Consider the following 72,089-nt stretch of genomic DNA (forward strand, 5'->3'; position numbering starts at 1 on the left):
GGATTAGTGCCATTCCACTTATAGCTTCTTTCTTTTTTTGATGAATTCCACTTATAGCTAGCTAACTTATATGTTTGTGATTTCTACACCGACACATGAAAGCTGTATATAGAACTTCAATACTTCGCAAAACGGGAACGCATGGTGGAGGGGCCGGGGCTGTGGGGGCCGCAAACAGTCAAATTTGAAGAATAGCCCTTATATATAGAAACACACACGTCAAAATTATTCTTTGTGAAAAATATAAATTAAAGAGACTAAACTTCCTATCTTACTCCATGTATTTTGTTACTACTCTACATAACATAATACGTTGGTGTTCTTCTCAAAAATAAATAATAATAATACATGTTGCCATGTTGGTGTAATTTAATTAAAAATATATAAAATTACAGTAATAATTTTTTTGTTATAAAATATATTATGAAACATTTTACTTATCAAAAAAAATATATATTATGAAACATTTAATATAGCACATTACGACAAATATTTGTCACAAAATTTTTATATCACATTAACCCAAGTATCTTGAGATTAATTTATCCATTATCTTGTTAATTAAGTCATTAATATTATTTGTAATTGGTAGGTTTAGTACATTGAAGGTATGGGGTTACGATTTACAACAAGAATTGCAATTTTTATTATTGAGAATAAAATATATTATAATGAAATAACTAAACATAATCATAAGTTTATTTGTGAGTTGAAACATGTAAGGACTCAATTTGTAACGACCCCAAAATGGTATTGGATTCGTACGTTAAAGGCCCAAACAATAAAATTTGTAGAGCATGAGCTGAAAGGCTAGGCCTTGGTCACTAGACAGTGGATGGTCATGGTGTTCGTAATGGACGCACAGAGGTGAACTAAGTTTACCCAAGAAGTCTTTCTCCTCAGCACGGCCTGGGCCTGGGAGGCTCTAGTTCTTCGCCTTTTTTTCCCAACCCCTTTTCTGGATTGCTTACTTCTCTTTTTATACTAACCTTTACCCCTCCCTCCAACGTCCACGTGTAGGTTCAGCTTTCTAGGGCTGATACTTGTCCTATCAGCCCATACCCAAAGTGGTTGGGGGTGGTTGTAAAAACTGAAAAGTATTGTTCTGTCAAGCGCAGAGTATTTAATTGCAGTAATGGCAGCCTTTCCTTTGTCCTTTGTCGCCATACTATTCAGGGGTGCTTTCTCCATCAATGTGGAGGTGATCAGTTTTTTCTGTAAACTGTTCCTATACCGTACTTGCCCTTTCTTTCAGGAGCGCTTTGGGGATGCTGAGGACAAAATCATCATTGGCTATATCTCTAGGCCATTTGGACTTTCACTATATGTCCTCGACAATGTCCCTCCTCGGTTCGGGCCTTGGGCCCTAACGTAAAGTGGGCCGAGGTCACAAGTTCTCTGGCCCCACAAAACATTAGAATAAACTTAAGATCTATTTTAGAAAAATATCTTACTCATACAATTTGTGGGAGGAACGAATCTTTCCCCAATCAAGTATTGTCCGCTTTGGAAATGGGCGCAGGGCCTATACCACCCTCACGGATTTGCTCAATCCCATATCGAGGAGAGACGTCTCCTACCCTTGCCTTATAAGACAAGGGTGGGAGGGGTCTCTCTCACATTGCTTATAAGGCAAAGGTAAAATGCATCTCTCCCCGATATGGAATTGAGCAAATCCATGAGGGTGGCATTAGCCCTGCGTCCATTCCGAAAGCGGACAATACCAAATTGGGGAAAGATTCATCCCTCCCACACAATTATATTTCTTAGAAAATATATATTTTTTAATTTGAGAGAGAGATGAGTTATTTTATATTTTTTTAATTTCATAATTGTTATATGCATATAAAAAGTTTGTTTATTTGAAAATTATTAATTTTAAAAATTATTACACCTACTAAAAAATAACTATTACAACTATTTTAGAAACGAATAGTTATTCCTCATTTTAAAGAATATTTATTCATAAAAAAATGATTATCTTGTGTCATAAAAATATAACTAAACTATAAAATAGCTAAATAATAGAAATAACGATTACTATATATTACAGTACCTATTACAGTCTACCAAACATATGTCCTAATGAATAAGAAATAGTGAGATGCAATGATACATGTATACATAAGCATTAATTTTGTAATATTTATTTTGTTGGAAAAATTTTTTTCTTTTTTTGAAACTTTTTCTCCAATATAATTTTTTTTAAAAGGTGAAAATCTCACGAACAAATAAGATTTTTTTTTAAAGGTTAAAAAAAACTATAGATGAACAACTCACAAAATTTTACATTAGTAAAAAAATATTGTTTAGTTAAAATACTTGGGCCGGCTCTGCTAATTCCCTAAGCAGAGTATTATAGATCAAATGATGCTTTTTAAAGGCAAGAGCAATGCTGAGACCATCCTATTTTACACAATTTTAGTCACAATTTGTCACGGATGATCACATAACTTTGACTACAACTAGGCATGTGATGAGTTGTCAGTGATAGATGTTTGGTGGTAGGTCTATATAAGACCATATCTCTATTGCTTACAACTCTTTAAGTGGCAAGTTGTGGCCAAAGTTATATGAAATGGTGCTGTCCATTCTTAAAAGCAGACGTCAATTCTTTGGGACACTGAGATATCAGGTGACGTCACTTTCTGTGCTCACAACCACATTAACAAAATGTTGAAAAGTGAAGTCGACAATTGGAATCTGTTCTTTGAAAAAAGTCACTGGACAACTGGCGTATATGATAAATTTGCTTAAAAGAAGACAAATATCATATGTTTTACCTGGCCTATACACATGGACATTGTTGCAACTTGCAAGAAGCATCATGGGACGATACTGACAGCACAAAAATAGCATGGAACGGATGGACTTTCACGGAAATGAGAAGAATGAGAAGAAACGAAAATTGTCTGAAATGTATTCCTTTCATAATTTTCAACTGAATATATATCTATTTCATGCATGATTCATATTAAATATGATACTTTTTTTTTAGAGAAAATAAATAAATTTTCTTAATTTAAACTGAAAAGGGGACTCAAAGAAATCAAAATTTATCCGTTTTATTCCATTTTATACTTGATTATGTGTTTGTTTTATGTTATAGTTAATGATTATTACCTCTTTTATAATGGAAATTTCAATAAATAATATTTTTTTATATATCAATGTCTTCTAAAAAAAAAAAAAAAAGAGAGTAAGAATCTTAATTGAATGAATATATATACACATATTAACTTTTTAAAAATTATTAAATTATTATAATAGGAGCTAAAGTTCTTTATATAAAAAACTATTATTCTTCATGGAGGAGTGATAGGGCCAAGAGTACATATCTATGTATATGTTGGGTCAAGGGTCCAATTCGAAGACCTTATGTAGTCCGAGAACGAGTAAACACTTTTATAAGAATTCATGTTAGTAAGTGAAGAAGTGAAGTATGACTATGATCATCCAAAAAGGTGGTCCGAGGAGGAATGCCTCCTCGGCTAAGTAGAGCCAGGGTTAGAGGATGTGGTCTACCATCAAGAGTAACATTCTAGATCATTCCATGGATGAGGATAAGTATCAGGAAGGAACAAGACAGAGGAAATCCATGAAATATCTCAAGGGAAAGTTGTCACCACCACATTAAATGCCCTACAGCTAACTCTCTGGCTGCATTAATGTGGAAAAAACTTTTGAATAATGCTGCCTTAACTACCCCAACTCACAGAAGGCCTGAAAGAGTGTTCGATGAGATAAGCACTCAAGTAGTGGTTTGGACGATCAACAAGTGAATGGTCAAGATCATCTAAAGGGAGCTATATAATGTAAGAGACCCTCCATGGAAAATGAATCAAGAAATTAAGAGAGAAATATTGTAACAATCAAGAACTGAACTTGTAATCAATCTTGAGAATTAATATATAAGAACTGATCTCCTTGTACTACGCCGAACACGATTTTCTTTAATTTAAACCTAGGCCAAAATGGCCAAATACCACGAATTTTTGAAATATTTTGTAAAAAAAAACACTGTTTCGGAACTATATAGGAAAATACCACTTTTTATGGAACTCGAGTTTCTTAAACTCAAGTTCCTAGGAGTTTTTCCACTATGGCGCTGCTGAGGTGGAAATTGGGCCATTAAAAAATGCTTCTTCTTTTTTTTTTTTCTAAGGTACTCGAGCTTGGTGAGCTCAAGTACCTTGTAAGGAACTCGAGTTTAATAAACTCGAGTTCCTTATAACTTTTTTTTTTTTTTTTTGGTTGTTGGGATTATTGACAAATAAACATAAACATAAAAATAAGTAGCTTTTTTTATGTTTTTATTTATTTAAATAGAAGCATTGTAAAATATAGAGATTTTAATTTCAAAATATGAATTTAATTTCTACATTAAGTAAAACTATTCATTGTTTTCTCATAAAGACAGATTTACTTAATGTAGAAATTAAATTCATATTTTGAAATTAAAATCTCTATATTTTACAATGCTTCTATTTAAATAAATAAAAACATAAAAAAAGATACTTATTTTTATGTTTATGTTTATTTGTCAATAATCCCAACAACCAAAAAAAAAAAAAAAAGTTATAAGGAACTCGAGTTTATTAAACTCGAGTTCCTTACAAGCTACTGAAGTACCTTAGAAAAAAAAAAAAAAGCATTTTTTAATGGCCCAATTTCCATCTCAACAGCGCCACGGAGGCAAAACTCCTAGGAACTCGAGTTTAAGAAACTCAAGTTCCATAAAAAGTGGTATTTCCCTATATAGTTTCGAAACAGTGTTTTTTTACAAAATATTTCAAAAATTCGTGGTATTTGGCCATTTTGGCCTTAAACCTGCCTATCTTCATTTTCTTGTCATCAAAATCTACTTTACTTGTTGTCTAATTTATTAAAGCCCAATTTTACAACTCATTCTATACAAATTCATTATTTTGGGCTTTTTGAGCCTCAGTTCATACATCTTTTGGGCTAGGGACCCGAATCTAGTCCTTATACTTCACTAAATTTAATTTATAAGCAATAAGATTTAGAAACAATTATATAGTAAATTTCAAATTTTGGTATTGTTTTTAAGTTAAAATCTAAAATTTTATATGATTAATGTTTACAACATAATTTTAAAATTAATTACAATTTAATTATTTTAAATATAACAAAAAGTCACGTAAATTGTAATTTAAGTTTTTCAGCTACTAAAATCCATTAGATGAGAATTATACATAAAAGTTTGACTATAAAAAAAATTAAAATATGGTTTAATAATAATAAATAAATAAAGGCATTGTAATAGATAAATTGCATATGTCTGCATATGCATGGTAACATATGTATCTCTGTTATAAAATTTGACCTCTAAACTGAAGGCCTAACTCTATTGCTAGGGTGGATATCGATTTTCAAAAATGGGTTAATAAAAACAAGAAAAAATAAAATAATTTCTTATTTTTAACTCCAAAATGTATTTGGTAAAAAGTCAAAATTTAGCTATAAAATTGATTGTAACCTAAAACTACAACCTTATAAAATATATTTTTATTGGAGGTGAATTTTAACAAATCCACTATTGAATTACATTTTCTTATATCCTCCATACTTGCAAAATTTCTAAAAAATTAATAATTAATAATTATGTCATCAATAAATTATTTAAATTAATAATTATGTTATCAATAAAAAATAAAAAATAAAAAATTATGTCATTAATAATTATGCAAAAAATATAAATTTATAGATCATATAATAAATAATATCCAATTAACACAAAATTTGACATGTGTATTAAGAGCGTAAAGAACATACAATTCAACGGTTAGATTTTCAAAATATGTAGTAATGTTTATTTTATTGAGTAAGACTGTAGTCTTAAGCTACAACCAATTTTATAGGTAAATTTTGTCCTTGGTAAAATGCAATTCAATATTGTTACTTATTTAAAAAAAAAGCCCAATTTTTTTTTTTTAAATAGTACAATGAAAATTATCACAATTGTTTAGTTCTTAGTTTATGTGCTAAAAAAACTCTTTTTACTCCACCCAATTATTTATTTGAATATTTCTAGGAAACCAAGTCTTCCCAATTGATAAATAATTTATAACTTAAAAACTCATGACCCTTTTTTATTCATTGTCAATATCAAAATTTATATAAGGGAGACTTCCAAATAAATAAAGATAAAAAATAATAATATTTCCTAAAATCTATCAATAAAACTAATCCTCCCCATCAAAAAATAAAAATAAAACTAATCCTCATCCAAAACTAATCTAACACATTTTAATCCAAATTAATTTTTCAATATATTAAACATATTTCTATCATTATTTATCAAATACTTACTAAAATAAATTAATTAGATGCCTAACACTCTCAATCGATTCGTACCTCGCAATCTCATTTTCCACGTAAATGTGGTCTCTTTCACTCTCTCTCAAAGAAACATTGCCAGCGTCATCAGTGACGACATAAGCTTTTGTCTTGCTTTGAATAAAATTGTCTCTATCAAAACAAAGGGGTCTGCAGTCAACTGGCCAAAACCAACCCGATCCAACCAAACTTGTCGAATTGGGTCAGTTTTTAGGGGTTGGTGGATTGGGTTGGGTTGTGAGTTTTATATATATATATATATATATATATATATATATTACAATGGGTCTAGCTGGGTTCGAATCATAAAATTCACAAATCCGTCTATCCAACTCAACCCACCTATTATTAATATATATTTAAAATTTTAAAAATATATTAAAAATAATATTATACAATTTTGTTATTTACTTTTTGTCCCTCTTCCAAAATAAAACCTAATCCCTATGTTCTCCTTATACAATTTGTATTAGTTTAGTGTTATGCTCAAGATTATTTTGTTATAAATTTGTTCTCATTTGTGATAGTGTTGTTCTAATGCTCAATTTAACGCTCTATTTGTTTCATCGATAATGTTTTCTAGAAACTAATTTGTTTTCAAAAAGTATTTTTTTATAAAGCTCTCATTTTCCTATTTTTGGTAACAACCTTAAATAAGTTGAAAAAAATTCTCCTAACTCCCCATATTTATTTTGGTAGCAACCCTAAAATTTAGTGGAAAAAAATCTCTAAAAATGAGTCATACTTTTTCAGTTGACCAAAGATAGTTTTCTTTTGATTCATTTTTTCTAATGCTGCCAAACACTAAAAAATACATAAAACTATCTTTGCATAATGTTTTCCATCAAAACAAATGAAGCGTTAATAATCATGATAGTAATTAAAAAAATTGTCTAACCCATAAGTCCAATCTAATCCACATGAGTTGAGTTGGATCCCTATAATGGATTATGTTGAAAAAACTCTCATTCCTACTCATACACACCCTTGCCCAGAAGTGAGAATGGGAACGAAGTCTAGCCGTCAATCATGCTAATAAAACAAAATCATAAGAAGAAAACCTACGTTTGGATACCACTTATTTGCTGAAAACTGAAAACCAATTACTGGAAACACTATAGCAAAATAATTTTTAAATGTGTGAATAGTGCTGTAGGATGCAAATTTATATTAAAATCTGTGTTTGGATGAACTTTGTGGGTCCATAAACAGTACCCATGAGATCCACGGACAAAACGCAAAACGCAAGAATCAGGCAAAACATCCAATCCAAACGCACGCCAAGTCTACTGAGTAGTAGACTTGTGGTGGATAGGTCTTCGTCAGTTTTCTTTGCTTCCATCCCAGCATGGACTTACCAACTCTTTTTCCAGTAGCCGAGCCGGGCCAAATAAAAATATCTTGAATAAATAATTTTCTATTGATTATTTCGAAGGAACCAATATATAATTATATTATAAAAAAAAAAAAATTTGTAAAGTAATTTTGTGACTTTAAGATTTTTCATTTAAGGCCTTAGGTCTTGGGCCTTTATCCGCTAATGAAGTGATAGTACCCCTATACTTCATAAAAATGAGGTCTCACCCAATGCAGCTGGGTTCAACGTAAACGTTTTATGAAAAATGAGTGATTTTTCAAAAAATATTTTCTAGAAAACCATCTCATTTCTCTTGTGTATGGTGCCTTGAAATTGAGTTGGAAAACGTTTTTTGGTGTTGAGTATGCACAAAAAATTTAAAGGACTCAATTGAATAAAAATAAAGTTAAAAGCTTGAAATAAATTTCGATCAAACTTAAAATGTACAATTTTCATTTTAGGCTGTGTTTGGTTGCCGTAAAACGTTTTCCGGAAAATACATATTTTCCGGAAATGCTAATTTCTGGAAAAGGAAAATATTTCTGTGTGTTTGGTTGCATTTCAAAAAATTTTCCGGAAAATATTTTCTAGTGTTTGGAAAAGAAGAAAGGAAAACACAAATCAGAAAACACAACCTAGAAAACACATCCAGAAAACCCGCCGGCGCGAAGGCGATCTCGCCGGCACGATCGCGTTCGCGAGATCGGGATCTCGCCGGCGCGATCGCGTTCGCGAGATCGCGATCTCGCCGGCGCGAACGATCGCGAAGGCGAGATAGATATCGTTCGCGAGATCGCGATCTCGCCGGCGCGAACGATCGCGATCGACGAACGCGCTCGTCGATCGACGAGAGACGAGCGCGCTCGTCGATCGCGCTCGTCGATCGACGAGAGACGATCGCGATCGTCGATCGCGCCGCTCGATCGACGATCGCGATCGTGCACCGCGCCGCTCGTCAGCGCGGTGCGATCGTCGGACGAGCGGCGCGATCGTCGATCGCGCCGCTCGTCGGCGCGATCGTCCCTCTCTCTCTCTGATCTGGGCTCTCTCTTCTCTCTCTCTCTCTCTCTCTTTTTCCGGAAGTAAAATGAAGTGAAAATGAAGGCAGATTTCATTTTCCGTGGTCAAACGGAAAATTCGTGGTCAACCGGAAATGATTTTCCGGAAAATAACGTTTTCCGTGACAGCCAAACACCGAATTTTCCGGAAAATCATTTCCGGAATTAGTTTGAAGTCAATTCAAACGCACCCTTAGCCTAAATATAAATAACGTTATATATATATATATATATATATATATATTATAGAAATTATATAATTTTAAAAAATGTGTTTAAGGATATATGGATTTTAATTGAGATTTAAGGTGGAGTAAGTCTTGTGTGTGTTCACACATGCGTGCATGTATGCATGTGCATGTGGCCGTGGGTGCACGCGTGTGCATGTGTGTTTGTGTGTGCAAGAGCATGCACACGTGTGGGTGTGTGCCAAAAATTGCAAAAAAGGTAAAAGGTACAAAATTATATTGGTGTGTGTTGAGTGAGTTTCCTATACATTAAAGCACTAAACTAGGCAACATATGAAAATTAAATACAAATCCTCTATACCATTTTTTATGTTCCACCTTATGTTCCACTAATCACAATTTGTCATGTATTTGTTTAACCTTCCTTATAAAATAGCCAAAGTTTAAAATGGAAAAAAATAAACATGTGACAAATTATGATTGGTAGAACATAAAGTGGAACACAAAATATGATACAGAGGATTTATATCTATGAAAATTCTAGTACCTTTTTCAGTTTGGATACCTCTCCAATTTATGCATAAAGGCTTTCTCAGTGTTTTTAGGGCTTATGATCATGCGTTTAGTGATAAAATCTTGCATTTATTAGCTCAAAATATTGTTGCCAGCCAAGATTCAAGCAAAAGATAGTCACAAGGAAACCTGATTCTAGAGCAAAGGCTCTGTATGTTAAAAATTGCAAAAAAAAGGTAAAAAGTACAAAATTTATTAGCGTGTCTTGAGTGAGTTTTCCTATAGACTCCAGCACTAAACTTGGCCCCTTTTTTTCAGTTTGGATATCTCTTATTTATAGAGAGAGGCTTTCTAAGTGTTTTTAGGGTTTATGATCTTGTATTTGACATTAAAATCTTGCATTTATTAGTTCAAAATATTAACGCTAACCAATATACAAGGGAAAGATAGTCGCGAGGAAACCAAATTCCAAAGTTTAGGGAGAGGAACACTTCGCATTTCTTTAGATTCCTCAGCTCTGCCATATCTTGGGGAAGGAGCAACGCCTGCTCAACCAAGTCGACCACGTAGCCAGCCTTTCCCTACTAAAAATCTCTAATGGAGGAGTCAAAGGGAAAAGGAGCCCCATAAAGTTCCAGCAAACGGCTCCAAGCAGGGACTTTAGGTTGCCAATCAGCAACAACATCAGAGCCCGAGCCCTTAGTGGCACTCTTTTTCTATTGGGCCCTAGTGGGCCTTGAACCCCTTGGAAGGCTCTTGCCCCACTAGGGATTGGATCTCCCCCTATTTTGAGATTTCTTTGCTGGGTTTGCTCTCTCTTTCTCTTCTTCTCCTCGGGCTCAATAGGAGAAGACCAAGCTGGAATAGGGGTAGGATGTCTCGGATCTACTGGGACTTCGGTATGGCACCCCCGGCGTGGGATTCCAACAAGGCCAACAAATTGGGAGTCTTCTTTTGGATGACCATTCCTTCTGGTATGTTTGTGATCCCTTGGTTGATGCTGACTTGCGTTATGGCCCGAGGTCTAGAGCTGGCCTAAAGTGCTTGGTTAGATCAGGTTGATTGAAAGCCTTGAAGTCCTCTTCAAGGTCAACAAAGGAAGGCTCTCATGCTGTCTCTTCTTGTTCTTCCTCAGAGTATATAGGTTCCTCCTCGACTTGGATGAGATTAGTGACCTGCTGGGCAATAAGTTCAACTGCTTGAGAAAACCTTCAACAGCTACGTCTATCCTTGCTAACGTGCTTTAGGGATTGAAAGCAGGTTGAGACAAGGGTATATCCGAGGATTACGTGGGTTGCTCGAAGTTGACCGTCCTTGTGGAGGAAGATCTTGAATTTCAAGATCCTGTTAAGGTCCTTGAAATTCACTAAGTTGTGGTTCCTAGCGATGAAATGTTTATCTGCAAGAAGTTTAAGAAGGAAAAATTAGGAGTTGGGCATATAAACTTGTAAAAAATTTTAAAAAATTAAAAATTAAAAGGTCAAAAACAAGGGAAGGGGTTCTTTATGAGCCAAGGGGGAGCTGACTTTTCGGGCCTACAATCACCAAACCTGGTTCCCCATCCTTTATGGGACAGTATAGCCCATCATGCCAGTCTTCTGAAACGATCAAATAATCATCATCTATGCCTTTGTTGGTCTCGGGAAGACAAGAAATTAGCCTAATTGCAGGAACCTTAGTCTTAAAGTAATACCCCGTTTCCTTGCTATTTTGACAAATATATACCCAATTGACATCATGATGAGATAGTTTAACACCCATCTACACTACCCAATATCCGAAAGAGGTTTGGGGAGCATTGGGTGGGGCAAAGTCTATAGAGGATTAAGAAATCCCTCGTTACCTTACCCATGGAGATCTCCATCCCATAAAGGCAATCATAGGGATGACCACAGCTTTAGTTGGTCTCTTGGTGTACCACTCCCCTAAATGACAGTGTTCTATCTCAACCCAAGCAGGAATATTGTATCTAGCCTTGAAGGTTTCCCTATCTTAAGGGTGCTCACTAGGCTAGCAAACCTACTCATCCTAAGAAATAAAAGAAAGAAAAAGAAGAAAAATAATAGAAAAAGGGAACTCTGTCCTAAGTATGAACTTGAGGTAACTTATGAGTGCAGAAAGCTGGGCTCCTCGGGTAGACTCTTTGAGGGACAGGTCATTTTTTCTAAAGTAAGAAGAATTATCTCCACACTCCTTTATATAAGGGTAAAAAGAGTGGTAGTTTTCTCGCCCATTAATTTGGGAAAATCTTTGCCATTAGATCTCCATCACACCGTAGAACATGGAGGACACGTAGCCGCCTACTACATTAATTGCAGCGTTGAGAATACTGAAGCGTCAAGAATGTGAATGGGACAGGTGAAAAGACACTCCTACGTGGGAACGCATCCAGAATGTGCCAACCTTCCTGCCACTTACCAAAACTACACTCCCCCGAATAGCAAAAAAAGTGGAGTTTTAGGGGGCTATTGTGGGAGGGTGAGAGGCTTAAAGAAGGAATATTGCCAAATAGATCCAACCAAAGGAGAAGGTGGGCCTAACTTCTCATCAGCTCTGACCCAACACAATGATTATAACCCCAGATATTGAAACCGAGGAAGCGACCTGCCTAAGGAGTGAACACTTCTCAGAAAACTGTAAATAAGCCACCTGGGCTAGAAGACTAAAGACCGAGGAAAGAAGTAGAGACGTACAAATAAAGAAATAGGGGAAGTTTCTAGGTAAAGTACCCATCATCTCTGTATTCAATGTACTGCACCAACTCAACTCGCCGCATTAATGGCAAAATAACCCCTGAACAGTACCCGCACAATTTGTAGCACATTCTACCACCTCCAACAATGCGCTAATGGGATGAGCATCCAAGTGAAGATTAGTGGTTGTCCAAGTAGAGGGCTGAAATGCACTTCAGGTAGCTATATAAGGAAAAGAGACTCCTCCAAAAAGGGGAATGAAGGAATTAGAGGGAAAAGTATAAAGTGTAACCAAGAACTTTATAACCGAGAAAGTGTTATCATACAAGTTAAGGCTTCTCGGACCATCCCAAGGAAGAACTTATACCAACATCTTAGTCTTTTTTCATTATCTTTCTCATGAAGTTTTTTCTTGTTTGCTCATTCTTCTTTAATCATCTAACATAATTATTTAAGGTTGAAATGTTTTTTTTTTTTTTTAGGAAAAAAAAAAAAAAAAAAACCCTTGATCTTGATAACTTCTACAAATTAATTGTATTAGGTCACAACTCAAAACCAAACCTTCTCACTTGGGTTGAGCTGCTGTATCTGCCGCACATAAGTTTATTCTCAAATAACATTTTGACATGAATGTTGTATATTTGATCAATCTTTCTATATCTATTTTCATACTTTATTTTGTATTGAAATTATAATTGTTTTTCATTTTCAAGTAATTGTACTTTTAATTATCAAAATAAATAAATAAATGATTGTACCTTTAAGCAAAGTGAAATATAACTTTTGTTAAATTATTCCGTAGATCGCACGGGTTAGCTACTATTATACATCAACCACAATGTACTACCTCAATAAATACAAGAAAAGAAATTACATTTTTTTTTTCTTATTATTTTCTTTGACATCCTTTCTTTTATCCACTTATCTTATATCTTATTTTGATTAAACTAAGGACTTTTTTTTTAATATCTCCAGCTGGCTTTCATGGAGTCTTTTGGGTTAATATTGCAAAATCTGAATTTAATTTGCGTTATAGGTACTGTTTGAACTTAATTGGGGAATTGAGGAAAGAGAAAGAATTTCGGCAACAGTGTTGCCGAAATTCAACAAAAGTAGGAGAGAGAAAGAAGAGGAATTTCGGCAACATTGTTACCGAAATTCCTCTGCCCAAATTCCTGCCCGGTCCTGTGTAAAAAAGCAATGGCGGCAATGCCATTGCCGAAATAAGGAAAAAAAGAAAAAAAAAATTTGGTAATTGTGGCAATGGCATTGCCGAAAATGGGGGAAAAAAATTGAATGGAATTATGGCAATGTCATTGCCAAAAATGAGAGGAAAAAAAAAATGTTGTCGAAATCTGGAAAGAAATTTTTAAAAAAAGTGTTACGTTCACAATATTTTTATAATACTTTCACAACAAATCACAGGTGATTAGTTATTATTAGTTCAAATTTGATTTTAACACTGAGATTACTTTTTTAATCTAATAATAACAATCTGTCACTTAAAATTTATTGTAAAAATATTGTAAAAATATTGTAAAAATTATGTGTACCTATCATTTCTTAAAAAAAATAATAATAATAGAATTGTGGCAATGGAATTGCCGAAATAGGTGTAGAAAATTTTCACCTATTTTGGCAATGCCATTGCCGAAAATGTGAGAAAAAAAAAAAAAAAAAAAAAAAAAAGCAATGGGACAATCCCATTGCTACAATCCTTCTCCTCCTTCTTCTTCTTCTTCTTCTGACAATCCCATTGCTACAATCCTTCTCCTCCTTTTTTTTTTTTTTTTTTTTAAGAATTGTGGCAATGGGAATTTCGGCAATCCCATTGCCACAATTCTTCCCCTTCTTTTTTTTTTTTTTTTCCTTACACTTTCGGCGATGGCATTTCCGAAATAGGTGAAAATTTTCTACACCTATTTCGGCAATCCCATTGCCACAATTATATTTTTTTTTTTTTTTTTAAGAAATGATAGGTACACACAATTTTTACAGCAAATTTTAAGTGGCAGGTTGTTATTATTAGATTAAAAAAGTAATCTCAGTGTTAAAATCAAATTTGAACTAATAATAACTAATCACCTGTGATTTGTTGTGAAAGTATTATAAAAATATTGTGAACGTAACACTTTTTTTTTTTAATTTCTTCACAGATTTCGACAACAACATTTTTTTTTTCCTATCGGCAATGACATTGCCATAATTTCATTCAATTTTTTTCCCCCATTTTCGGCAATGCCATTGCCACAATTACCAAAAAAAAAAATTTCTTTTTTTTCCTAATTTTGGCAATGGCATTGCCGCAATTGCTTTTTTACACAGGACGGGCAGGAATTTGGGCAGAGGAATTTCGGTAACAGCGTTGCCGAAATTCCTCTTCTTTCTCTCTCCAACTTTTTCTCTTTCTCCCTCCTACTTTTGTTGAATTTCGGCAACACTATTGCCGAAATTCTTTCTCTTTCCTCAATTCCCCAATTAAATTCAAACAGTACCTATAACGCAAATTAAATTCAGATTTTGCAATATTAACCCAAAAGACTCTAAAAGGAATCCTAGTTATTATTATTTTCATCATTTTTAACAAATAAATAAGGTTTTTCTTCCTATTTTGTATTTTGACTTTCTTGATCATGTTCTTTTCACAATTAAAATTATTCTTTAATTATTCAAGATAATTACGTCAATCCAACTAAATAAAATAATTGTCTTAAGTACTTAGAGAAACTGGATATTATCTCTTGGAATTATCTGGTGCTTCATGTCTGCCATAATTTGAAAATCAAGCCAATAGGTATGAATTTTTCTATTAACTTTTAGTTAATCATTTAAGGACCAATCAAAATCAATTTAAGATAATCATAAGCATGGATTAAAATCAAAATTAAAATGAAACCGCTATTTAGTCTCACAAGCTATTTCAACTGGTAAGTTTAGACTCCTAAGGTTTGAGTTAAAATGAAATCTTTAGGATAGTTTCGATGGAACACTAACAATTTCTTATGATATCAATGAGTCAAATGTAGGAATCGAAAGTTGGTTTAATTACCATTTTGATGACCATTGCACCATATTCTAAAATGATCTATTGTGTATTAATTTAGTCACTAACATTTTAATATTGTTTCAAAATAGTCGTGGATGGAAAAATCTGACATCACTAACGTTGATACTAAAATATTAATTTTGATGTCACATGGAATGCCACCTGATTTTTTTTTTTTTTTTTAATAAAAAGGAAAAAGAAACAGCTAGGCCAATACAGTCTATTTGGTTTATCAAAAAAAAAAAATAGTCTATTTGGGTTTTGTTGAAAGAGACCTGCGATGCCTACTGTCTACAGTCGGAACCCAACTTCAATTCAATCCAAAACGATAATCCTAAGCTTCAGAATGGAAAATGTAAAACCTTAAATCAATTCTTAATTTTTTTTTTTTAAATTGAACAAAAAAAATTGAAAACCCACTTCTTAAAAGCAAACTCAAAATCAAGACCACAAGTACATTTTAATGATCATGCTTTTGTGTTCCCTTGCACATTTGAACGATTTTTGTTTAAAATTTTGTAACCGCAAGTAGAACAACTAAAAGAAATGATGTTTAAGAAGATTAAAAGAGTTCATAAATGAAAGCAAATTCATCGAGATTATTGTTATTTTGGGGTTCGTATAAACCTACCTGATGGTAAGATGGTTTGTTAAAAGTTGACATCATAAGTAAATTAATCAACGTATTCCCCTGTTTACTTATCAAAAAAAAAAAAAAAAACGTATTCCCCTGTTTAACAACGATGTACATGGAATATAAGTATATAACACAGATGACCACGTTCTATTAAATATATAATATAGCTAGAAAGAACCAGCGAAAGCATGGTTTCAGACACATCTAGAATCTAGATGTGAATATATTGAAAAGTTAAAAACAGCAAATGAAGGAGATACATATACTATGTAGTAATGCAATGTTTCTTCTATCATTAATGAAACAAATTGCTGCGAGTGATGTAGAAAGGAAAGCTTAAAAGAATCACTTAACTGCCAAGAAAATTTCTATTTACAACATCAACAGGCAAAGCATAAGCAGGATTGATCGCTTTTAATCCCGGATATTCAAGAAGTGAAAGTCCAGCAACAACAAAGATGAATGACTTAAGATTTGATAGATAAATGTCTTGAAAAGATTATAACCTTGATTGTCAAAGCCAGAAACCTCTAATAAAAAAGCAACATCGTGTGTATGTAGGAGAAGGATACAAAATACTTCAATACTGAAAAGATTATAACCTTCCTAGGTCTGTTGGATTTGCAACCCCCCTGTTAAAAAATGGCCATAAAAAGAAGAGAGAGAATACTCATCCAACAAAGGGGTGAAAAACCTTCAGTCTCTCCCTGTCACTGCCTACCCCAACCCTCCCAACAGGTTAAATAATATAAAAATAATCATAATAACAGATATTATGAAATCATTCGTTGAATCAGTTTCTTGCCTTAATGATCAGCCATTTTTAAGCAGATTCCATTATTCCTTAACAAAATGCAGGGGAACATGAAAAGGTGATTTAAATTAAAATACAACATTAGCATTGACAACAATTTAAATGATTATCACATGCCATATCCATAGATCAAAAAAGAAAAAATTAAAAAGGCAGTAATGTAGCATATAGTTACCAGCTACACCGAAGTACGTATGGTAGACATCTACAGCATCATCTGGTCTATCAGAAATTCCTCCATTTTCCATATCCTGAGATTTTTGACAAACCACATCTCAGAGAAATTAAAATCATTCAAAATAATAATGCAGAAATAAGATACAGGACCAACACCCTGGATTTCCCAACATGCCTAATTTGAATCCACATAGTAGCCTATTCAAACCTGGCAGTCCAAGATGAACTCAACAAGCTTTTCCTTATTGATCCAATGAACCCTGTCTTTCATGATCAAGCTAGAAAGAACCCACCATGAGTAGCAGACCTGAAGTATGCAACAAAATCAATGAGAAAGATTAAAATATGATCAATGTCTCGAAAACTAAGTCTCAATTGAAAGAGTAAAAAGATACACTGACATCAGGAAGTTTCTCAGGACGGCCATTAAGACCTCCAGATTTAACTTGCCACTCACATAACCACCACCCAAGAAGGTCCTTGTCAATACGATGCAATGACCTCGTGATAGCAAGTGCACCCACACAACAGAAAACTGCAGTACAATTAAGCAGAGAAGTTCTTTTAGATTTCAAGCCTAGATTTGACATGAAGACAAATCTCAAGTCATAATTGTTCACAGGAACTGTTTTTTGATAGGTAAATAAGAGATTTTATTAGAAAGAAGGAATGCACCTCCAGTACACAAGATGTATGCTGGAGATACAGAATTATGACATATTACAAGAGTCTAGGAAATCAAACAAATTGGAGCTCAAGGTTTTTAAGAACCTAATATTTCAGATTTGGAGAATAAAAATTTTGGGTCTGACATACAGGCAATACCAGTTGCTACCACTTATCAATCAGCTTCACCTTGAAGTGATTAATGTTCAACACTTTTTGACTCAACTTATTTAGTTCAAAGAGTTCAAGATTGCAGGTTAGGTGAAATGAAATCAAAGAGTTTCAAGCAGCTTGAGTGAAATATCCAGCTCTAATGGAAAGTGAGGCACTTGATAAGCTAAAGGTTAAAAAGACATTATTTTCAAGTTTCAGCTGGAATTTATTGTGGAAGCTCTTCGGTGAATGTGATCACAAAGATGAGAAGTCACATGTAATTGTTTTAATCACTAAATACTTTTCTTCTGATTACAACACAGACAAATCAATTATGATGTGTACATATGCAGGATAAGGCTATAAAACAAAAAAAGCTATTCAAGCTTCACATAGGATCAGGTGGTATGGAGATTTAATCATCAAAAAAATAAAAGATCAATCAGGTTATATTGAGCACTTGATAACTTAAAAAATCAAATTTTCTAACACAGCTTTTCTCATATTTTGAATCCTAGAAAGGAAAGTTATTCAAGCTCAACTACCACCAGCTCAAGAAGCTCACTCAAAATAGATCATGAGCAGTACGAGTGAGCTTGATGCAAATTGAACCCATTGATGCATGCCACATCCTACTGGTGAGACCATGGTAATATGACAATGACACAATCCATCACATTAGAGCCAATAATAATTCATTCCGATAGAGTAACAAAAACTATACCTTGCAGCCTCTCAAGGAAGAAGTCACTAATTCCTCTAAATTCAGTAAGGTTTTCTTTTTATTAAGAATCAATTCAGTAAGGTTAATGGCTTCTTGTCACAGCAAAGTTTGAAGCAGAGACACATATGGGATTTATGTATGCCTCAGTTTCCGAAGTTCGAAAAAAAGTCCAGCTTTAGACTTTGATGATGCTCTCCTTGAGATTCAGTAACCCTTAAAGTACTACAAGAAGCTAGCTGGTGATTAATTACTGCAATGTTTGCCAGCATTTAGAAGCATTCAGCATGCTACTGATTTAATACCAGGGACAGCTTTGCTGAATCTGCCTACCTATAGAATGTCTCTCTACAATGACCTGAAATGCAAAGACAGGTTGAGGAGTTCATTGTCAAAGGTTTTGCGGGCAAGAGCAAAAGCCCTTGTGCTGTCCCCGCCTTGCTTACACCTAAAAAGGATGATTTATGGAAGATGTGTATGGATAGTAGGGCCATTAACAAGATCACAATCAATTAGAAAATATGCTCAACAAGTTAGTTGGAACAAAGGTGTTCTCCAAAATAGACTTGGAAGAGTAGGTACCCGTACCATCATATTAGAATGGGGACTACTGAATGAGCTTACAAGTGGCTATTAATGTCGTGTCACCTCTCTAATGCCCCAAACACTTTCATGTGGGATATGACCTTTTCTTGGGATCATTTTTAGTTGTTTATTTTGATGATAGATTGATATATCATCAAACTGAAGAAGAGTAATTGAGTCATTTGAGTCAAGTGTTGGAGGTTGTTCACAACAGAAACCCAATGTAAACTTGAAGAAGTGATCTTTCTTGTACCACAAAGCTGTGTTTCTTGGCTTTGTTGCATCAACAGATGGATTACAACCAGATCCTGAGAAGGTGCAAGCTATCAAAGATTGGTCTGTGCCACAATCCATAGCCAATGCCACAATCCATGGCCAATGTTTGTACTGATTAGCTTCATTTTACATGAGATTTCATGTGTGTGTGTAATAAATATCAAAAATTCAGTGCAATCATGAGTTCTATCACTGAGTGCTTAGAGGGAGTTGATTTCCAATGGTCCAAATCAGCACAAAGGGCCTTCGAACATATCAAAACATTGATGACAAAAGCTCCTGTTACTGCACTACCGTATTTTGGGAAACTTTTTATTGTGGAGTGGCATAGGACATATTGGGGAATTTGTCTACGGGTGCTTCTGGTGGGTTTAGGGTTAGGAGAACTTGTCAGGTCTTAGGTTTAGAATTGTTGGAGAACATGTTTTGTGGTTGTGAGATTTTAGGGTTTTGATAGGTAAAAGAATGTACTTGATTTGGGGTTTCTAGTAGTATTAGGACTCCTAGTTTGACTAGTAAACCAAAATCTAATATAACAGTACCTTGGGCACAAAGAAAATAAAACCTAAGACACTAAGGATCTCCTAGAAAATTATAAACTCTATTAAACTACCAAAATATCCTTAATTCACAGGAATTGTAGAAATTACATATTTGCCCAACTACAAAATTGACCATAACTATTTAAATAAAATTCCAAATATAAAATATAAAAACTGTTTTAGCCCTAAAAGACTCATATACCTAGACCCTTAAAACCACAACTTTTACTTCAATTGGACTTCACACGTGAATCCTTAAAATCATTTTCGAATCAGAAAAATTTGCAAAGTAATAGCAAATCATTCATCCATGGCTGCATCAGGAGTGTAATGCTACACACACAGGAATGGGACTGTTCTTAGTCAAGAGGGAAAGCTAGTGGAGTTTTTCAATGAGAACTTAACTGATGCTAAACGTCACTATTCACCATTGGCAACATTACTTGGCATACCAAGAATTTGTGGTATACTTGAATCATCGAGCATTGAGATATTTGAATTCTTAGAAAAATCTTAATTCACATCACGTAGGGTGGAGTTCTTTCCTTCAAGAGTTCAATTTCTCAATAAAATACAAGACTGGTGAGTGTAATAAAGTTGTAGATGCTTTGAGTGGGCAATCCTTGATGCTAAAATTGATGACAACCCAAAGTTACTGATTTTGTAGAGTTGATATACCAATATGAAAATGATCCATATTTTGGCTAAATCATAGCCCAATTGTGAGAGCCGAAAGGAGTAAGTATGCTGAGATGGCTACTTATTCAATGGCAATCAGTTGTGCATTCTAGAAGAATCCTTGCTTTAGCAGATTGTTAGAGAACTTCATGGTAATGGGTGGGGGGGAGGCGGGGGATTTTGGTAGAGACAAGACATTGACAATAGAATATGATCGTTATTTCTGGACAGGAATGTACAAAGATGTGGTTAGGTTTCTAAGACATTGTCAAGCATGCCAATTTGGTAAGGGGGTTTCACAAAATACCAGCTTGTACACACCATTGCCTGAACCTAATGCTCCTTGCTCCTTGGGTTTATCTGAGTATGGATTTCATGTTGGGACTCCACATGACTCCATCCTTGTCATGCTTGATTGTTATTTCAAGATGGTGCACTTCATCCCTTGCTCCAAAACTTTTGATGCTACACATATTGCTAATTTATTTTTCAATGAGGCAGTGAGACCATAGTTAAAAAACTGAACCAAGCATTGAATTGTCAAAAGAGTGGTATGATGGCTCACTGGTTCAACCATTGGACTAATTACTGATTTATTTGAAGATATGTTTGTGTGTGTGTGTGTGTGTGTGTGTGTGTGTGTGTAAACAAAGATATTGAGACAGTATTCAATTTAAGAATAAATATGCAAGCATACTAAAGATTGAAATTAATAGAATTTTTTTTTTTTTTGATAAGTGATAAAGATTCATTGATATTAAAAAGAGATAGACACCCAAATACACAGGGAGTATACAGGGGTGAACATATCAAAAACGAACATTACAAAAATCAAGTAAATCCAAAATAGACAAAAAAGGATGGTTTCTCCACGCAAAGAACCAGTCCAATAAAGTTCTAAAAAATAGAAGCTTAAGGTCAGGCATGGAATGTTCATTGTCTTCAAAACACCTACTATTTTTCTCCTTCCAAATACACCACATCAAATAATGAGGAACAACCATCCATATATCTCCATTATGATGGCAACCAAATCGACCTTGCCAACAAGCAAATAGCCCAACAACAGACATTGGCATAACCCAATAAACTCCAAATAAACCAAACACCATATCCCACAACTCCAAAGCAACTGGGAATGAAGGAATAGATGGTCAACAATTTCACAATTACACCTGCACATGTAACACCAATCCAAAATGCAAACCTTTTTTTTCCTTAAATTGTCAATTGTTAGACATTTCCCCAAGGCCGCGGTCCATACAAAGAAAGCCACTCTAGAGGGAATCTTCTATTTCCAAATGCTTTTCCAAGAGAAAAACTGCTCACTATGGCCAACTAGAAGATGGTAGTATGCACTAACCGTGAACCAGCCTCAAACCAAATGAGCACCATACGGAGAATTAGCATTTGATCAATATTAGCATCACAAAAAATTAGAGTATCATCAGCGAAAAGGAGAAGGGAAACCATCAAAAATCTTCCAGTAGAAACACCTATACTAAAACCTGACAAATGACCTTCATGGATAGCCTTATCCAACATTTTACCGACGGCTTCCATAACCAACACAAATAACAAAGGGGACAAAGGATCACCTTGTCGCAACCCCCTTGAACTTCCAAAAAACCCATGGGGAGTACCATTAATAAGGATAGAAAAACGAACTGTTGATAAACAAAAAGAAATCTATCGCCTCCACTTATCAAAAAATCCACAACGCTCAAGCACCTTAGTAAGAAATCCCCAGTTCACATGATCAAAGGCTTTCTCTATGTCCAATTTACATAACAAACCTGACTAACCAAACTTCAATCTATTATCAAGACATTCATTGGCAATAAAAACGGAGTTAATAATATGCCTATTTAGAACAAAGGCATTCTAAGGAGCTGAGATGATCTCTCCTAAAACCATGCGAAGACGAGTAGCCAAAACTTTAGCAAGAATTTTATAAACCCCCCTAACAAGGTTGATAGGCCGAAAGTCCTTTACTTCCACAATTGTAGCTTTTTTAGGAATGAGAGCAATGAAAGTTGCATTCAAACTTTTTTCAAACTGACCTATAACATGGAAATGGTGAAATACAGCCATGATGTCTGATTTGAGAGTCCCCCAACAAGGTTGAAAGAAAGCCATTGGAAAACCGTCAGGCCTAGGAGATTTATCCCCGTTAAACTCCTTGATGACTTCAAAAATCTCAGCTTCCTCAAAAAGTCTCTCTAACCAATCCACATTATCCCCTGAAATCCTTGGAAAATTCAATACATCTGGGAATGGATGCTGCTCTTGTTGCTCAGACTATAAGTTCATATAGAAATGTTCAATATGGTCAGCAATCCTATCCTGGTTGGAAGACAAAAATTAATAGAATATTATTCTTCAGAAAAGTGATTCAAATATAGAATTTAATGTTTTTTTCATATATAAAATGACTAACACTTGAATTGATATTTTGACTGCTTACTTCAACTTTCAAAACAAAACTTACCACCACCGCACACCCTTAGCGTGATGGTCATTCCACAAGTACAAAGTTTTTGTGGGGTGGGGGGGCAAGGGCTAGGGTTTAAGTATCTAGAAGGGAGCTTCACATATACACTTAAATTAAGCTAGAGTAGAATTTCTATTTTGTATTAAAAAAAAAACAAAAAAACAAAAACAAAAACAAAAAACAAAAAACTTAAAAGCCCATAGATAATAGTGCAAAATTGGAGGAAAGTATGTTTAATGATCAAAATAACTTAACATTAAAAAAACCAAACAATTCGAATAAAACTGTGTTGTTTAGTATTTTTCTAAAAGAACTCTAGCAGTTTAATCAGTTTTTTTACAAATCCAATATTTCTTTTGTATTGAACAAATATATTGTCTAGTTCACCAGCTAACAATTCAACTAGTGTGGCAAATAAAACAGAGAGGTTATAGAGGAATTTCTTATGGGTGGCCTAGGGGAGGTTGCCGTTATTGAAGAGCACGCTTTAGAGAGAAAAAAAATGTGTGGGAAAGCTTGAAAGCATGCTCTTCAATAACGTCAACCTCCCCACTGTTGACAAGTACAACCTCTACCAACTAGCTAAGCAATGTTCAATTATCTCCAAAATAGGATCCCAAACTGCCATTGATTTAAAGCAACCCCAATGGCATGCCAAGGTAAATCATTGGCGACGACCCTACCTTACAGTACAAAAGATCAGCCAAATCTCCACGTCACCCACTGGCACCATCTCACCTTTCCCCAAATTAACTCTTAACCCAGATACCGCCTCGAAACAAGTCAACAACATCCAAATGTACAAAATCTGTTCAGTGTTAGCATCATAAAACAAAATGGTGTCATCTTCAAATAATAAATGTGAGATAGACAACCCACCATCTTCAGCATTCCCCACTTCAAAACGTTTAATTAGACCTTCCTCCTCCATCCTCCTCAACATTCTATTAAGAACCCCCATAACCAAGATGAAAAGCGAAGGGGATAATGGATCCTCTACCATAATCCCCTAGAAGTGCCCAAAAAAACCACAACACCATTAACCAAAACAGAGAACTGTACCACGGTAATGCAGTACAAGTCCAACCTCTCCATTTCTCACCAAACCCCATCCTCTCCAAGAGATAGAGAAGAAACTCCCAATTAACATGGTCAATTAACATGGTCATAGGCTTTTTCTATATCCAGCTTACTTAATGCAGGGGATATGAATTTTTATCCCACACACTCATTGGCAATAAACACCAAATCCAAAATCTGCCTTCCTCCCACAAATGTGTTTGGTGAAGCAGTGATAAGTTTATCCATGACCCTTTTCAATCTATTGGCCAACATCTCAGGCCAAAATTTTATATACATTTCCAATCAGTCTGATGGGCCCAAAGTCCCTTCTATTGTTAGCATTTAGCTTATTAAGGATTAACGCAATAAATGATGCATTAAGAGTTTTTACAAACTTACTATACTTGTGGAACTCCTCAAAAACAACTAACACATCTGATTCAACCACCCTCCAAAATTGTTGGAAAAAATCCATGGTAAACCCATCTAGGCCTGAAGCTTTATCTCATCTCCCTTGAAATCCTTCACTACCTGTATAGTACCTCTTTTCCCAATAGGCTTCTTAAGCACACTGTACTTAGCTTCCCCAATCATAGCAAAATTAAGTCCACAACCTTTAGCCTCCATTGCTTTGTTTCTTCATACAAGAACTCATAAAATTGAACCACCTGACCCCTTACCTCCTCAGAACCAACCCACCCACCTCCAACAGCCCCAAAAGTTGTATCGTCCACCCCCATGACCAACCATAGCATAAAGTTGCAACCTTTTAACTCAAATTTGAATTTTATGGCTTAGATCTAGGATCTTTTGCTCGGATACCACTTGATGCGATAAGGACTTACTTCTAGTGTAGCAACAACAGCAACATTAAAGCAAAGGAAAAAATAAAAGGATTGAAGTTGATAGAATCAAATATCAATTTCTAGGCCCGAAGAGCTCAAGAAATATTCAGATTTGAAATTTCATAATGTAGATAGGAAAAACTGACAACGACTTAAAAGACAATTAAATGTAACAATTAAATACATCAAATTAAAAGACAATTAAGTAACCTAGAATTCTAACCATTCATGTTACATATAACAATTAAATCCCAACCATCCAACTTCATTTGAAGTCACATAAGCTATTAAAATACTCAAGACATAGTTTAATTTTATTTATTAAAAAAATAAATAAATACTCAAGACAGAATAGACTAAAAATAAAGTAGAGAAATAAAAGACAATGGACAAATGGGCTTTTTTTTCCACTTGGGCTTAACTTCTTCTACATAACTTGGTTTGCATCACTCTATAGGATAGTTTCTTTAAATTTATTGAAGTACTCACCTTTAAATCACCATTATCAAAGTAGACATCATAGATCAGTATAGAATCCTAGTCTACAGCTCAAAATCTTTCAAAACTTTCATCATTCAACTCAACTGCACACACCAACCGATCATCCAATCTATCTTGTGCCAAGAAAGGAGTTTTCATATTCTATATCGCCATTCTCATCCTCAAGACCAACTTCCAAGTTCCAATATGACCCAAGGTTTGTGGTCACCTTTCTGAATCTTTGTACAGGCCCTTGCTAGTTCCCATCTCTATAGAACTTGTACAGCTTGTGACAAATCTTCAATCATATGCCTCATCACATCCATCTCTATTTTCTGGCCTTGAATTCCTCTACCTTCATGACCAACTGTAGCTCAAAGTTGCAACCTTTGACTCAAATTTGAATTTTATGACTTAGATATAGGATTTTTGCTTTGACGCCACTTGATGCAATGAGAAGAACTTACTTCAAGTGTGGAAGAAGAATTTAAGAAGAAAGTACAGTAACAACCATATTAAAGCAAAAGAAAAGATAATACAATTGAAATTGGAATAATCAAATATCAATTACTGGGCTTAAATAGCTCAAGAAATATTCAAATATGAAATTTCATAAAGTAGATAAGAAAAGGCTACCTACAATGACATAAAAGAGGCTATTTATAAATAGCCTTTAGTAACCCTAGAATCCAAACCCTTCATCTTACACATAAGAATTAAATCCTAACCATCCAACTTCATTAAAAGTTGCATGCTAGTCACATGGGCTTTGAAAATACTAGACATAATAGTAGATTAAAAATATCATAGAGAAATAAAAGATTATGGACAAATGGGCCTTTTTCCATTTGGGCTTAAATTCTCATACATCACTTGTTGTGCATCACTTTCCTAAATAGTTTCTTTAATATGTACTAAAGTACTCACCTTTAACTCACCAACATCAAACTAGACATCATAGATCGGTGGAGAATCCTAGTCTATGGCTCAAACTCCTTATAAATTTCATCCTTCAACTCAACTGTACACACCAACCAATCTTCCAATCCACCTTGTGATGCATGTTCTACAGGTCCAACAACATGAAAGGATTTTTCACCTTATATATCATCACTCTCATCCTCCAGACCACCTTCCAATATCACCTAGGGTTAGCGGCTGCATTTTGAAATCTCCATGCAGGCTCCCGCCACTTTTTGTCACTGAAGAACATGTACAACTCACAAAAACTATTTAACCAATACACGTCATGTCATCCATCTCTATCTGTTGGCGTTGAATTACTCTACCCCACAACCAACCATAGCTTAGTTGCCACCTTTGACTCAAACCCGAATGTTGTGGTTTAAATGGAAAATCTTATGTCTTGATACCATTTGATGAGGTGAGAACTTAGTTCTAGTGTAGAAGCAAGGTTTAAGAATAAAGTACAACAAGAATAAGATTATAGCAAAGAAAAAGATAAAAGGATTGAAGTTGGAACAATCAAATATCAGACTTAGAGCTCAAGAATAATTCATATCTAAAATTTCATAAAGTAGCTAAAATGTTGTCTATGACTCAAAAGAGGCTATTTATAATACCCTTTAGTAACCATAGAATCCTAACTCTTCATCTTACAGGGTAGACCATATATATTATTTTCAGCCATTCTATTCTATCCGTAGTCATACTTTGTTACCTCCTTACTTGACATGTATTTTTTTTTACTAATTCTAAATCTATCAATCTTATTTAGGTCTCCATTCCCTCGATTTGAATCAACTCACTCTTTTACACTAGTGCATAAATTGTTCTCCTTTGCACATAACTAAACCAAGCGATCCATCAACATCAATCAGCATTAATAATGATCGATCAGGTTAACTAGCATATTTGGTGTACGTACCAACAAGTAAACAAAAGAGATGATAAGCAGAAAACATAGTTGATTTATCAAAATTAATCAGAAGTAAAACTTCATATAAAGATTGTAGGTTAATGTATAACATACTTTGCCCCGCATGGGACTCCCCACCAGGTGAGCATCCAAATCCACCATCCAAATTTTTACAACTTACAATGTAGCTCACAGCCTTCTCCACATTGATTTTATTAAAACGATGCAATATTGAGAGACAACACATAGCAATATAAGAGAACCTATAGGAAAAGGAATTATTTTTGTAAAAACTTCTACTTGCAAAGATAACTAACTCCCAAAACTGTGAGAGGCCAAATAACAAAGTAGAAGGGGAAAGAATACCGCGTATCAACTTCACCCCATATGTCCCCTGAAAAAGATCCATCTTCATTTTGCAGCCCAGCAATATCTGACTTCAATATTAAGAGCCACAAGAATCGGTAGAAATACACTTCCTCATATTTTGGTTTAAAAAGTAAATTTTGTTGATGCCTAAATCTCTTGTAAAGAGACATCTATGTCTCTCTACTTACTTGAGAAGTAAAAGTAGTGATTCCAACCAATATGTAATATCAATCAGATGCGCAAGTTGAAACTATCAGTTAACTAGCTTCGAAATCTGAATATGCAAATAATTGCAGTAGTTATAATAATTATAGACACTACAAACTTTCAGAAAATAAGCACTGTATATAATATAGGATATAGAATATATATATATATATATAAAAGTAAAATTGTCATAATTAATAATATGATATAGAAGATTTATTAAGTTTGAAAAGTTTCAAAGTCCACTGATCAGTATACCAAAGGATACAATTTGTCACCTTATCAATGTCAAGAACATTTAGCTTGTCAAAAAGGGCCAAAACCTGCACAGCGCTCAGAGTATACAGTACGTGAGGGTCATGTCCAATGTTACCACCAAACCCACCTGCACAGCTAAGTATATCATCATGTGCCCATGGTTATAATCATCTGCATTTTTATTTTCCTTTTCCTAATTCTTTTACTTCAAAAAAATTTCTATGTTAACCATTAATGCATAACAGAATGCATCGTGACAACATAGTTGGTTGAACTAAGAAAACTATGCATCTATATAAACCTGACTCGTGCTGGCACTTCATGACCCATGAGACAACCTCTTCCACATCAACAGTGTCAAGCTTTCCCAGAAGATCCAGAGTGGTCATTCCCCAGTATGCCCCATTCATTCTCAGATGTTCCATCACCACAGATACAAAATCATCCTTCCTCTGAGTTACATAAATTTTATTTTAAAAAATTAAAGAATAAAATAAACAGAATTTTTAGTTATAAATGATAAAAGATTTATTCCAGAAACTCAATACATATATACACACACATATCAAACACACCTTTTCAACTGATCAAATGTATTGAACATGTTTCTCAGCTGCAAGTTCCCCAATCTGCCAATTATCACACATTAATTCTAAGATTTCACAATTGGAGAAGACAAACAATGTAGCTGTAATTAGAAACTATTCAGCAAAAGAAAAGGAAAAATTAGAAATTTGGCAAATTTTAATACATACAGAGTTTGGTTCTTTATCTGATCTTATAGAAAATCACTCATAAAGTTCTTTATTCAATGGGGAGTTACTTTCACATTACATTGATGAACAAAAAGATTCAAAACGGCTCTCCAAATGCTCCACATCTAAAAAAATGTAAAAACTAATATATTATATAAACTTAAGCATGTACAAGAGATAAATCTTTTAACAATCATTTCAATCCCACCCAGTGAAAATTCTAAGAATTTCAGAATTTTCAACTCTTTTCCTGTGGAAAAAATTAAATTTCAAGTGGAAATCTGTCGAGCAAACATGAACATGACACTCCATTTCATTGAAAATGTAAAGAGTCCAATTAACAAGTAAGATTTTATTTCTTCAATCTAACGGTGTACAAAGTGTCATGTTATTTAAAATTTTAAATGACATGGCAGTTTGTACACCTTTAGATTTGTAATATTTAATCTCAACCATGAAATGGATCCATTTAAAATAGAGAGGATCCTCTTCCCATTTTTCACTGCTGAAAAATTATCCATGAATTATTTTCTGTCAAAACAAAACACCCATTATGCCCATTTAACCATAAAACTTTAAAGGAAATATCTTCTCGGGGAACAAATGAAGCCTAAGGAAGCTCAGAAAAGAAATCTAACGCCTTTGACTAAGAAAAGAAAAAATAATAATAATCTAATGCCTTTGAGTTAACTCAATTTCATTTTCTTACCATTGATTTGACTCTTCATTAGGAAAAATTCCCATTAGTAAGTTCTAAGTTACGACAAATCTAACCAGTTTAAAACAAAGTAAGTAAAAACCCAGAAAGAGAAACAATTGAGTTAAGAGGATTAATATGATTGGAATTGAAAAAATATCTAATTTTTGGAAGGAGATAGAGAGAGTTTACATTGAGTCTTTGTTCTTGATTGGCTAAGACAGAGATGATCCTCTTGAACTCCAATCAAAATGAAACAATGTGAATAGCCAAACCAGAGGAAAGAAAGAAGAAGCCTTTTGTTTTATTTTATTTCATTATATTTTTTGACCTAGTAACCCAAACTTGCTTGAGGTTTCTTTTTTTTGGCTTTTTTCTTTAAACCAAACCTAGGTTTAACTCTCTTGGAATGAATTTATTGCTAAAGTTTTAATTTATAAGAAATTGTAGGTACCAAAATTGTACTTAAGACAATAAACAAGAAGAAAACACAAACTACTGTTGGTTACAATTTCACACATTCTCCTTTTTTTTTTTTTCTTTTTTCTTTTTTTGCTTTCCTCAAAGATTTACCAAATAAAAATAAAAAATAAAAAGATTATCCTTCAAGAACTTAAAAGCATAGTTATCAAAACCATACCCAACCAACAGTTGAGCATCAAACTGGTGAACTGTGCAAAATTCTGAGTTGATATGAAAGAAATATGCCAAATTTACAACAAAAAAAAAAATGATAAACTATGAAAAGCCAGCAGTTTTTTTAGAAATATACCAAATTACATGATCAAACCATCCAGTTTTTTAATATTACATTATTTTCATCAAAATAATCATACTTTCCTTTAGTTTACGCTTTTATGTATAGGTTTTTTATTTTTTTTATTTTTCTTTTAAACTTGAAATAAGTAGTCAAAGATCAATTCAAGAGTCCTTTTTTTTTTTTTGTGATAAGTAACGTAAGAATATTATTAATAATAGAAAAAGTGCCAAGCCGAGTACATTGGGGATGTACTATGGGGGCACAAATCATGAAACAAAAGTACAACAGTCAAGAAAAATAGGAAAAGAATAACAAGAAAAATGAGAAAAAACCACACTCCATTCAAAGAGAGTGTGCAAGAAAAAAGACTTAATCTCTAGCAAAGAACGTTCACAACCTTCAAAGCTTCTAGTATTCCTTTCACGCCAAATGCACCAAATCAAGCAATGAGGCACTTATCTCCAAACATCAATGTGACGATGTCATGCAAACTTTCCTTGCCAAGCCTCAAACAACTCGAGAACATTATGAGGCATAACCCATTGAATACCAAACAAGCAAAAAACCAAAGACCACAACTCCCAAGCTACGGGGCAATGAAGTAGAAGATGATCTACCGACTCCCCACATCTCTTACACATATAGCACAAGTCAAGCACTATCACACGTCTTTTACGAAGGTTGTCTGTTGTTAAGATCTTACCTAAGGAAGCAGACCAAGAAAAGAAAGCCACCCTTGGAGGAACCTTTGATTGCCATATCATTCTCTACGGGAATGAAACAAGAGTAGGAGGGTAGAAGGAGCTATAATATCCTCTAACCTCAAAACCTCTATTCCTTGCAGGCTTCCAATAAAATTTATCTAGGCCAAACCCCCGCACTGTCGAAGAATAAACCAACCCCATAAACCGATCAAAGGCTTCTTCTTCCCAATCTTGTGGTGGACGACGAAATTGCACATTCCAGTGAAATCTCCCAACAGACCAACCCCAAGAGTCCTTTTTTAAAGTCATTTTTATATAAAGAATTATATTTGAATAATAAATTTAATGAAAAATAATATTCTATTAATTTAATCTTCAGAGTACATGCATACTTATGTTTAAATTGAGTACCAGCTCATTTTTTTATATAGTTTATCTTTATCTTATATGTGTTCTTTAATATATATCTCCACCATATATATATATATATATATATATATAGCTAAAGCTTAGAAAAAATCCAATTAAATTTTACAATTGAAGTCTAATTTTGCACCAAGTGTTCTAAATTATATATTTTTAGATAAATTTATTTCTTAATTTTGGAGTTAAATATGGGACCACATAATAACTATTCATCTAAGTGAGTTATTGAGTACAAAAGACAAAGAGTCTAAAATTAATGAACTTAAAAATATAAATAAATAAATAAAAAAGTGCTTCACAATATCAAAAATTAAGAATTAATAAAAAAAAATTTTAAATGAAAATTTTACATTTTCTATCTAATAATATTTTTACAAGATTTTTTAAAAAGTTAACAAAATATAAGAATGAATATATATCAATAGTATTTAAATTATATATGTATGAATTATACTACGCGTCTTAATGTGTATCTTTTAAGTATATTTATGCACATGGATAGGGTTATAAGCTGGTATATTATTAATACAACGATTGAACTAGTGAACCATCATACCACTCCTTTAACGGTTTATTGCTCACCAAGGTTCTGATAACTATGCTTAAAAGTTGGGTTTGATAAATTCTCACCAAGATTATGTGTTTAGTTGACTAATATTGTATGAGTTTGAAATTTATGGGATATCTCAATTCCTTAAATTTATCAAATTCTAAATCTCATCTAAAAGCTAAGAATTTAAATCTCCCGTGTCTTGCACTTTATTAGAACTAGTATGTAACTCATACTTACACACGGGAATGATGAATAGTGGTATTATTGATGTTAGCTTGGGTTACGAAGCATTTAGGATATTAGTTCGACCAAGATATTTGGAGGTACTAAAATGGTTTTTTCATGTAATTTTCATGATATTGGTTATGCCAAGTTTCTCATTGCACTGCTATTATGCACATAATTTTGAAAATCATTATTGGATACTACGTATACAATATCAATTCATAATCACTATTCGTGAAATTCTACTAAATACAACACAAAATAAAAGAATAAATTAATCCAATAGTATCTCCTAAATTGAATAAGGATAGGTGCATGAGATTGTTCAGTTTAATTACAATTTGTTACGTTCAAGATCCTGCCATACAAAATTTTGAATAGAAAGAGTAAAAAATATGCCCATTAGTTCAAAGAAAAAATAGCAACAAAAAACTAAATAATTTAGTTTGTATGAAAAACTAACAAAAGCAAAATTCGATTTTGAATCTAATTAAACTTTCTTTAAGCATTGGTTATACATACATACATATATATATATATATATATATATGTATAACCTAGTTGATAATAGACCGTATATAGTCATAGTATATATATATATATATATGATTAAGTTTTTGATGATTTATTTATATTGACCTCCTCATTTTCTATATTGAATTAACTCACTTGGCATAAAAATTTAAAAACTTATATTAGATGAAATACATGACACAAAATTAAACTCAAATTGAATTCCAAATTTTACACTGAATTAACTAACTTGGCACAAAATTTTAAAAACTTAAATTAGATGGGACACATGGCACAAAATTAGACTCAAATTGAATTCCAATTTAAAATCTAATTAGATTTTCTCTCAGCTGTGCCTATATATATATATATATATATATACACACGCCTAGAGCTTAGTTATATTTCCTTGCCAAGTCTCACCTACCATAATGGTCACATGGGTTTTTTTTCCTTCCCATTGATTTTATGTTAAACTCTCAAGATTTCTTTTCTTATTTTTATAAGATAGCTAAGAGAGAGAGAGAGAGAGAGGATTTCACAAACTAGTTTGCTAGGGACTACCAAAGGGAAAAATTGCAAACTAACACCAATCCTCCAATAATTTTGTTAGTTACTAACGTTTCTAAACTATTTAGGAAACTAACATCTCAAGCTTCTTAGACTCGAGTACACTGTAGCAACTGGAGCATAAGAGTCTCGAGATCAAAGTGCTGGTAGTGAAAATCGAGTTTGTACACACTTGATTTCCTTTCTTGTTGACCCACTGTTCTTCCTTTTCTTCCTTTGTTGTTCTTCCTTTTCTTCCTTCGTTCTTCATTCTCCAAACCAACAGACCCACTTTTCATCCTTCGTTCTTCATTCTCCAAATCAACAAACCCAAATCAAACCCCAAGAACAAACCCCTTCGTTCTTCATTCTCCACACCAACCAGACCCAAATCAAACCTAGAACAAACCCCTTCATTCTTCATTCTCCACATCAACGAGACCCAAATGTTCTTCATTCTCCACACCAACCAGACCCAAACCAAACCCAGAACAAACCCCTTCATTCTTCATTCAGTCCGAGCCTTCGCCACCACCTGGGTTCAGTCGAAGCCGCTGCCTAGAGCCTTCTTTGTGGTTTCCATTTTCCATCTTTGCTGGGTTTGTGTTTCTGTTAATCTCTTTTGCTGGATTTGTGTTTATCACTTTGCTTCGTTGTGGACTTGTGTTTTTGATCTCTTTGCGCTGGGTTTGTGTTTCTGTCGTTCCCTTTACAAAACTCAAGCCTCAAAGGCTTGATTTAGCACATCAAACTCAAGTGTCTTAGACTCGAGACGTTAGTTTCCTAAATAGTTTGGAAACATTATTAACTAATGAAATTGTTTGAAGATTGGCATTAGTTTACAATTTTTCCCGACTACCAAACATTGAAATCTTATTTCTCAAAAATTCCGTCAGAAGTTTAAACCCACGGGAATTTTAAATTATCAAAAATCTTGCTAACCATATAGGCCATTAGCAGTAAAGCTTTTGTCTTAAAGCTTTGGTCAATGTAGCTTTCATGAGAAGAGCTGTCATTGAAAAGTAGTTCAGCTATTTGGGAAGTACCCCCTTCACATTTTGTTTGTCCACTTTAAAAAAAACCAACTTTTTAAGGGACATCATTTAATGCTTTGTGTTTTAAACACAAAATTACCCTTTCCCAAAATTACCTTTCTTTATTTAAACTCAACTAAAACGCACAGAAAAAAGGTGTAGACTCTTCAAATAAATGGTAAACTAGCCACTTCAGTGGGGACTTTGGAAGCTGATAGTCCCCACTAAAGTGGCTTTCTTCCTTTGGGTTGCTTCCTTGGAGAAAATCCTAACAATGGAGTAGGGGTGTGCTCGGTTCAGTTTCGGTCGGTTTTTATGGGTATGGCCAACCAAAACTGAATATTTTGGTTTGTGAAATTCTCATACGAAACCGAATGAAACGGCTGGAAATCAATCGGTTTCGGTGTATTTCGGCTTCAGTTGGTTTCGGTCGGTTTTCGGTTTTCCAAAGAGAGGGTTATTGAGAAAGAAAGATTTTTTTGCATCAAACAAACACAGTAAAAACACAGACCCTGTTTTCAACACAAAATACAGAGCAACACATTAAAAAATTAAAAACACAAAACACAAACTAAGATTAGCATCTACAAAGTTTCTTTAAAACAAACATCACGGGATGACACAAAACCCATGGAATCCCAGTACAAGCATGGTTGATTTGGGATGAGAGAAACAAAATCAAGAAGAAGACATACCATAGCAAGAAACAAAGAGACCGAATCGATGCTGAAAGAAATCAGAAAAATAAGATGTATGTGGATATCAAAAAAAAAAAAAAAGATAAGGGACTAAGGGGCGTGTGTTTGTGAGTTGTGAGAGGGAGAGAAAATTGGGTGAGGGGTGGCTAGGGTTACAAGTTATATATAAGATGCTAGGGTTTAAAAAAAATTTTAAAAAGTCAAAATGAATAGGCGAAGGCTCGAACAGTGAACTGGTGGCTGGCGCGTGTGTGATTTTCCACTAAGCTACTTCCTCTAATATATTTTAAACTTACATAAATATATATATATATATCGGTCGGTTTGGTCAGTTTCGAGGTGAAAAAATCCAGCACCAAAACTGAAACTGAAATATTTTGGTTTCAAAAAATTCAAACCGAAACTGAACCGCACCGAACCAAAAATTGAACTCGGTTTGGCCGGTTTTTTTCGGTTCATCAGTTTTTTTGCACATCCCTACAATGGAGAACCTAAGGAAGCGTGACATTATCTAGGTGAATTGGTATTTTATGTGCAAGAGTGATGAGGACACAATGAATCAATTTCTGTTGCATTGCCCTATTGCTAGAGATTTGTGGTGAATGGTCTTTACCCTTTTCGGGATTTTGTGGGTGATGCCTAGGATGCTTAATGACTTACTAGCTTGTTGGCTATGTCAAGTTGAGCGACATCAGAGTACTGAAATTTGGAAGGCCAATCCTCATTGCTTATGTGGTGTATTTGGAGAAAGAAATGCAAGGTACTTTGAAGGGTATGAGAAGACAAGTTAAGATTTGAAAGGACCTTTTTTTTTCTTTTTTCATTTTCTTGATAAGCTTCAAGGAGGTTCTCTTTCTCAAAGTTATTTGAGCTTATTGATCATCGTAATTTTAGAGTTCCTTTGTGATGTTCAGCTTGTATACTACATGTGTACTTATCAAAAAATTGGTAAACTAGGAAAGTTATTAAAATTGTGTGCATTGACTACTGACTTTCAAAGCGACATTTAGGGCAGTCCCAAAATGGAATAATTGACAAACAAAACAAAGAAGAGTGTACATTTCTTTTTTTGATAGATATGATGATACTTGAAAGCTATGACACCTGCTCCATAATGATTGCTCTTTACCATCAAGTCAAGATACAAATGTGTTTCTTGTTTGCGTAAACAAGATTCAAACTAAGGCCCTTATTCGACAACAAGACATTTTATCAGTTAAGCTAAAATGTAACCCACAGAGAGAGCATATCTAAAAATACACCTATCCCCAGCATTTCCATTGAGATTGATAACCTCTACAGTATATTAAGCCTTTTAATTAATGCATCACAGCCTTGAGAGTGATGGTGTATTGAAGTAATACAGTAATACCACCAAGATCTAAGATGAAGGCCATAAGTAAGGTGTTTGAATTATGCAGATTGTCATACATACATGCAAGCCAAGATAAATTAGCTTTTGGATAGACCAAAACCCCTATATTTAATCAGCGGTGCCTTAATATGATGCTTGTCCATCAAAGTAATACAACTAATTACGAATCAAATGGTCTATCTACTGAAAAATATATATATTAAAAAAAAAAAAAAAAATCTACATCGTATCAGAAAACACTGTCAAATGTAAATGCAATGAATCGAAAATGAGGTTACAAATAGTGGCTAATAATTAATAAAGGAGAGGCATTATTAGTAAAATGAGAATTCTAAAAAGCCAATAAATTCAATCTAACAGAAACCAAAAATTAGGCGACGAGAATGACAAGGTAGAAAGATTACCGGTTTTCAGTTCAAAAGCCGACTTTCAATTTTGATTCTGAGTCACAGCCACAGGCAGCGACGCCCTCTAGTCTCACTCTTCTTCGCCTTGGAGTGTCTCCGTCTCTCTCTGTGTCAGCTAGAAAATGTGGCTTATAAAGATGCATAGTTGTTATAATGGAACACCCTTTTCAAATAACAATAAATATAAAAAAAAATTTAGTTAGTTGTGTTTCAAAACAATGTTGAAAGCTAGCATCTCGAGTGTCTAAACTCGAGTTCTAAGATAAAACTTGAGTTTTTAAGTCTTGATTTGTAAGCGGATGGATCTGATGTGGAAAAAAATCCACGTGGAAATCGAGTTTTAAAGACTCGATTTCTATAAATTGCAGAAAAACACCGCTATAGGGCTTTAAAACGTCACTATAAGGCTTAAAAATGCCACTATAGGACTCCCTGAACCTGGTATGGAGTGGTCACACTTATAAAAAAAAAATTGTAGAAAAACGCCGCTATAAAGCTTTAAAACATCACTATAGGACTTAAAAACGCCATTATAGGGGAAAAATTTTTTGCATGGAACTCGAGTCTTAAAGATTCGAGATCTATATGGCATTTTCACTCCAAATCGTCCAGCCAAACACTCGCAAAGTGAGTCTTTGGAACTCGGGTTTTAATATGGATCTCAAGTTTCTAAAACTCGAGATGCTATTTTTCTTAAAACTTTGAAACGTTGCCTAACTTACTACATAGTTGCCCCTCACACTGCTAGTCTGCCTATTCCCCCTGTTATAATGTGAAGCTTTCATGGGCATTTCTGTTTTTCATTAGGCTGAATACTGAAAAGCTAAAACAACTTCGCGCAACAATCACACAGTGATTGTAAAATACAAAAAGTTATCAATTTTACACATTTTTGTTCAAAAAGTAAACTACCCACATCGGTTGCTCTATAACAGTGTTCATAAGTACACGATTATGTAGCTTTGTACCCTATTTGTTTATTATTTTTTTCTCTCACATCCTCTCCCTGTACTCTCTTCACTTCACTGTGAAGAAGAAGAGAAGACTCAACCTTCATTGTGAAGAAGAAAAAAGAGCCAACATCAACCTCCACCAACCCACCACCACCGCCATAGTAACCCAGCACCACCCAACTACCACCAGTACAACCCATTTCAATAATTGATTTTCCAAACACAAAATCAAACCAAAAACAACTCAAAATCACCCTAAACCCCACCGGAAACCCATCCCAAACCCAACTCAAAATCAACCCAAACCAAAATCAACTTAAGATCAAACCCATATGAAAACCCAATGCAAAACCCACCAGAGATGTCGTGATATGACCTCGCCTTTGTCACCGGAGCCGCTACTAATGTCGTCGGAGTTGTCGATTTCACCGGAGATGACGATCTAACCTCGTCGTGTGTGTGTGTGTGTGTGTGTGTGTGTGTTTTTGGGTTTGTAAATGTAATTGTGCAAAATTAGTTTGGCGGCCAAAATTGGAAATTAAACCAGTTTGCCAAATAACATAATTAGTAGTCATTGTTTTCAAACTATATTTTTTACTAACATGTCAAGCGTAAAAGGCTCGATTTTGGTCTATAAATCAAGTCTTTGAAGGTTGATTTTTATGTTTTGATCAGATCTGAGTTAGCACTTTTTTCGTGTGGCGTCCACCTGGAAATCGAGTCTCTAAAACTTGATTTAGTGGAGTTTTCATTTTCACTTTTATGTGAGACCTACTCTACTAACTAAGTCAAATAACCCCGACCCCACGGTAAGTTCTCTCTCCACTTCCTTTTTTTTTTCTCTAAAAATTTCCTTCCTCCTTCTCTACCCCTTTTCTCTTTTCCACTTACTCTGTCATTGACGAAACTGATTCCAAAAAAGTTTTGTTCTTCATTTTTCTGCATCTCAAGTAGGTCGGTGTCTACGATTGATCCTTCTTCTTCTTGATTCAAAGTCAGGACTCTGAAGGCCTAGGTCACGCGACGCATGGGTCGGGCGCAGCCTAGGTCGCACGCAACCTAGGTTGGGCGACTGGATCAGGCGGTGGTGTGGTGGTGGTGAGGTCTGGCTAGATCAAGCGATTGTGGGTTCTCTGGTGATTCAAAGAATTCTCAGGAGAGTTTAGGCTTTGTGTAATTTGAATGAACAACACTCTTGGTGTTTTATTTCATGGTCAAGGCCTTTAAAGAAAAACATTGAAAATGTCTCAACTTATAAATCGAGTCTTAGAGACTCGATTTCCAGGTGGTCACCACGTGGAAAAAATGCGACATCAGACGTGATCAGACCATGAAAATCGAGTCTTTGAGACTCAATTTATAGGTCCTAAATCGAGTTTTTGAGACTTGAGATGCTAGTAAAAAATATAGTTTGAAAACAGTGCTTACTAATTATATTATTTGGCAAACAGTGCTAATTTTCTATTTTGGCCGACTTGTGACGCAACAGGTTTTGCCCATAAGCTGTTTCTCATTTTTGTTTTTTGTGTTTCTTCTTAAGGGTCTAGTTAATGTGTGTCATTACTCCTTAGGGCACACATTACACACTTTAGAATATTAGTATTGGAGCTTGTGAATGGTATATGTTAGAGGATTTTAGCATCAAAATCATAAAAGTGTGCAAAAGTGTGCGTTATCTAATATTGTAATTAAGGGTGTGCATGGGTCGAGTTGAGGAGATTTTTTGACCCAACCCACCATGGTGGTATGAGAGATCGCGCCCCCAGCCCGTTTTTATGGGATGTTGGGCCAAACCCATGTGAATTGGTGGAGTCGTGTTATTGCCTTTCAAAATGGAGGTTTGACTAGTTATATTTTTCCCTTTAGATTAAGGGTTTTACAATAGAGTCGCCACTTATTTAATTATTTGAATAAATAAGAAAACCAAAAATTGAAAAATTCCTTATTTTATTAATCTGTAATTCAATTTACATTGATCATAGGAAAATTATATGGTTTTGGTCCTAGATACAATCTAAGATAAAGCACATGGGGTTTCCCCATCGGAGTTGCCACTGTGAGAGACCACGCCCCCAGCCCGTTTTTATGGGATGTTGGGCCAAACTCATGTGAATGGATGAAGTCGTGTTATTGCCTCTCAAAATGAAGGTTCGACTAGTTATATTTTTCCTTTTAGATTAAGGGTTTTACAATGAAGTCGCCACTTATTTAATTATTAGAATAAATAAGAAAACCAAAAATTGAAAAATTCCTCATTTTATTAATCTGTAATTCAATTTACATTGATCATAGGAAAATTATATGGCTTTGGTCATAGATACAATCTAAGATAAAGTACATGACTTTGTTTCCTAGTTACAATCTTAAAATCGAAAATTACATGGATAAGCATTTGATCTACTAACCTTTGATCTAAACTCGGAGGTTATTTTACAAGGTGGGAAGGTGTTAGGCACCCACCTTGCCCGGTGAAACCGGTCTTCTAAACTATGGTGGCCAACATTCATATTATATCATCCAATATATCAATTAATTTACATGTTGAATTTAATGTGTGTGCATGTGATAAACCCTAATTCAATTTATTAAGCATGACATTTGGATTGAAAAATAAACTCTAGTGAATGTATGTGGATAGTGATAACCTAGATTCAAGGATTTGAAAGAATTACTAAACAAACATGTTTTTCATATTTTTGATGTGGATTTAAGATTAAATCTAGTGATATGCATGAACATGTGATGAACAATTAAGAACATGTGAAGAACACATAAGAACAATTAAGAACATTCAAACATATTCAAGAGAATTATCATACTTTAATCTTAAATTCTCATCATAATAATATAAACAAACAGTTAGGGAAGGGGATTATACCTTCATGCAAGATCCATATAATGGAGGAGAGGATTCTTGATGGAGGTCCTAAGGGTGGACGAAAAGAAGAGCTAGGAGAGGGAGAGTGAGTCTCACTCAATACCTTGAGTCTCAGGAAGACCAAGATATGACAAGACTACTCAACTTCACTAAAACTCAAGAAAAGAGAAGAGAGGGGGATTTTTTTGTCTCTTGAAATGAAGGAGATGGGGGGTTTATATAGTAGTGGTGGAGGAAATATGAATGGAATGTCATTTAATGAAGGTTGACAAAGAATCATGAACCTACACCTCATTTTAGCCTTGGAGGAAATCTGGTGCATTAAATGGAAAGATTGGTGGGAGTGAGGAGCAAGCCAAAATTCAGTTTTCCCGTAGCTGCTGTAACAGCCTATAGAGCCAACTTTGAAAAATCATATCTGCCTCAATTCTAATCATAATTGTCTCATTCTTGTGCTCAAATTGAAACCCCAGATGTCTAGTTTTTGGGAAAATTAACCTCATTCATAGATTCAAAATATTCTGAGAGATATCAATGAAATGATGAGCAGAGGTCATTTGTTAGAAAATGGTTTCAGCACAATTAACACCAATAGGTCCCAAATTAGCTCCCAATTAATATTAAATGACTGCAATCACTCCCATTTCAGACTTAATTGGTTCCAATTTTGCTCTAATTAAAATATAATTGCACAAATTACTCATTGAATAATTAATGTTTAACTATCTAGTTAATTAGGCGTGTGTAACCCTACCATAAAATGTAGTCCTAATCAATCAAATTATGACACATCATCAATCTCAAATTGATTATACTTATAACCAATTGAAATCAATTGTTCATAATCATATATAGTCGGACTCAATTTGTGATAGTGCATTTCAACCATTAAAACTTGATTTGATGATAACTTTCAATCTAATGGTCCGATTAGGGCTCATAACCAGTCGATTTAATCGTTATAACATCAAGATCACTTTGGTGAAATGAGATTAAGGATCTAATGACCAAAATCAAGATGCATATTTCCAATGTGAAATTAACCTTTTACCCTCCATGTGAGGTTAAATACGGGTTACAAAATAGGGTGTCAACAAGTGGGCCAAAAAAAAAAAAATCAACCCAACCCATATGGGTTGGGTTGGGTTGGGTCGGGTCGGGTTGAACCCATGAGTTGAACAATTTTTTTTTATTACTATTATTATTAAATTAGGTAGAAAAAAAATATATCACACTTGCCACCTGAGTTGATAAACAAAATATACATTAATATATAAACTAATATTCCAACTTAGTTATAAACAAAATATGTTTAAGTATCCAATTAAGTTGATAAACAAAATATAAATGAACTAATATCTTAATTTTTTTTTTTTTGAGAGAGAGTTTCAACCTATGGCATCCGCTCTTGATAATAGCTCTTAATTATCAGACCAAGACACTAATCAGTTTTGGTGTAGGCGAGGATTGAACCCCAAATTTCTTATACAACCATCAAAGACTTTACCAGTTGAGCTAATTGGAACTCACAGTATCTTAATTCACTTATAAACAAGATATACATGAGTTCCTAACTCAGTTATAAACAAAATATATCTAAAATTTTTAAATTTTTTTATTAATTATATAATATATTTAAATATATATTAAAAGAACTAATTTTATATTATATTTGATAATAGGAATCGAGGAAGTGTTCTACAACTGGTTTTTTTTTTTAAATATATAATATATTTTAAACATATATTAAAATATGGGTGGGTCAGGTCAGGTCGGGTTTAGCAGGTTTGTAATTTTATGACCCAAACCCAACCCAACCCAACCCGCTATAAAAAAAAAATAAATAAATAAAAAAATAAAATAAAAAATTGTAACTTGGTGGGTTGGGTTGGGTTGGGTTGGGTTTTGCGGGTTTTCTGCACACCCCTAATTGTAATTGTAAAAAAATTTCTCTCTCCTACTTTTTGGGTTATATATTTTATTATGTAGATATATTATTTTAATGTGTTGTATATAAAAATAAAAATTAGGATGTTGAGTGTGTTGTAAAATAGTATGATATAATTTATAAAGTAGGTTTTAAGATGGTAAAATATAATTTTTTGAAGAAACCGGATGTGAATGCTCTTAACCATTCATTTTGAGAAAGTTTTATGAAAAATTGAAAAAGCTGTCAAAATAGTGAATTACTTTTTCGTTTTTCCATGTAAAGTTTCTTAAAATTGATTACTAATATTTCCATACCAGGAAATTATTGTGTACTCCCGGAGCACCATATATGCGTACTCCTTTCTCTCATATAAATGGTGGGTCCCGCGAATTAAATTCATGGTAAAACCCAACATTCATGTGACAGGAGGGAGTACGCATTTATGGTACTCCGAGAGTACCTAATAATTTTCCATACCCTAGGGGCACATATTAGTAAATCTCTTTTTGTAAAACATTATACTATATCTTATTCTTAATTGGTTTTGACACTTTGTCTTTCTAATTAAATTATTTGGGATTTAAATTTTAAATTAACGAATTAAAAAAATCCAAAAATCAAAAACAAAAAACTCAAGCCTTACACAATTATATAGGCTAAATCTTGGCCATTAGTTTCAATGGTTTTAATCTTGGCAGTATGTTTTAGTTGAGTGAAATACCAATTACCGATAGTCCAAGTTGCCGCATAAAAGGAAAAAAAAAAAAAAAAAAAAAAAAAAAAAAAAAAAAAAAAAAAAAAAAAAAAAGACAAAGAACTCGAACTTCTTTCTCTCATGCGCTCCAAAGTAGCGAACCCTTGCATGACTAGCTTAAAGGGGATTGTTTTGGTTACTGCTCCTTTTCAGAAAATTGTTTATTCTCTTTTTTTTTATCCTTACGCATCCTGATTTATTCACAGGTGAATACAAAACCCTAATTTCAAAATTATTAATGTTGTCTGCATATCAAGCCTTGAAATTTTGGAGTGCTTTGTTGCAATTTCTATTCTACATTTGGTTGTTGGTTGTTAGGTTCTAAATATTTAAGAATAAATGTTTAGGTTCTAATTTTATGTAACTTAGCAAACTGAGAACTAAAACATCTTTAGTTTAAGATTCTTTAAGTCTTAGAACAATGTTAGACATTGCTCAAGATAGTTCAAGTTAAGATTCAAGAACAGTCAAGCTGCAAAAAGAAGAATTTAGAATCTGCAAGGCTTGACTAATCGAAAGACAGGCTTGATCGATCAAGAATCGTATTTTGCATAATTTTAATCAAGCCCAAAGCCCATGAAAACGTCTAGGGTTTTAGTCTAACACTACTAGGTATAAAAGGAAAACCCTAAATACATTTCAGAAGTTTTTGGAAGACTTGTGAGTTACTCTTGTGAGATTTGTAAGGCTTCTGTAGCCTTCTAACTCAATAATCATCTACCGAAAAGAAGATCTATATTCAAGAACTAGTGGAATAAGTTGCTGCATACAAGATCAACAACTACTGCTGATCTAAACCTTTAAGTGGGATCTCAAAGTCATAAACGGGGGTGTTTGTGTTCAATAAATTTAGATAGAAGAATCTGTGGATTTGGAGATGTATGTGGTCACGTGAGTAAGTACTATAAAAGGTAGTTTTAGATTTAGGGAAAAATCTGTCGTTAAACTTTCATTCTATCATAGTGAATTTGTTGTCTTGAGGATTATTTAGGCTAATTCCTCCCTATGTGTTTTTACCTTGAAATTGGATGGTTTCATTAGTTTTCCTGGGTAATCATATCGCTTGTCTTCTTTACTTTTTCGGACTATGTGATATGATTGTTTGTGTCTAACCTAGATCTGAATGATAAACCTAAGTATCAACTTGATTAATTAATTAGGTTACACAATCTAAGTGTACAGAGGTCTAAGCAAACTAATAAGTGGAATTAGAGCAGGTTAGCTCTTGATTAGGCAATCTTACACTCTTACCTTGAGTTGATCCTTGACTCCTGTTGTCATGGAACGTGGTCACTCTCTAGTGATCCATCCCCACTTCGATGGGAATAACTATACCTATTGAAAAGTGAGGATGAAATCCTTCTTGAAATCTCTAAATGGGGGAGTTTGGATGTCGATGGAAACTGGTTGGGAAAGACCTGCCACTCCTATGGCCTAGTGGATTGACACTCAAAAAGAAGTAGCAAGCTTTAATAGTAAGGCTATAAATGCAATATTCAATCTTGTTTCAATAGAATAATTTAAAAGGGTTTCTAATGTAGAGATAGCATACATTGCTTGGAATATCCTACAAATTGTGCATGCAGGTACAAAAGCTGTAAAAATCAATAAACTACAACAGTTGACTTCTAAGTTTGAGAGCATTAGAATGGCAGAAGGATTTGACCTTTGATGAGTTCTATGCCAAACTGAATGACATAGTAAACTTTGCTTTTAATCTAGATGAAGTTTATGAGAAACCTAAGATAGTTGGAAAATCTTAAGAACTTAAACAGAAGACTTTAGACCCAAAGTCACTACCATAACTGAGAGCAAGGATGTGGACACCATCCATGTTGATGAACTTGTAGGATCCCTTCAATCTTATGAGTCTAACCTACCTAAGACTAACAAGTCCAAATCTATGGCCTTGAAATTTGTAGATGATTTAGATGATTGTGGGCTTGATGATAAAATCACATCTATAGAGATTGCTTACCTTGACAAAAATTTTCAAAAATTTTTGAAAAACAATAATAGAAGGGCAAGAAATTGAAATATTGTTGACCCTAAGAATGTGAAAAAGAATGAACCAATTAAAAACAACTTTTCATAAAAAATTAAAGATAAAGTTGTTCAATTTTCTAACAATTCTTTAGGTCAACAGTGTTTTGGTTGTCAAGGGTATGGACATGTAAGGTTTGAATGTCCCACATACTTGAAGTCAAAGGGTAAAGTTATGGCTGTTACTCTTAGTGATGATGAAGAATCTGATCACGAGTCTAAAAGTTATCGGGAAGGAAATTTCATGGCTTTCACTATTACTAACGTAGTTGGTGAATTTGAAATTGTTGAGGAGAACCCTTCTGATGGGGAACTCTCTAAAAATGCTGACTTGCAAGAGGCTTACAACAAGCTATGCAAGATTACAGCAAAAGATGCAATGAATGTTGACCAAGGATTGAAAAAGATAGACACTCTTGAACATGAAAAGAAAAATATTTCAATCAAACTGTTCAATGCTAATGTACTTATAACTACTGTTACGATTGAGAACATGTCCTTGATTAAAAAAGTTAAAATTTTGGATCTGAATTACTTGTTGCTAGAGAACAAATTGGTTGGAATTCTAGTTCTAAACTTGATAATATGGTGAGTGTTCAAAAATCTGCATCTGATAAGATTGGATTAGGATATGTTGAAAGTGGTTTGTCGACTGTGGTGACTACCACCAAGTTTGTTCCTCATGAATCTATGCCTAAACCAGAAGTTAGGGTTCCTAAGAAAGAGTTCCTAGCTACTAGGAAAATTATGGTAGATTTAAGTGACACCAAACTCAAGAAACCTCCTACTGATCTTCCTGTAGGTAAGAAACAACACAAGCCTTCATAGTTTTGTCACTTCTATGGTGGAGTTGGGCATACTCACCCAAATTGTTTCAAGTTGCAAGCTAGTAACTAAACCAAAAGTGTCGGTGCCAAAAGCATAAGATCCCATGACACTTATTCATGAATTAATAAAGGCTCTCAGCCTTTATGCCAAAACTGGAGTAGATCGACAATCCCATGTGTCTAGAAACTCCAACTTCAGGTCTGCATCTAAGAAAGTGTGGACGCAAAAGACTCAGCATCAATGAGTCTGTTTGACATGGTCCTCATGCTTAATCTTCCAATTCTTTGGACAAAATGTTTTGCTTAGGATTTTATTTTTTGCATTTCATTCATGCATTTCATTTTAGGGTTGATTAGGATGTTTTTAAGTTTTTTTTTTTAATAAATTCAAAATTTTAAAAATTAATTTAAAAAAAAAAAAACAAATTTGTATTGCGCCCCACCGAGTGTGTAATTAAGGTTGGCCATTGAAATTTACATTTCATGACTATGTACTGTAGTTAGTTTTGATGAGCTACTTTTTGCACTTTGCTGGTCTGTGTTATGTAGTGCTTAATTGTGTGAGTTATTTATAATTTTTAAATAAACGATCTTAATTTTGATGTCACATATTTTGATTTTAAGGGCTAAAAAATCCTAGAAGAAAGACATAAATAACTATTTCACCACTGTTACTCATCAATCATGAACACCTATGTGCAAATCATAAAAGCCTTGCTCGATAAGGTGTAGCACTTGCACAGCAAAATAAAACAAGGTGTTAAATAAATAAAATATATGTAACAAGGGTATTTTTCTTTTCTATCTCCTTATATATATATATATATATATATCTATATATATATATATCTATATATATATATATATTTATATTTATATTTATATTTATTTTTAAAGGCAAAATGCAAAAAGAGTCAAAATGCTTTTACATAATTATAAGCGTGTTTTCTAGAAGATGTGAGAGTTATATGATGTAACTCTTTAGGTAATAGTCACTTTCAAACCAATGTGATTGATGATGTAGAAATTTTTTTTACTATCAACATATCACCTTTTATGTGTTTTGTACACTTACTAGTTGCACACACTACATGCAAATCAATGCTAAATTTTGTGCATTTGACTGTGTGTTGACTAATCTGGCCATCTTTAATTTCTCATAAAGTGATGTCTAATACATTTTATGTGGTTTGAGTTGAATTTGAAAAAAAGATTTTTAGAAAGTTTTAAATCAAGTGATTTTTAGTTCTATTTTGTGACAAGTTTGAAAATTTGATAGCAAATTGTTTTTGAAATCTCCTGGAGGCATTCATGTGCATTTCATATCATAAAAACAGGTTTTTAGTTGATTTTTTGCAAAATTTCCAAGATTTTCAAATTTTCAAAATTTTTCCACTAGCTAGATCGATTGAAGCTAGGGGTGTGCATGGGTCGGGTTAAGGGAATTTTTCGACCCAACACATGATGGTGGGTTAAAAAAAATCTAACCTAACCCAACCCAACCCACATGGATCGGGTTGGGTCGAGTTGAACCCGTGGGTTGGACAACTTTTATTATTATTACTATTATTATTAAATTGAGCAAAAAAATATACCTCACTTGCCACCTAAGTTGATAAACAAAATATACAAAAACTAGTATTATAACTCAGTTATAAACAAAATATATCCAACTGAGTTGATAAACAAAATATACATGAACTAGTATCTCAATTCAGTTATAAACAAACAAGAGTAGAGTGAAAGAGTGGGAATGGGAATGGGAGGCGGCAGAGACAGAAATAAGATTGTTAGAGCTTGCGAAGTAATTGAGTTTTATATAGGAAGAGATGAATAGGGGAAAAATTAAATAAAAAATTATTAATTATATAATATAGTTTTAAATATATATATATATATATAATTTAAAATTTAAATATATAAGTGGGTTGAGTCAAGTTAGGCAGGTTGTGATTGTTATAACCTAAACCCAAACCAACCTAACCCACTATTAAAAAAAAAAAATTATAACCCAACCCAACCCAACCCGACAGGTTGGGTTGGGTCGGGTCGATTTTGGCAGGTTGGTGGATTGGATGCATACCCATAATTGAAGCTAATCTTCAACCGATCGAAAAATGTCCAGTTCTTAGGCCAAAAATCCCTCAACCCAACCCGACAGGTTGGGTTGGGTTGGGTCGGGTCGATTTTGGCAGGTTGGTGGATTGGATGCATACCCATAATTGAAGCTAATCTTCAACCGATCGAAAAATGTCCAGTTCTTAGGCCAAAAATCCCTGTCTTGCTCAATTCCTATTTGATTGCTTCTCGATCAGTCAAATTTTTTTAAATTTCTTCCTTTGATCGCTGCTCGATTCCTCTCGATCAATCAAAATTCAAAAATTTTCAATTCATAAAGAATGACAGATCAATTTTGACCTATTCTCTATTTTTTTTCAATTCCTCTCAATACCTTCTTAAAACACACAAAAAAAAAAAATTGTCTTTTTTTTAGTCAAAGCTTCAAGGGTTTTCATCTTCTACATTTAGTATGACTCTTTTACCCTTCATTTCTGATCAAATTACACTCTTTCATGCATAATCATTCATTTTCTCTTAAAATTTTGAACTCAAATATTTGGGGGTTTTCAATGATTTTGGGAGTTTTGAGCTAATTTGTTCAATGGGTTATTGACTACGCATGATATTAACACGATTACTCTAAATTGTGAAAAATGTTGAAATTAGGGTTCATATGTTCTTAAGGAAATTGGGGATTTTGTTCAATTAGGTAAAATTGACCATTGTTATTGATTAATTGTGTGTTTTTAACATGTTTTAAACTTGTTGTGATACTCAAGTTGTCAATTTGTGTGTTTTTGAAAAATTAGGGTTTATATTCTTCAAAAACTGGGGTTTTTCATAAAACTTGATTTTCTGGGTTAATTTTTCAAAATTGTGAGAATTTGAACTCCTCAATGCATTAGTTCATGCATCATTAGAGTTCATGCATCATGCATCATGTATCATGTATCATGTAGACTTTAAGATTGCACATATATACCTTGTTTATCTCTCTAATACAGTCTGCCTTTGGTTTTGCATTTCTATTTTGATTCCTCTCTCTTTAGATCTTAGAAATGGTCCCTAAGAAAGCTAAAAATATCAAAAATATTTCTTGCCATAACATCTTTCATATTTCTCATGTGCATACCATTCCTATAGATAGATGCATCTTCCTATACGCTTTCATTACTAGTGGTTCCATATGTTTTCGCTCTCTTTTCATTCAAACTATTGATAAGGTCCATAGGAACAACTCTAAGAAACGTCTCTTCTTTCCTGTCTTTCTTGGTAGGATCTTAGACTTCATTGAGTTAGAGCATTTTCCCTCATCTAAGTTAGTCCATCTCACTGCCCCATAGGAGCTACCTTCCTCAAACAACATAGTGCATAGAAGAAGACTGTTGAACCAAGTGTGGTTACAACAAAGAGACCTAGAGTAGAGTCTACTGCTGAGGATGTGCTTGTTGATCCCATTGCTGCTGTTATTGATGATGATGAGGATGATGTTGATGTAGATGCCACTACTACTGCTGGTCCTTTTACATCCTCTCCATCTCTCTGCTTCATACTTAAGAGAGTTCTTGAGAGGCAATCGTCACAGCATATCATAATAGAGACATTCATGACAACTCAAGCGGCACCAGGTAGCTTTTGGATGAGCTTATGCTTGATGTAGCTACCTTGAGAGCTAATTTCGTTGAGTATAGGAGTTCTTTTCCACCTACTCCACCCTCAGATTCTTGATGGTTTCCTTTGGTAATTCGTAACAAAAATAGGGAGTAGATGTATGAGCTCTTGTATTTAAGGGGAGAGCAGATTTTGTATTTAGGGGGAGTTGTTTTTGTTATTGGGAGTTTATTTTTTTTATGTATATATTTTTGGTTATGTACTTGTTTCACAAACTTAATACTATGATTATTCTCTTGGATATCTTGTTTTAATTTGCTTTGTGAAATCAAGTTCATTTTATGTTTTATACAGTATTTTCCACATATGCGTTTATGGTTTGTTTTCAGTGTTTCAGGAATTTATAGGTTAATTCTTTCATCATGCTGCCGCCTATTATTGCAACTTGTATATAGTAGATTTTGATTAAATCGTAGTAGGGCAATAACTTACATTAGGTCAGTTCTTGAATTGAGCAATTCATCCTTATGTATGTTTTGTCATGGATTGCCAAAGAGGGAGATTGTTAGGTTCTAAATATTTAGGAATAAATGTTTACGTTCTAATTTTATGTAAGTTGGAAAACCAATAACTAAAACATGTCTAGTTTAAGATTCTTTAAGTTTTAGAACAGTGTTAGACATTGCTCAAGATAGTTCAAGTCAAGATTAAAAAACAGTTAAGCTGCAGAAAGAAAAATTCAGAATCTACAAGGCTCGACCAATCGAGAATCTTATTTTGCAGAATTTTAATCAAGCCCAAAACCCGCGAAAACATCTAAGATTTCAGTCCAACATTGCTAAGCATAAAAGAAAAATCCTAAATACATTTCAGAAGTTCTTGGAAGTCTTGTGAGTTACTCTTATGAGATTTGTAAGGTTTCTGTAGCCTTCTAACTTAACAAGCATCTACCGGAAAGAATATCTATATTTAAGAACTAGTGGAATAAGTTGCTGTATACAAGATCAACAACTACTGATGATCTAAACCTTTGAGTGAGATCTCAAAGTTACAAATGGGGGTGTTTGTGTTCAGCAAATTTAGATAGAAGAGTCCATGGATTCAGAAAGAATATCTATATTCAAGAAATGGTGGAATAAGTTGATGTATACAAGATCAACAACTACTGATGATCTAAACTTTTGAGTGGGGATCCCAGAGTCACAAATGGGGGTGTTTGCGTTCAGCAAATTCCGATAAAAGAGGCCCTGGATTCAAAGTTGTGTGTAGTCATGTGAGTAAGTACTATAAGAGGTAACTTTAGATTTAGGGAAAATTTTATTGTAAAAATTTCATTCTATCATAGTGAAATTTTTGCCTTGAGGATTGTTTAGGTTAAATCCTCTCTAGGATTTTTACCTTGAAACTAGACAATTTCATTGGTTTTCTTAGGTAATCATATCGCTTGTCTTCTTTACTTTTACACATTGTGTGATATGATTGTTTGTGTTTAACCTAAATCTGAGTAATAAACTTAAGTATCAACTTTGTTAATTAATTAGGTTAAACAATCTGCGTGTATAGGGGTCTAAACCAACTAACATTGGTTAATTTGTGAAGTTGCTGTTTTTTTTTTTTTTTGGTTTTATTCGTAGGCTCAAATTTGATATCTTTATTCTTTGGGGTTGATTTTGAGCTAATTTAAATTTGAATTAGGTTTTGTTTCAAAATTGTTAACATAACAATTTAGGATCGATAAATCTATTAATTAAACATAGGTGCAGCTGTAGATACCGCATTTTGTACTTGTTAATAAATTTTGGTCCTTGGTCTTAATGATGAGCTTGACATATGTCAACTGAGGGTAATTAAAGAGTTCACAACAGTTTGGAAATAATCATAACTCAAAAGTGCTCAAATCACTTTAAAATCGGTACTGAAAACTGACCATTGCTCACTGTTTTAATCGTAACTTTTGATCCACAAATAATTTGTTAGTGAGGTTTGCTTTATTGGAAATTAGATATCATGGGCTTCAATTTGAATACAAAATTTTCCTAATTTTGACTAATATTGAGTAAGTTACGGCCATTTAAAGTTGGGATAACTAGGTAGTCCGATTTTCTGGGTTTTAAAACTTAATTCTAAGGGCCCAAAACATCATGCTTTAATGTGGGCCAACCTATAGACCCTTGAGAACATCCAAAGATCATTAAAAAGCCCTTAAAACCCTAATTTTAACATATAAATACTCATATTATGTCTCCAATCAAAACCATAGCTAAAGAGAGTGATTTTTTGGCCTTCATATTCTCTAAAACTCTTTTCTCTCTTTTGAAAACCCTAGGGCAGTGTTGACGCCTGGCCTTGATTGAAGCAAAAAATCATCGTCATGGGCCTTCGTTCGACCACCCGCTGTGGCGACGCTCTCGTGCGTGCGGGGCCCGTTGGAGGCCCCTCTCAATGGTTGTGTGTATGGTTCACGCGAAGTTTCGGGTGCTCTCTCTCTTTCTCGGTGGAAGAAGGTAGGTCTACCTTTGACAGGAATCTTGGCCAAATTTTAAGAGATTACCAAAGGTAAGTGAAGTCACCACCAATCATTGGTTTTTTCTAAGGTGTGATTGGTCACTTATTTCTAGTTGATTTTATTACCAATTTGAGGCTAAGAAAAAAAGGCATTTTGCCTAATCTAATGTGAATGGAAAAAAATCTTGATTTTTGAATCTGAAAGTTTGGTTGCGTGTGGGGAAAGTGTTAGGCACCCCACAGCCTGTCCAAGGATAGTCCTTTGTTTTGATAAAACCTTAATTTTCAGAGATTGGCAGTAAAAACATGATTTTGGCATTGGCTTTCGGGGCTTTGCATGCATGGGGCTTTGAGGTTTGCCTTTTGAATGGGTGTGGTCCAAATCTATGTTTTCCTAAGGCGTTCGGGCAAAGTACCAATTTCCACAGCGAAAATCCGACGACATGTCACCTTACTTTCGTGGCAGAAATTAGGCATCGCTACGCCTTAGGTGACATGGACTGTGACAATCACACCAGAAGGGGCAAGCAAATATATATATATATATACATACATCATGCACAATGCAAGCACATAGAGCAGGAAAGTAAATGCCTACATCCCTAGAGCATGGCCCAAAATATAGGTGTAGGAAAATAAACAAGGGTTGCCATACTCTAGAGATGAGGACAAATGGTACATGGCATGATATACCCAACACAACTCATCTAAGAGAGAAATGAGGGAGGAGGGAAGGGGATTTAAAAGAGTACATAACCAAATGAAATAGGCTAGACCCCTAAACCTACTGAACATATCCGCTTGGCTTATATCCACTTGCTTGCATCCTCGCCCTCTTTACTTGCGCTTGGGAGACCATGCCCTAGCTCCAGGCATCCTCACTCCATGTGTGTACATGCAAAGGCAAAGACAAGAAGCCAACAGAAAAGCAATGGAGGGAAAAAGATGCATAAAACATATGAAAGAGGCATAAAGCAAATAAGCATGATAGATATGGCAAGCAATGGAACAAGAAAGCAAGCAAACAAGAAAGAAGACAAACAAGCAAAAAGGCTAACAAAAGTTGGTGTCCACGAGGAACAAATGTAGTTTTGGATCGAATGTCCATAACTTCATTGTGTTGAAGCATGGATGAAACACTAACAAGCAAGACTCATGGATGGACATGTAAGCAAGCGTGTAAAGATGCATAGAATGCGAACGGATGGCACAAACAAGCATGGCAAGCATATCATCACACAAAGCGGAAAGGGAAGGGTATGTACGAAACAACCCAGCATCCGGAGATTATGGGCCTTATGGGCTTCGGATGTAACCACACAACGTCAAGCCCGCAGAGGGCCCCAAACATGGAAAAGCCTAGAACTAGAGAGGCTAACACAAGCATAAAGAATAGAAGCATGCAATAATAGACATGAAAATAGGAATGATCCAAACCCTTTGAAGTGGGCCAAGATGTATGGACCATGACAAAGACCATAGGGTCTAGATCAAGTCCGAACCAATAGGCCAAAACATAAGAAAGAAAAACAAAGCGACAAAAGGGATAAAATATCGCATGGAATGACAAACATAGCCTAGGTCTAGGCATACAAACATGGCATGGAGCGCACAAGCACACAGAAGATAGCATAAAGTATGTAGGGAACATAGATCCAAGCACATAAGCATGTGAAAAAACAAAGATCTAGACATATAGGCAAAAAAACATACATGTAAACATGTAGAAACTTTGCATATAGGCATGGAAGAACTTGAATCCAAGCATATAAGCATGTGAAGACTCGGATCTAACCATATAGCATGGAAATAAACACATAGATCCAAGCAAGGCATAGCCGACAACATCATACAAGCATGTAAGCATGTAACCCTAACATCAACATAGAACAAAAAGAGGCACAAAACATAGGAAAAAATGGCATAGAGCCTAAAGAATATAGATATAAACATATAAGCATGTAAGGATGTAGATCTAAGCATGAAACATAGCAAAAAGCATAAAAAGCATGGAGATTTAGGCTAGAAACACATATAAAGCAAGTAATATGCTAGAAAAGCAATAAATCATGTTATTCAAACAAAAAAGAGCGAGCTAAATAACAAAAAAAGATTTAAAAGGTTAGGGGTGTGGATAGTTTCTAGAAAGCTACATCCACATCCCTAAACCCTAAATCCAAAATGTAGAACCAAGAAGAAGAAGATTGGGTATAAGAACAATACCTTGTATTTTTTGTGAAAAGAGAAGAATCAAGAGGTTTTGATATTCTTGTTTGTGTGTTTTTGTGTGTGTGTGTGTGTGTGTGTGTGTGTGTGTGTGTGTGTGTGTGTGTGTGCGTGTGCGTGTGTTTTTTTGTGTTTGTAAGAGAGGAAAAACATGTAGAAGACATTCATGCAGAGAGTAGAACCAAGGGAGACCTCTATTTTTTTTTATTGTATGTAGGGTGTCTGGGGCCTTTTATAGCCCTGGCACGATTTTCGAGGCAGTGGCCCTTGTAGGGCTGCCACCTTCAAAAAGCCTTGGATTGGGTGGATCTTGATACACCTAGAAAGATCATGACTTCCTGTTTCTAGAAAGGTATGAAACTTGAAAATCTAACGGTTGGATCAAAAGTTATGGCTCTCGGAAGTTAGTGGTGCATCGATTAGTGTGTTATCCCGGTATTCATTATATCTCGGCTGTTCTAACTCCGATTTTGACCCATGAATAGTAATTGGAATGAGAATTTGATAATCTTTGTAATGGAGTTGGTTTCAACCCGTTCTGACAACCATATCAAAATTAGGGTTTTTGGGCCCACTTGGAGTCAACTTAGGGTCAAACTTGTTAAAAATCTCTAAGAAGCTCGCATTTTATGTAAAACTATGAAAAATATTGTTTTGTGAGGGTTTTGACCTTGTTTGACCATTGGTCAATCCTAAGGTTGACCAAGGGTATTTTGGTCATTTTAGTTGAAAAATGCACTTTGGGTGCTCCAATGTCCGAATGGGTTATGCCACGTCATTCTGGATGCTCTCGCGGTCAAATGGAGAGAAGATAATATTTTTGGATTTTTTGGGGTCTGGCAAACAAATTGAGGGCAGACAAAATACGGTATCAACAACCGCACCTTCTTTATCTAATATCTCGAGTGCAATGAGAGGTGTCGGATAAAGAACGTGATTTCAAATTTTGTTGCCCCCAAATTTGCGTGTGGAGACTATTCACGAATCCAGACCGGACTTTACCTGACTGGATTGATCTAGAAACACAAATAAAGCGAGTAACATACTAGAAAAGCAATAAATCATGTTTTTCAAGCAAAAAAGAGCAAGATAAATGCTAGAAAAAGATTTAAAACGTTAGGGGTGTGGATAGTTGCTAGAAAGCTGCATCCAAACCCCTAAACCCCAAATCTAAGATGTAGAACAAAGAAGAAGAAGATTGGGTATAAGAACAATACCTTATATTTTTGGTGAAAAGAGAAGAATCAAGTGGTTCTGATGTGTGTGTGTGTGTGTGTGTGTGTGTGTGTGTGTGTGTTTTTTTTTTTTCCCCTGAAGGGTGCTTGGGGCCTTTTATAGCCCTGGCATGATTTTCGAGGTAACAGCCCTTGTAGGGTTGCCACCTTTAAAAGGCCTTGGATTGTGTGGATCTTGACATCCCTGAAAAGATCATGACTTCCTGTTTCTAAAAAGGTATGGAACTTGAAAATCTAACGATCGAATCAAAAGTTATGGCTCTCGAAAGTAAGTGGTGCATCGATTAGTGTGCTATCTCGATTTTCATGATATCTCAGCCGTTCTAACTCCGATTTCGACCCATGAATAGTCATTGGAATGCGAATTTGATAATCTTCGCAATTGAGTTGGTTTCAACCCATTCTGACAATTGGATCAAAATTAGGGTTTTTGGGCCCACTCAGAGTCAACTTAGGGTCAAACTTGGTCAAAGTTGTTAAAAATCTTTGAGAAGCTCGAATTTGATGTAAAACTATGAAAAATGTTTTCTTGTGAGGGTTTTGACCTCGTTTGACCTTTAGTCAATCCTAGGGTTAACTAAGGGTATTTTGGTCATTTTAGCTGAAAAAGGCACTTTGGTTGCTCTGATGTCCGAACGGGTTATGCCACGTCATTTTGGATGTTCTTGCGGTCCCATGGAGAGAAAATAATATTTTTTGGATTTTTCGAGGTTCGGCACACAAATCGAGGACGAACAAAATACAGTATCACCAGCTGCCCCTTCCTTATTTGATATCTCGAATGCAATGAGAGATGTCGGATAAAGAATATGATTTCGAATTTTGTTGCCCTCAAATTTGCGTGCGGAGACTATTCACAGATTGAGACTGGACTTTACCTGACTGGATTGATCTAGAAACACAAATAAAGCAAGTAACATGCTAGAAAAGCATATATTTTTTTATATAAGCTAGTGCTTATTTTATTTTTGGAATTTTCATAAGCATATTTTTTTGCCATGATTTATGCCATGCTATCTTAGGAAAATGCACATATATATATTTTTTGTTTTTGTATATAAGTGCGTAAATATGTGGGAATTTAAATGTTGAAAATAAAATGCCGGATATAGGTAAAGGGACTTACTAGGTAGTCGGGAATAGTGGAAATGTGAGCCTAGGGCGCGGCCACTAGTATACTCACTATAAATCGAAAATCTTGAAAACTCATGAGTGAATGTGAACCTAGGGCGCAAGCACTAGTTTACCCATTGTAGAATGTGAGCCTTAGATGCGGTTGCTGGTTTACCCACTGTAGATTGGGAACGTGAAAACTCTTGAGTAAATGTGAGCCCAAGGCACAACCACCGATTTACCCACTGTAAAATGTAAGCCTAGGACGTGGTCGCTAGTTTACCCACTGTAGATCAGGAACTTAGCTTTTTAAGTGAATGTGAGCTTGGGGCACAGACACTAGTTTACCCATTGTAGAATGTAAGCCTAGGATGCGATCTCTAGTTTACCCACTGTAGATCAGGAACTTGGAAACTTTTGAGTGAATGTGAGCCTGGGGCGTGGCCGCCAGTTTACCCACTATAGAATGTGAGCCCGAGGAGGGGCCTTTAGTTTACCCAGTATAGAATGTGAGTCTAGGACGCGGTTGCTAGTTTACCCACTGTAAATGTGAGCCCGAGGTGCGACCGCTGGTTTACCCACGATAGAATGTGAGCCCAGGACACGGTCGCTAGTTTACCTACTGTAGAATGTGAGCCTAGGACGCGATCGCTAGTTTACCTATTGTAGAATGTGAGCTTGAGGCGGGGCCGCTAGTTTACCCGCTATAGAATGTGAGCCCAGAATGTAGTCCCTGGTTTACCCATTGCAGAATGTGAGCCTAGAGTGCAGTTGTTGGTTTACTTGCTTCAAAATGTGAGCCTAGGACACGGTCGCTAGTTTACCCACTGCAGAATGTGAGCCCAAAGCACGGTTGCTAGTTTTCTCGCTGTAGAATGTGAGCCTAGGACGCGGTCACTAGTTTACCCACTATAGAATTTTTGTAAGAATCTGTTTTCTTGTGAGATCATACGATTGACATAGGCCTGCATAACATGTTTAGGAAAAAGTGTAAGTTCATCTGTATTGCCATTTAACTTACAGGCTTACCACTCGTGTCTGAATTTCTTGATGTTTTGTAGATCATGTCTCGGAGGGCTAGTTCTAAGGGAGACCGGGGGGAAGGCCCTTGTTTACGCTATGTCCCATGGGGACTCTTCACCTGATGATGAGACCACTTCAGTCGATAAGTGGGCGGCTCAAGTTATGCAGAGCCATTTCGACAGCAAGGATGATGATACCAAGCCCATTGGGGGGATCCCTATAGAGACCCAACCTAGGAAGCGGCGTTCAGTCGAGACGGCTAGCGTCTCCTTTGAGTCCCGCACTATTTCCAGTAGGGCTACCTCACAGTGCAGGCCGGCTTTAGGGAGAAGGGCCTTTGGAGGAGAAACGCGAGTCGAGGATCTCCCTATTGACATAGAGGTTGATTTTTTCCGAGGACGAGGTTTTGCTAGACTTGGGCGCTTGGAGGCGTACTTTAAGACTGAGGTTCTTGCCATGCTAGGCTGGCACTGATGCTCGTACTAAAGCTATAAGCGAGGATATGAGAGACACTCACCTTCAGCGCGGACTGAAGGATCATCCTTCTGCTTAGGCGTGGAAGGGAGAGGTATGTTGTATTTCTTCTTTTATCATTTAGATTCCTGTTATATGCATGTGCTAACGGATAGATTCTGATTCTGAATGTAGGGGCCCGACAAGATCCGGGGTCGGGGTGCTTGGTTCACCTTTCTTCGGCTGTTGTTTACTCCTAGGACCCACCAGTGTTATGCAGATTTTATGAGAGAGTGGGGATTCAAGGATTTCCTATAGATCCCCCCATACACTATAAGGCACGGGATTGGGGAGGCTTAGTGCGGTGTTTTCATACCGAGATAGACACCTTTCACTTGAGCTGTGGGGAGTATGCGATCCTCCCTTTTGATTGGACGGCCATCCTCGGTATTAGATTTGGTGGATACTTGATTCTGACCGATGACATGAGCTTTGAGATGTTATGCGAGCTCTTAGGCATCCCTGTCCCATTGACTACAGACACAAGAGGATATTTTAGGCCTACAGCATCACCACAAATAATCATTAAGTGGCTATAGGGTAGCATCCCCTGGGGTATGGCACCTACTGACACCCATCTTCGGCGGTTCTTCATGTGTTTTCTTGGTAGTTGCTTCTTTGACAACAATCAATCGGTATTATCCTACCAGCTACTGTGGGCCATAAGAGTAGTCTTCAACGTTGGAAGATACGATTGAGGGTCTGTCACTTACGGCTTTTTCATCGCTTTCTTGAGGCGAGCTTCCTAGTGGGATTTTAAGAGTTTGAAGGGGTGTCGGCAGATTTTGACATCGTGGGCATATGAGTACATCTCAACTTTGTGGCCACAGTTCACAGGTTTGTTAAAGACAGTGTATCCTCAGGCATATGCTTTGGCTCTCTAGTTACTATCTCTGCGGCCTTATATTGCATCACTTGGGGTGAGATGGTAGTTCACCCTTATAACGACTCACTATTAGGAAGGCCAGAGCTTACCATAGGCCAGTTGAGGATATGCCACTAGTTATGGGCCCTGTCGAGTTAGGAGTTCTTTTTGGCAGAGAGGACCTTCCATCAGGTCATGCCAATCTTTGGAGTACCTAGAGATCCACCTCCCCTTCACTTGTTATTTGAGTTTGTTATCCTATGACCTGGCTTACACGATGGGTTCCTTTGAAGCCTACGTGGAAACCAGCAAGGATTATACCACTTGGTTAGTAAAGTCCTCTACAGGGCCTATTATTGGAGATGTTCCTGTGAGTGGAGGTAGAGTGTTGGGGGGCATTATTTGTGCTTAGGTGGCCCCCGAAGCAGAGTGGAGAGTGCATGTAGAGGCTCTACAGGGTAGGGTGGCAGAGCTTAAGACTAATACTTCCACTAGGGAGGTACACATGCAGGAGGAGACTGCTCAGGCATTAGCTCGGGAAAGGGAGCTTTGGAAGGGAGCTTTGGAGAGTTACGAGCAGCTCGTATTCCAGTTCCGCCTTCACCTCATATTCTAGGTTTAGGGGCCATTGTTCCTCCATACGAGCTCGGGTATATACCAGCTCCTCCAAGTTCGCCGGGCGGTTAGGACTCTTTTGTTTAAATTCAGGGGCCTTCTCATGACCCAGGGTATACTCTAGGCACTTCAGGCGGTACAAGTCCTTCCACCGGCCTTTTTGCTGACAACGATGATGATGATGATGATGATAATACCGACTAGTATATTAAGGATGATGATTCTCAGTAGGGTTAGCCTCTATTCTAGCATGATGTAGCCCTACGTGGGCATGTATGTATTTTTCTTGTATCATGTAGAGATTGCCCCATGGTGGGCCAATTATGTATGTATATTATTGATTGCCTCTTGATAGGCCTAGGCATGTGCGTATTATATTGCCCCACAGTGGGCCTTGATGCATGATATTTTCTTTTTGTAGCTTCATGGTGTATGTATAAAACAATGCCTCTTGTTAGGACTTACATGTATGACTCTAGAAAAAATGCCTTTGAGAGGGTTGCCGATGTATGTGTAAAACAATACCTCTGATTAGGACTTACATGTATAATCATAGAGAAAATCACCTTTGAGAGGGCTGCCGAAAAACAATGCCTTTGATTAGGACTCACATGTATAATCATAGAAGAAAAATGCCTTAGGGAGGGTTGCTGATGTATATGAGAAGCAACGCCTCTTAATAGGGCTTACATGCATGATTAAGGAAATTGCCTTTGAGAGGGCTGTTGATATGTGTAAGAAACAATGTCTCTGATTAGGACTTACATACATAACTCTAGATAAATCCCCTTTGAAAGGGTCGTTGTTTTATACTGCAGTTTCACTAGTTTATCGGTGGGTTTTGACAATGATCATCTTGCTGGGGGGAGAGAGAACGGAGAGATCGCGTGAAATAAACTGCCCTAGTTTAGGGTTTCACGTGATTCTCGACATGAGAGACACATCCTCAGCGGGACGAACCCGTTCTTGTATATTGGACAAAGGGGATGGAACCACGCAAAATAAATTGCCCCAGTTTAGGGTTTTGTGGGGTTCCAAGCCTGTAGACTGGCTGAAAATGGCCTTGACTTCGTAGACCATACAAATGCTGGTAATGAATGCAGACATTCTAAATGAGATTTCCTTAGACATGCCATAAGGCGGTATGCACCAGTTGCTCCTGTTATTGCCCTAGCCGACTATCAATCCAAAGACGGGTTTCTTAGGGTGACCTCATGGGAAATGACTCCCTTCGTCCTCAAAATAAGCTGAAAAGGCTATTGCATGGCTAAGAACGGGCTCCAGTGTTTTTTTGTTGTGAGTTCTAATTACCGAGGCTAAACCGACCCCTAAACTCGATGAACTGGGTTTAGAAAAAGAGGTTCAAGATATCTAGAAGTGTTGAACGAGATGCACAAAGATAAACTTCCCCAATGTAGGATTTGTGCGGTCTTAAATACGGGAGAAGGAGTTCCTAACAATCTGATTCACTGCTGGGCTGATCATGCATTACGGTGGGTGCTAAAACAGAGGAATCTTTGCTTTAAGGTGGTAAAAAACATGCCTAATGGGAGGATAGTGCTTAGAATACATGGGGGTTTGCTCTTAGGGGGCTGAAAAGCCTTAACATGTGTCCCAAGGGTCAGCGGCCCTTCAAGGACCGTCGCCTCGGTTTGCGTACATAAAAGGTTGGATTCAGTCCAGCCCAAGCTCATTCTAATCTTGTGATTTTTGGGTCTTCTTCTACCATTTTCTTCACCCAAAACATGTAGAAAACACTATTTTTCATCATTTTTTGCGTAGATTCTCATTAGATTATCAGATTTTGCAGGATATGTTCATGGATGCTCTTGGTACTCACTCTTACAGCACTTTAGTTCAGCTTGAGAAGGAGTCTTACTGTGAGAAGAAGCTTATGAGGGAGTATTGGAGATGTTGATTTGGTGCTACCTTAGAGGAGTATGATCGTTTTCTTTCTCTTTCTACCCCTTTAAGCACTATTTTTTCTCCACCAATGTAGCCACGCTACCGCAAGAGACTCACTGATCTGTTGCGCTACAAGAGGCTCGTTGTGGAGGCACTGACTTGGTATGGCAGCGGGATAGGAGGGAGCATGTCCTTTGATTTCTTGTATGACCGGTTCCACTCATTAGAGTGTCCTGTTGGTTACCGAGATGACTTTGTGGACTTAGAGGAGCGGTGGACATCCTACTGATGTCAGGCCTTCTTGGTGGCCTTTTTCGGTGCGATGTTGTTTCCTTCATCATTAGGAGTTATTAGTTTTTCCGTTCTCCCTCTGGTGAGTGCCCTACCTCATGGTATCTCTTTCATTCCTGCTCTACTTTCTGAGACCATTAGGTCCTTGTCTTTGTGTCAGGAGGCTGGTAGGGGTAGGCTAGGCTGCTGTCTTCATATGTTATAGCTGTGGTTCTGTAGCCACCTAAGTGTTATTGTTAGGGATCAACCTGTGGGCTTTATGAGTAGGAACAAAGTCTCTTTTCCAGGGTTGGTTAAAACAATCTCAAATATGTGATTCTAAAGCAAAGTGAGTCTCTTTTCCATGATTTCCCATCTTGCTACATATGATTCACATAAGTTCTTGATGTAGTTTCTCTAGTTATTTTATTTTATTTGCTTGTTGATTTTATAATGTTTGATATGTTTTAATTTGATTTTAGGTTGTTTATAATCTATTTTAGGTTGTTCTTGTTTTATTATTTTGGTTTCATGTAAAGTTTAACATGCATATTTAGTTTATGTTAGTTTAGTATATTTGTTTTGTTTCAAGTTTATTTGTTTATATTGATGTCTATTTTATGTTCTTTATGTTAGTTTAGTGTTTAGGGTTCTAACATGATTGTTTGATCTCACATGTTATATCTTTATTTGATTAAATCTCTAAAAATGTAATTTTTCTAATTTGTGTTAAAGGATGTGTACGCATACTTGAGTATGCGTACGCACCTCGAACCCAGATAAGGGCAAAATTCTTATTTTTGTTTATTTAGTTATTTTTTTCACATGTTATTTGATTTTGTTTGACTATGTTTAGGTTAATTAATAGTGTTTAATTATTTTCCATGTTTATTTGAATCTTTTTTTTCCATATTTAGTTTATTTAATATCTTTTCCTTGTGTGTTTATATTTAATTGTCAACTTGCCATGTTTAATTTATTTTGTTTAATTATATTTTATTTGTTTCCTTTTATATTATGATCTTGAATATGTTGTGTGTGTTATTTCCTTAAGTACATGATGTATATTTAGGTTAAGGATTATGGCTCTCTAAATAAACTCTTTAATTAAATATGGCCTGGCAACCCATAATGGAGACTGGCCCACAAGCCGGGTGGCCTTGGGTGCCTAACACCTTCCCAAGCCATACCCATACTTCAAACCAATAATCTAATATGCAGACCCATGCATGTAAGTGATTGGCCTAAAAGACCCAATATGGTTCTTAGACGTAATCTAGGTGGCGAGTCCACTTCTCTCTACCACGATCCACTTGGCTGGGGCGTACTCTCCTTTGCACCAATAGTAGCACCATGCACATATAAGGATCAGATTTTATGTAAAATACCTTTGTCCTGTAATGGTCCATGTAAGGGCACCAAAAATTTGTGTAAGGTTGAATTTATTCAACCATCTAATTGGCTTTATTCCGTGCCAAATTTGCTTGTAATTCAGCATTTAGTAACCCTGTATTTAGGTGGGTTTGTTGTAAGGGTAGTGAGTGAGATAGAGTGAAGATTGCTCAAGAGTGTGCAAGAAAACAGAGTGTCGCGGCTGGGACTCGCGGGTGGACTCGCGGCTGCAAGCCGCCAGAAGCTGCACACGTGCCAAGCATGCTGGAAGATGAACAGTCATGCTAGCTGGAGCACTACAGGACAAAACAGGACAACTGGCCATACGGTTAACTCGTGACTGGATCTCGCGACTTGGTCAAGCCGCGAGGTCAAGCCGCGAGCCACCCCTGTTTTGCCAAAACCTGACGTTTCACATTCCTCTCCACTCTAGTATAAATACCCCTTTAACCCACGATTGAAAGAGAGCTTCCAGAGAGAATTTTGAGAGAGAAACCCTAAAGAAAAACAAGATTGTTTCACACACAATCCCTACCTTAGAGTCTCATCAAATTCCCTCACTCTCTTCCTCTCCATTGTCAAAACCTTGAGAGGCATTATACCAAACCTGGTTCTCACCATTATCATCTCTGTGAGACAGTCGTTTGGAGTTCTAGGAAGCAGTTAGGAAGGAGCCAATCTTCATTGGTTGATGCTATGGTCTAGTAGCGGAATCCGGGAAGCTAGAAAAGAAAAAGGTTCGACGCAACCTCGTTGGAGCAAGAAGCTTGGAGGGCTTAGGTGCACTGGGTAGATTAGGCTTGGAGGGTCTATTGCTGTCCTTGTATCCCAACTGTATTTTCTAGTGGATTGATTACCGCTTGGCGGGCGGCGGAGAGGTTTTTCGCCGAGATCTTCGGTTTCCTCTTCGATAACACATCGCGTGTTGTCTTTGTGTTTGCATCTTCCTTCCTCTCTATCTTTGCCTTTATATTATCTGCTAAGATTTTATTATGTTATGGCTTAGATAGTTTTTATCCTATTTCACATTATAGCATATGTTAAGTTTCCGCACACTTGTTGTTTAACATATTGCTTGTGTTGGTTAAGTTAATTTTTGGGAGTCTAAACGTTCAAAAGTGTATTGGTACACGTTTTTGAACTTTCAATTTGTAATTAAAATGAATGGAATATGGGGTGCCAAAGTTGAAAGTGAAGAACCAACACAGAATTACCTAGTCACTTCATCTTCTTATTGTACAACTTGTGTGGTGACTAACACCCACTATACCTTGAGCCTGTAAGAACTCTATGTGAGCTTTCAAATAGTTATCCCTATGACAAACAAGAAAAGTGAATTGCATAATCATAATACAGATCTAAAAGTCAAACAAGCAAATGATAAGAAAAATTATCAATTGTAGCAGCATTCATTTTGAAGTGCTTTGTTGCAATTTCTACACTATGTATCCAGTACAATGTAAGTTATAAGGTATGTTGTGTTACTACTCTAGCAATTTGCATATGTATGTTGTACTGCGTGATGTCAATATTATATAAAAGGTTATATTGTTAGTAGAAAAGTTTGTTATTTTGGAACTTAATAATTCAGAGCAAAAATTTTAACTTTTTGAAATTATTTCGCTCTCCAATTAAGCTATTCTGCTAGGATTTGTGCACTTGACATTTTTTTTTTTCAGTTACAGGTTCTTAATCTGATTCTTTATATTAATTTGTTGGACCATTCATTGATGTTATTGCTTAATTCTAGCTTGTCATAAGTAGGAGTCAACCTCATGAAAATTTATCATGTAAGCATTTATCCTTCTAGCTCTCTCTTGCATTCAACCTTTTTTTGGGGATATAGGCATCCAACCTAAAGCCAAAGCTACTTCATCCTTGTTATTGAAAAATTATCAACTATCTAATTGTAGTTGATAATTAGATTGAAGTCCATGTAAAAAGATAACTTCTGGAATGCATATGCACATACAATTGAAGTCCATGTAACAAGATCAAGCTCTAAAACAAAGATGAAACATTGATATGCACCCATAATCGTTTACATTATTACTCAACTTTCAAATAATAAGAAACCTCTTAAAGGATCATTATATGATTATATCTTTTTTTTAGCATGTTGTTGTTTACTTGATTTTTTTTAATAAATTTATTATATATGATTTTGAACTCGCTGATATTGTCAAGTTAAGATAGATGAGCCAAAGTTCTTGAATAATTATAGTTATATAAATAAATATCTAAGGCTCTATGCAAAGAGATTTGCTCTTATGAACATCTTCATTTTTTTTCAAGCTCTAATAGTTATATCATGTAAATGAAGATATTTCAATTGCCAGTAGAGTTACAGAAGGGATAATAAGAAATTCCTACAAGTTAGAAGTTGTCCTGTTGATAACTTAAGAATGAATGATCCAAACATGCATATGCCATATAAATGCAGATATTTCAGTTGCCAATGGAGTTGGAAAAAAAAATAATAAGAAATTCTTACAAGTTAGAAGTTGCCTTGTTGAGAACTTAAGAATGAATGATCCAGACATGCATATGCTTTTGATTGTCTCATTTTCAATTGTTGCCATGATGGAATTCAAATATAGATGTGAACAAGACACATTGTAGAGGATTTCTTTTTAAATTATTTTTTTCCTTTTTAAATGGATTTCTTTGGAATTTGTCTACTTCTTTTAGATACATTGCAACAAGAGATCTGCTTGTAGTACATGAAAGTCAGTTATATATCAATTCAAGTTACAAATACTATGAGATAAAAATTACTGTTAGAACATATGTGATTCACTTGTTAGGAACATATGTCAATATTTTATGTAACTGGCTAATCCTTTGACAAAACACACTTTACTTGTATTTGTGTAGATTTTGGATGTGTTTAAATACTTCAAGAAACCGTGTTTAAATACTTCAAGAAACCGTGTTTAAATACTTCAAGAAAACAAGTGTTGAAGCCTTCAATATTTTATGTTTCAAGATCAAGTGTTGAAGCCTTCAATTCTTTCCAAGAAAACAAGCTAAAAGTTCAGAGTTTCTAAAGCTCGACAACTAGCATGTGTCGAGGTTTAAGAAGCTGTTTTAGCCTCGTGGCTCGACAGCTAGCTCGACAGATGCTCGACAGCTTCTATCTGTCGAGGTTTAAAGAAACAAAAATTCTGTTCTGTTTTTCTTGGAATCCATGAATGTGTCTTTGGGCCTTTTTTTCTCCTAACCCTAAACATATAAAATGAATGTTTTAAGGGCCATCAAACGGTTCACAAGTTGCACAAGCATTGAGCAAACTCTGTTCAAGCAAATTGTGATCGAAGACGAAGTTCTTGCCCAAGTTCATCTCTTTCTCTTGAAGAAATTGTTGTGTATGTGCACCGTAGGGTTTTGTGACCAAGCGTCTTCTTGATCTTCATCGTGTGGATGAACTGAAGAACTTTGCAGCCAACAACCTTCTTAAGTTAGTGATTAAAGTCGCGTACTGGGATCCGCGCAATTGGTTAGTCACGTACTTGGGAGCCATGCATCGAAAGGGGAAACTATCACGACAGAACAAGTCCAATTAGGTATTGGGATAAGGGTTCAACTATAGGTTGGTAAGGTACTTGGGATTCCTTTACTTGTAACTGCTTGTTGTAATAATAGTAGAGTTTCAAGAGTGGTGACCTAAAAATCACCCGGTGGGGTTTTTGCCGTTAGGTTTTCCCATTCGTAAACAAATCACTGTGTTATTTATTTTCTGCTGCATAATTAGTTTATTGGTGATTTTTTTTGTGCTACCACGCATTTGCATGTTAAGTTGATTAATTAATAAACTTGGCTAATTAATCAATTAATTCATCACAAGGGGTCAGTACGTTTTTGGCCTATCAATTACCATATTTAGATCCAAGTGCAAGTAGGTGGTCTGATTTCTTTGGATCATCTACAACACATACAAACAAAACTAGTGAATTCTATGCTTTCATATGTCAATTCTATCCCAATAATTAGAATAGATTTAATACATTTTGAATTAAAATCTACCCCCACCTCATTGTGTTTAATATGTGAAAGTCCTCTATCAACTTGTTGGAACAACTCATAAAGCCTAGCTTGCCTATCCAAAAATCTATTCAAGAATGCATTCTTGGCTTCATAATGTTGTGTAGTCTTGTAAATGGAAAAAAAAAAAATGACTTCTCATGCAAGATAATATTTTGCATGGATATGCAGGATTGTCCACAATACATGGATCGATTATGATTGTCCTCTCCATTGATAATGATTATGATGGAACAACAAAAACTATTTTTTGTAATATGATAAATTCATATTTTGCAAGTCCAAGTTGTTACTAATAGCAAATTATTAGTTGGATATGAATCATATCATATGATGACAGATTTTTAGTCATCATATTGTCAATTGGGTTATCAATGGATTTTTCATTACCTCGTGTATTTATTAAAAATATTATTAAAATTAAAATGTAGATGGTTTATGAAAAATAATAATTCGAAAAAATATTTTATGATCTTAAATCCAAATCCAAATTTAGGTATCCAAATAATAGAATTTCAAATCCTTCGTTGTATAAAAAGACCCAAACAAGGAATTTAGAAATCAATGGATTTCAAATCAAGGCATTGTAAATCCATTAATTCAAAATCCAAATCCAAATCCAAATGTTGCCATCCAAAGGAATTTCAAATCTTTTGGTCATTTTTTAGGTTCTAAAGGTAATTTGTTCATTCTTTAGGTTTTAGGGGCATTTCGATAATTTTTTAGTTTACGGGGGCATTATGGTCATTTTTTAGGTTCTAAGAGTTTTTCTGTCATTTAATAGGTTCTATGGGTATTTCGGTAATTTTTTAGATTTCAATGGCATTATGGTCATTTCTTTAAGTTTTAAGGGTATTTCAATCATTTTTAGGTTTCAAAGATATTTCGGTCATCTTTTAGGTTTCAGGGGTATTTCTGTCACTTTTTAGGTTTTAGGGCATTCGGTCTTTCTAAGGTTCTAAAGGTATTTTGATAATCTTTTAGGTTCTAAGAGTAGTCCGGTAATTTTAGAGGGTTTCGAGGGTATAGCTAAACATATTTTAGGTTTTGAGGGTATTTTGGTAATTTTTTTTAGGTCTCAAGGTCATTTAAGTTCTATGGGTATCTTGGTCTCATTTTTTTTTTAGATGGCATTATGGTCATTTTTTTACGTTCTAAGGGTTTTCAGTCATTTTTTAGGTTTTAGGGATATTTCGATTATTTTTTAGGTTTCAGGGTCAATCGGTTTTTTTAGGTTCTAAGGGTATTTTGATCATCTTTTAGGTTCTAAGAGTATTCTAGTAATTATAGAGGGTTTCAGGGGTATAGCTAATAATTTTTTAGGTTCTAAGGGTATTTTGATCATTTTTTACATTCTAAGGGTATTTTGGAAATTTTAAAGGGTTTTGGGGGGTATTTTGATCATTTTTTAGATTTTAAGGGTATTTCGATCATTTTTTTAGGTTTCAAGTGCATTATTATCGTTTTTTAGATCCTAAGTGTATTTCAGTCACTTTTTAGGTTACAAGGTCATTTTAGTCATTTTTTAGGTTTTGGGATCATTTTGGTCATTTTTTAGGTTTTAAGGGTATTTCGGTCATTTTTAAGATTCTATGGATATTTTGGTATTTTTTTAGGTTTCAAGTGTATTACAGTCGTTTTTTAGGTTTTAAAAATATTTCAATCACTTTTTAGGGCACAATGACGTTTTGGTCATTTTTTAAGTTTTAGGATTTTTTTTCAGTCATTAAATAGGTTCTAAAGGTATTTCGGTCATTTTTTAGGTTTTAAGGGTACCTCAGTAATTTTTGAGAGTTTTGGGGGTATTTTGGTCATATGCGATGGTGGTATTGCCTAATATGATAATGGAATCGTCAAATGTGAGAAAAAAATAAATAAAAGAACATTTTTTTTTAGAGTTTTAACCTATGGCATTCACTTCTGATGATAGCTCTTTATCATCAAACCAAAACACCAATTAGTTTTTGGTATAGGCGGGGAATGAACCCTATATCTCTTATTCAATTATCAGAGATTTTACTAGTGGAGTTAACTGGAATCCACAAGAGAACCATTAAATGTGATAAAAGTATGGTCACATGTGATATTGATACTATCCAATGTGACAATAGAACCATCAGATGTGAGAAAACAATTAGTGTACTACCAAATATGACAAAAACATAGTCAGATTTGATATTGGAACTACCCAAATGTGACGATAGAACAGTCAAATGTGAGAAAAAAAAATAATGGTAACACCAAATGTGACAAAAGTACAGTTAGAAGTGATGTTGGTACTGCCCAGTGTGACAATGGAACTGTCAAATGAGAGAAAACAATTAGGGTACCACCGAATGTGACAAAAGTATAGTGAGATGAGATGTTGGTATTACCTAATGTGACAATAAAACCATTTAATGTTAGAAAAAATAAAAGAACCACCAAATGTGACAAAAGTATAGTCATATGTGATGTTAGTACTGCCTAATGTGACAATGGAACTATCAAGTGTAAGAAAACAAATAAGAGAACCATCAAATGTGACAAAAGTACTATTAGATATGATGTTGATACTACCAAATGTGACAATGGAATCATTAAATCTAAGAAAAAAATAAGGGAATCACCGAATGTGATAAAAGAATAATAACGTATGATGTTGAAATTGCACAATGTGAAGATAAAACTGTCAAATGAGATGTTTTAGTAACCTGATATAATAGGTTGCCTACTAGTGGGTACCGTACCCCCAATAAAAAGGGAGGGTACGGTTGAAATATATATATATATATATATATATGATTTGGACTGGATTGATATCTACGACAATTAATTTGTAAAGGTGAGTTTCTGGACTAACAGTTTAATCTAAACAATAATTTCAAACGAAGAACTAAAAAAATATAACACTACATAAGGGTCGTCACTGGGTCGATTTTAGGCGGCCTGGCTTGGCCCATTTTTACTGGGCCTATGGGCACAATGGGCTGGACATAGTGGGCTATTAACCAATTAATGGGCCAGGTAGGGTTGGGTTGGAAGAGAAAATCTTAGCCCATGACCCTGCACATGGGCTATTCATGGGCTTATGTTAGCATATTATTTTACTATTTTTATAAGGAAATAATCTATTTTTTATAAGGGAATAATTTTTTTTGTTAAAGGAAAGAATAAAAGAGTTTAGGGTTTAGCTTACTTCAAGTATATTTTTAACTGGACGTGTCCTTTTATTTTAAATATACAATAGCAAGTGGTAGTGAGTTTAAACCCCACCTTTTATTTAGTTAGTGAATGATATGACAATCTTTCATTAAAACAAAATCAGATTCTTTTAAAAAAAAAAATTGGATGTAAGCCAAACCCAGGAGTTTAATACTTAATTACAAATTTTTTTACAGTCAAATCTATTTAATTCTTTGTTTTGTTGATGGAAACCTATTTAATTTTTTTATTAAGGCTTTAAATGGTTTTTTTTTTTAATTTTTATCTTAAATAAAAAAAAATGTCAAATGGTTAGTTCAAAGTTGCTAGACTACTAGAAAAATATATATAGTAAATTAAGTTTAGCACAATCACTTTAAGTATCTTAGTGGTTGGCACTTGGAGGAATTTTCTTAAGAAATTCCTTTATAATGTCTCAAGATTAATCCTTTATACACCTCCTATATATTTTTGTTATGAATTTTGAGTTATTGGATTGGTAATGGGTTGGGCTACTGGGCTAGCCCACCAGGTGCCCATAAGCACAAAAACTAGCCCATGGCCTGACCCATTGGGCTAGTGGGCTACCTATGGGCCTCAATAACAGTGGGTCGGGTCGCCCATTAGCCTGGTGGACCGTCGGGCTTCTAGGTCGGACCGTAGGCCATTGGCTATTTGGTAAACCTTAACACTATAGGACATTTTTATGTGATAAAACAATATTTAGGCTTTACTTCTTCTTTCATGAAATCACCAAGGAGCATTTACACTTAGGCAAACACAAGATTGGACTACTCTTAATGTTCTCTGTTTCCTTTCTATTTCTTTCACTATTTCTAGATCAGCGCATTGTACATGGGGGATTTCTTCCTATTTATAATCTTAATGCTTCAATCATAGCCCTCCACTTGGGTGGTGGGTGATTCTTCCTTAAGATACTCGTTACATCTTCTCCTCCCCTCCTTTTAAGGCTGTGTTGAGCAAGTAACAGGCAGTGGTGGCACTATTCAAGTGTCATTCGGCCATTAATGTGGCATGCCTAGTTGGTGTAGTGCATTTAATGCGGAGGTGATGGTATTTTCACCAGGAAGTTTCCTCCAAGTCTTATCCAGGCTTGTTACTGTAATTAACCATACTTCTCATAATTCAAAATAACCATAAGTTCCATTTTAAATAGTTCAAAATGCCATACAAGCCAAATAGTTTAACCGGCAAAATACTCTAGTACAAGTAGTTTGATAAATACCAAAATGCCAAATTGTTATAGAAATGTTGACCAATCGATGGGAATTTTTTTTGGGGGGGTGGGGGGGGGGTGGAACCTTATCAGAGAACGGTGTTATACAGGGGAAGAGAAACAGGGGGAAAAAAAGAGAAGAGAGACAAATA

General features: G+C 35.1%; 1 protein-coding gene across 2 annotated transcripts; it reads right to left on the bottom strand.

The window, feature by feature from the left end:
* Positions 1-9,711: 9,711 nt before the first annotated feature.
* On the bottom strand, positions 9,712-36,913 carry LOC126695410 (geranylgeranyl transferase type-2 subunit beta 2-like). Of its 2 annotated transcripts, XM_050392143.1 has the most exons (11): positions 36,752-36,912; positions 29,703-29,750; positions 28,634-28,687; positions 28,360-28,510; positions 28,069-28,185; positions 27,591-27,657; positions 27,339-27,487; positions 17,245-17,378; positions 17,052-17,150; positions 16,842-16,917; positions 9,712-10,875 (listed from the first exon to the last, which is right to left on the bottom strand). In XM_050392143.1, the coding sequence occupies exons 4-11, from the start codon at positions 28,481-28,483 to the stop codon at positions 10,688-10,690; spliced, it is 954 nt and encodes a 317-aa protein (XP_050248100.1). In that variant the 5' UTR covers positions 28,484-28,510; positions 28,634-28,687; positions 29,703-29,750; positions 36,752-36,912; the 3' UTR covers positions 9,712-10,687. The 2 variants fall into 2 exon arrangements, with proteins under 2 accessions (XP_050248100.1, XP_050248099.1); XM_050392142.1 differs by lacking the exon at positions 29,703-29,750 and having other exon boundaries at positions 36,752-36,913.
* Between the last annotated feature and the right edge of the window lie 35,176 nt (positions 36,914-72,089).

The sequence above is a fragment of the Quercus robur genome, chromosome 8, assembly GCF_932294415.1.
Source record: "Quercus robur chromosome 8, dhQueRobu3.1, whole genome shotgun sequence".
NCBI lineage: Eukaryota > Viridiplantae > Streptophyta > Magnoliopsida > Fagales > Fagaceae > Quercus > Quercus robur.

Excerpts from the sequence above, each read along its gene's own strand:
- LOC126695410 (XM_050392142.1), bottom strand. The coding sequence starts at position 28,483 with ATGGAACATCTGAGAATGAATGGGGCATACTGGGGAATGACCACTCTG. Across the intron at positions 27,488-27,590 it reads TGGGGTGAAGTTGATACGCG|GTTCTCTTATATTGCTATGT; the intron begins GTATTCTTTCCC and ends CTTTTCCTATAG. Across the intron at positions 10,876-16,841 it reads TACGTACTTCGGTGTAGCTG|ATAAACATTTCATCGCTAGG; the intron begins GTAACTATATGC and ends AACTTCTTGCAG.